General features: G+C 32.4%; 1 protein-coding gene across 1 annotated transcript; it reads left to right on the plus strand.

The window, feature by feature from the left end:
* The first annotated feature begins 28598 nt into the window (after positions 1-28598).
* Positions 28599-48853, plus strand: LOC127733688 (uncharacterized). The gene is made up of 4 exons (XM_052243000.1): positions 28599-28771; positions 33211-33312; positions 37231-37419; positions 48666-48853. Exons 1-4 carry the CDS (start codon positions 28687-28689, stop codon positions 48851-48853), a joined length of 564 nt encoding a protein of 187 aa, XP_052098960.1. The 5' UTR covers positions 28599-28686.
* The last annotated feature ends 23236 nt before the right edge of the window (positions 48854-72089 follow it).

Raw genomic sequence — 72089 nt, forward strand, 5'->3', positions numbered from 1 at the left:
GACACGCTCCTCAACAAGTATACAGCGATTAATGATCATATCTGTCGGGTTTTAAAAATGATACAGGACATTTGTATGATTTTTTTTATATGATGAGAGTTTTCATACAACTTTTGAATAATATTTAACAGCATGTCTACCTAGATTTATATTGACAAACGGTACTAACTGTGAGCCATGTACTGAAAACTGGCGTGGAAACGATTGCCTTTGTGTTTATAAATGTAATACTCGTCAAAGGTAATATGTTTCATCATGGTTTCAAATTATTATTACAACATAATTTTAAAAGATTTTGTTCTCAACCAACCCTCATTGTCAATTTGTATATGCAAGTCCAAATATGACGCAGATTTAACTATATCTGTTGTATCCTTTATTTTAACTTCGACGGGATAGATGTGTTCAACATTGTCACAACATTTTGAATGATTTAGTGAGAGAGCATCATTTTTAAAGCAGAATGCGAAGTTAATGACAATGCTAGCTAGCTTCTTTTCATTCAATCTTAACAATTCCTGTATGAAGACTTCCTCGTATAAATAAAGGAACAAGAAGAGGAGCACAGTTGTTTCCCAAGGGGATGCCGATTGTTTGTTGAAAAACACGTCCCTCCTCCGATCGTAACAAATATATTGTCAATCAGAAAATCAAGCATCTTGTTTCAGAATTTACTATTTGAATCAGTGTGTTTTTTTACAACTTACGATTTATCCGTACCTAAAACAAGATATTTATATCTATGCTTGCCATCGTTTTTTATGAAACGAAGCCGGATTAATTCTTTCAATTTCTCCAATGAGTCGGTAAAACCACTATTAACTGCATATGTCTAAAATACTATGTTTGGAAGAAAATTTAGATAAAAACACCACTTTTATTTGAAATTAAGCGTTAAATAAGTTAAACAAAATACGATTTTAAAATATTTACATTTTTAGGGGATTATAACGAAAATAGATTCAGCCTTTATTCCATTATAAGACGTGAAATAAAAAATGTCCGAGACAATTTTGTAGCTTGTATCCTGTGCACATTTACAGTTACCGATTGTTTTCTGTTATTGTACATTCCAAGAATGCGTCAAGGTTTTCTATAATTAAAATTTAGTTTTTAGTTAACAACTAATTCGTCCAAAATGTATATTTTTACTTGTTTAGATGTGATAATGTTCTTGGATGTGTTAATACACGGATGTATTCAAGAGCGACAACTACACAATCAACGATTCCGAACACAAATAAGTTAATATATAGAATAGTAAAAAAATAGTATGCAAGCCAATTTATCTCTTAAATACTTATCTTAAAAAAGACATTTAAAAACAAAAGGTCCTTTCCACTTCTAGAATACAAAGTTGTGCTGTGCATATAGAAAGCCTTCTGTTGTGATTGAAATGGTGTTTTTCTTTCATTGTGATATCCCCCATAATGCTTTAAAAAATCAGAGAATTATTTAATAAAGAGTAAAAAAGTATATATCTGTGAAACAGTTATAATGAATAGGAAAACTAACAAACGTTAATACACTTTCAAACTGTCAATCAGAGAATCAATGTTTACTCTAAAAATGTAATATGTAAATATGTATCAACACTTGAAATACATCGTTGTTAGATAATTTGGCCAAATATAGAGATTTTTAATGAGTATTGCCGTTTTGTTATCAAATTTGTAGAGACTTCATTTTTTCATATTTCAAGTCTTTACATTCAATATTTTTTGAAATTTTTAATTAAATTGTTGTTCGTTTCGTCCACGAGGGTATCACCAGACAAGTAGTCAGCACTGTTGTATTGATATGAAATATCATAGACATGTTCGTTTTCTTTTAACTTACCGTTGATGTATAATGTTGAATTATACGAAACGTTAAGGTTTTTTATCCCGAAACATAGATTGCTTTAGCCGTATCATGAAATTTTTTTTCTGTATTTTCGGTTTTTAATGCTCTTCAATTAGAAAGTATTACTTTTTTATCAAAAAGATGCAGTTTAATACAAGGGTAAAAAGTTGTCTTGTTAACATCAATTTCGGCATAAAACATTCTAAACCTATTTTATACCTTTATGTACGAAATTGAAGGCCATCGTTTATTATTTATTTTGGATTTACAAAAAGGCAAGATTATAAACATTTATCGCAAAAATAGACGAGCTTTTATAACCACAAAGGTTAAAAATCTACTGTAAATTCAGAAATTATTGCGTGCATTTATTATTGCGATTTTGTCATTTTAGAATAAAATGCGATTTTAATTTTTGCGATATTGAGAAAAGTCCTGTTTAATTCATATAATAATTTCAAAATGCGAGTTTAAACTATTGCGATTATAACCCTGTCGCATTTTTCGCAAAAATAAAAACATCGCAATAATTTCTGACGTATTTCCTGTTGCCTCATTTGCATTAGCTATATATATTATTCATCTGAATGGGGTTAATATCAAAATTTTCTACCATCCCTAACTCTTCGGTTTCATCAATATACCGTTATCTGATGTGACTGGTGTTTAAATGGGTAAAAAGTTCTTATAATGAAAGCTATAGCTCATATATTTTTTTTTCATACGTCAATTGGTATAGGGGTGAATTCACAGTAAAAAATCTAACATTGACCTCAATGCTAACCTTTTTCTTGACTTAAATTCATACTTATTTTATCTTTAGAAATCAGAAGTTTGCATATATCATTCATAAAAGTACAAATATAGCCCCATCTTTTGCAACTATGAAACATAGGGTCTTGCGGCATTTTTTGGCCATTCACATGTCTTGTTTACAAATACTGTATCTTCGTACTAAATTCCTACACAGACCCCGTAACTTTTCCACTATGTAGTTAAAAAAGATTAAGTGCATTCAACATTGATGTTTTTAAACCTAGTTTTAATCCATCTATCAAAAAATATTTATTACACACATTATCTACCCATCTGTGGAACTCAGGACTGCTGTGTTATACAGAAAATTCTCCTCCAAAAGGGCGATTTTAAATGACGTATATTCATTTACTGAATTTACCCCTGTCATATTGTCATTATATGTAAAATGTGTCAATGTTGCCATATTTACGTGTACGGCACCATAATTACTTTACAAGAGATATTTCTGCACCAATAGAAATAATGAAAACTGGACGTTTCATTTATTCATGAAATAAACAAACTTCCGAAAAGATGAATGAATGTTTACTGTATTTGCCAATAATAGCCCCAAATAAAAGGGTTTTCATTTTACCTCATTCTTTACACGTGAATGGTCAGAGAAAACATAAGATCCCATATTGTTGGAAAAATAAAACAATTTAGTTTCAGAGAGTATTGAGTAAGGTCTATTTATTAGATACTGTGCTTTGAAATGGTGACTTTTGTCTTTTTAAAATTTATGTTTATGCGTAGTATCGATCTAATGAGTTAAGCCATTTTCAAAGGATTTCTACAGTATTATTCATCTTTAGTATTGTATCACCACTGACCCAGGTAAAGTGAAGCTTGCTAAATCGGAAATATAACATCAGGATTCCAGGTTAACATTTTGTCAACCTCGGCCTATTATAGCTTACTACGGTATGGGTTCTGTTCATTGTGGAAACTCCCATAGTAACCTGTAATTACGCATATCTGTTCCATTTGGTCTAAATGATATTCATACCATATCTCCTATTATCATATGGCATTAATTTCTTTATTTCATAAAAGTTACAGGCGCTACTGTAACCTCAAAATATGTTTTTAGACGAAAACAGTGTTAGTGTTTACGTCCAGTGGCAAATATACATAACATACCATGTCGAATTTGTGTTCATTACATATAAATTAAGTCTACTTTGTACACGTCCGACATGATATAAAATTTAAAAAAATATAACTAGTTTTATGATTTTCACACATGCGGAAAAAACCCATCTATAAATGCAAATAGTTCCTCCTAATAACCAAACATATATTAAATCATGAGTTCAGGAGTTTTTGATTGGAACTTAGTCGTATACTTTCTGGTCATTGCCTGTGGTGTGATACTGGTCATAGGTCTTTTAGTTTGCATGAACAGATGGAAAAGGGGTGAAACCAGACAAGTTCAAACTATAAACGAAGATAATAACTCAAAACAAAGAAATATACCAGTCACATCAGATAACGGTATATTGATGAAACCGAAGAGTTAGGGATGGTAGAAAATTTTGATATTAACCCCATTCAGATGAATAATATATATAGCTAATGCAAATGAGGCAACAGGAAATTCTGACGACACTGGTTACCTCGGTCCTTTGAATTTAGAAGATGAAAACAGTACCACTGAAGACAACAATTACCTCTATCCTTTGTATTCGGAAGATAGTAACAGTACCAATGACGCCCCTAGATTTGCTGTCCATGGATGTTTTCGTTCCATTCATTCATCCGTTCAAAACATTTAATTATGTATTCGAAAGTGATGATGACAAACATGACAGTAAAGGGTATGAGAAATACATAATATGACGCATGAGCCATGCGGAGATACGGACGATTTACCTAAATCCATTGAACAAGAAAATGTGGGGAATGAAAATATATATCCTTATCAACCTCTGCAAACAAATTGGAAACAAGCATCGCATACATATTCGAAAACTTTAACTCTTCATTCCTGGACTGTGAAATCAACATCTTCGTCGGATAAGAAGAAAGAAAACAATGACCAAGGAAATAGTATAAATGGGAATATGCAGAACTCTTATGCAGATGAACGTCTGCATGACAACCAGGACAATATCCCTCATACGTATCTGCAACTCTTATCAGTGGAAGAAACGTCTACAAATAAAGAAGAAAACAATCTGTAAAGAGAAACTCAAAACAAGGTGCCAGATATAAACAGAAATAGGATGCAGACATGACCAGAGTCCATGCTTTTTGTAATATTTTTTTGCAGCATTTAGCTAAAGTCGTAATAAATAGCAAAAGAGAAATAACTAATGATTTGGAATGGAAAGAAACATTAACATTGAGTCAACAACAAATTACGTAGTTGTTGTAAAAGCAGAAAAAGCACAATTTACAATTCATTTGAATAATATGTCACATTTACTGTGTCAATATTTTGCATTTAAAGTATTTTTACTTTCCTGTTTCGGTTAAATACCTGCATATGATTTTAACGTCAGAATTACTAGCCGTTGCACATCGACGTTTGTTTTTATTCAAAATTTCAGCTGACTTTTTTTCCCAGACGATAAATCCAGAAAAGCGCTTCTAAATTAGAAAATTTTATTTTCTATTCGTATGTAAAGATAATTAATCACCCAGTTCATTTCTAAGATTCTAGTTTAAAGCAAACTATACTTTTTGGAATTTTGGGTCCTCAATGCTCTTCAACTTTGTACTTGTTTGGCTTTATACCTATTTTAACCTGAGCGTCACTGATGAGTCTTATGTAGACGAAACGCGCGTCTGGCGTATTTAATTATAATCCTGGTACCTTTGATAACTATTTTATTTGTTTTACAGTTTGATTTAGAAATAATACCGACATAGCTAGATAATAAAATTAATTATCTAATTACTAACACAATTCTGTATTAATATTCTTGTAATTGTTATAAAATACATCAAATGACATAGTTACAAACCTGATCTTGAACAGTATCAAATTTTTTTTAGAAATTTACCTGTGACGTCACTTTTGTGGCGTTGACCCAGTCGTGTGAAAGACAGTCCTGGTTCTGTTGTGCTGTTTTGTGTGCTGTCCTATGTTGTTTTACGTGTTCGTTTTTATTCTGTGGTTAGCATGTCGAAATGTACTATTGTATTGTTTATTTGTGTATTTCTTTGTCCTGAATGTTCTTGCATTTATTTGTACTGTATTCCTGTCATGTAATGGTGTCATTTTAGTGTTATATTTAACATTGACATAAAAGTGCGAGGTTTGGCTAGCCAGAAAACACGGTTCAACCCACCATTTTTTCTTAAAATGTCCTGTACCAAGTCAGGAAAATGGCAGCTGTTATCTTATAGTTCGTTTCTGTGTGTGTTGCATTGTCGTTTGTTTTTGTTCACTTCAGTGTTTCTGTTGTTTCGTTGTTTTCCTCTTATAGTTGATGTGTTTCCCTCGGTTTTAGTTTGTAACCCGGATTTGTTTTTGTCTCAATCGATTTATGACTTTCGAACAGCGGTATACTGAAGATAGCAAGAGAAATCAAAATCAATCAGACTTCAGTTAGATTATACTATTTTGAAGCTTTTGATGAGTACATTTGATTTTTATCACAAAGAATAGAAATTTTTCAATGAGACCAATACTGTGTTGAGAAAAGTGCTCTGTCATCATAATAAGTCAAATTGATGGGTACTGATATACAACTTTATTCTGGGATTTCAATATTAACTATATTGTATTAAATGCACTAAACTAAAGTTCTTTTGTATTTGTTTTCACCTTTCGCAATGTTTCATTCAATTGGAAACACAAAAATTCAAGTCGCGACAAATATTTTTAACTGACATATATGCCTTTTTTGCTGTATAACTCCCTAAATGTATAACTTGGGTATTTCTCAAGACATAATCTATCAAAATCGGAAATTGTCTGGTTAAGTTTGTACTGCTTATGGAGTAGGGCAATATTTGGTCATACTAGAAGCATTTTCAGTGTTAAAATTGTCCATCTAAGAAAAAAGAGGCCCACTTGAGGCCTAAATTTAGATAGAATGTATACTCTCCTGTGTAAAGAATTGTTCACATTCTTGGCAATTCATGCAGCAAACATTTCAAAAGTGCTTCATTTTGTAGTTTCTATCTTTTATTATATCAAGCATATATAATTTTTCATTTTCTTCTGTTTGAAAGGACTTTTGTTGGAAATGAATACTCCCAAGGGACATAATTCATCCTATTCATAGATTAATACAGGTAACAAAGGCAACTTTACAGCTGAGTTTTTTGCATATTTAATGTTTTAAGTGTCTAATATCTTTGTTTTTATCATCTCAAGACAGATTAAGGGATTTTATAACAATCTCTGAAATTTTGAACCACAATATGGCATATACTAAAGCATGGAATGGAGATTTGTATGAAAAATTTTGAATTTGTGCTTATGTAAATTATAGATAAAAATGAATACAAATTGAATGGAACTGTCATTTTTATCTGTTTAAATGGAACTGTTTGTTATTCTTTTAAATAAAATGAGATATGATTGGATACAGGTTGTTTATTAAGCATTATCTGAAAGAAGTACAGAAAGAGGTAAACCAGCATGTAGGGGTGGAGACATAAAATGATCCATGTTTCTATAAGTAATAGGGGCATACAAGTTTTTATTATAGCCAAGGTTTTCAAAATATCCCAGTATTGCATTAATGGTGTTATAAGAATTCTTTATATCTTTATGTCACAGTGTAGGGAAAACGGTACTATTACATTTTCCCAGCATTAGGTTGGCCTTTTGTGTACCCAAGGCAGGTGAAGGAAGTCAACTTAGGAGCGCTGTGATTGGATGTAAGGGTACAATATATTTTTTTATTTATCTACAAATAACTGCAGTGTGTATATTTACAATATAAATTTTGAAACCCATTGAAATATTTTCTAGAGAATTATTCGAAAAGACTTCCAAAATTTCATAAATTTGGTGTAAAATGACGGTGGGCATGGATAACATAAACAAGCTCCGTTGGAAGTTGGTCATGATACTATTTGGCTTCAATTTTTAAAACAGAATAATAAAGTACTAACACCACACATAACTGTTTTATCCAGGTTTTTATTATAAAAAGTGGTAAATTTAGAAAATGTTAGTATTGTCGCCTATGACAGAATAAATAGTATCGTTTTCCCTATACTACTGTTGCCCTTATTTATACGCTTGTTTACTGTTAATATTTTTGTAATGGGTTTTCGTCGTTATGACAGGCAGTTTTGAAATTTGTTTCCTTTAATGTCTTAGTTTATTAACATTCATTTAGACTTGTTTTTCTCATATTAACGTTTTACATTTTCAAGCTGACGATTAAGTTGAATATTCATTTTCATTTTTAATATTTGACATCTGTACATTTGTAATTTAGAAATTTGTTGTTTCTTTTTCTGTTTTTTTTACTTTACTTTTTAGATCATTTTAATTTTTGTGTTTTCAAATTCATCTCGAATAGATTTAAATTGTGTTTACATTAAGATGCTTTATCATTCTTTTATATTTGTATTTTGATTCAAGTTTTTTTTTTAGTCAATTTCTTGATATTCACTCTTGTATGTTTTTTTTAATTTAATCTTTGATTTAAGATTTCAAAGAGAAGTGAAAGATACTAAAGGGACACTTAAACTCGAAAACAAACTGACAACGTCATGGCAAAAAAAAAACGAAAAAGAACAAAAGGACAAACAACAGTATACAAAACACAACATAGAAAACTAAAAATCTGAGCAGCACAAACCCCAACAAAATAGGTGCTCTGGAAGGAAAATAAGATCCTGATCACATATGGCACCTGTCATCCTGCTCAAACCTAGTGATACGTCTCATTCAGTAGGTCACATTCGTGGAAAAGAGGACGCAACTGTATTTACGACAGTTGGAGAATATCCGTTGCGATCTGGGAAACAGATATTAGATAACTATCAACCTTCTCATGATGCTTCCGTAAAATTTTCGAAGGGATACTTTTAACTTCACCACTTGGAACTCTTGGTTTAATAGCTTCTTTGTAAGTACCCTCTATCAAGGAAACCACGATAGGAAATGCAAGCTCCGTAATATCAACTGTGAGATACTCCATATGCAGAAGCTGCGTGGATGTTGCAGAATGAAAAGTTCACAATTGGGAATCTAAAGTAATATCCTTTGTCGTAATGTTTTGTTCTCAACCGACCCTTATTGTCAATCTCTAGATGTAATTCAAGATATGAGGCGGACCTAACTGTATCTGTTGCATCCTCAATTTCAAGTTCGATGGGATGGATGCATTTAACATACTAGTATTCTTTGAGTTATTTAACGATAGGACATCATCTATATAGTGGAAAGTGCAGTTAAAGGATAATGTAGGGTTTTAACTATCAACTTAGTATGTTGCTATTGTTATCTCTGTAAATAATTAGTTATTTAGATATACACTATGAATTGATAAGTTATAACAAAAATAAAAAATGTCTTTTTAATATTACTTTCATAAAACAAGCAAAAAAGCCCCTTTCTCGTCACTGCTCGATATTAAATTTTCAAAATATCCTGTACATACAATTTCTCCAAACCTCATTTTGGAATTTTTTTTTCAATTAAAAGTTATTTTGTTAATCTGCCTGTTTTATTAGTTACTTACACATTTAAACCCTTATTTCGATAGACCAGGGACCTAAATGGTCTAGATTAGTCACTTACCTGTCATCGTTTGAAACCAGAGCTTGCAATGCGTGTACGACTCCGATCTGATTTGAAAAATAAATGAGATGAACTAGAGATACAGCCAGAAAATCTCCACAATGATACCCTCGTGACTTGCAAAGTCTATGATTTGCGAAGAGAAGCCTCAAAAATCATTCAGATTGAATCAGAAGATATGAAATAGATGGTGCAAAAGTACATAATGTAAATAAGATTCTGTTGGAGCAGTTGTGGATAAAATTAATCGGAACAGGAGGACGAACAAACGGACAGACAGACGGACTCATATTTAACTTTATATCACCCAATTGAGAAAACGGAGGGTATAATAGTGTCGTCCGATTAGGGTTGCAGTTAACAAACTATATTTGACCACTCGATATAAAACCTTCATTTAAACGAAATTAGTAAAGGATATTTCATGAAATAAAAAACTTGTTTGTATTTATATTATGAATTTAAATTCTCTTGACATGTTTTAATTAAGAATAAGGACAACTAACAAATACGTCAAAGACCTCTTATCTGGTAGTTCATAATATGCAGGAGTTTATAACATGAAAATCAAATGCCAAATTCGACGAAAATACTTAAAACTGTACTGACTTCTTAAAAAATTACAAAGTTTTTTTATTGGCAATTCAAGCAGTCTGCTGCTGGGCATATTATAAAAAAGTAAATATACCATATCAGTTCCTTAGAAAAACAGATAAACATTGGAATGAAAATAGAATTCACTTCAAATGGAAATAAACACATCAGAGATACCAGGATTGAAATTGTGTACGCCAGACGATGATGTTAACTTCAAATGGATAATGATAAACATCGATAAGAGATCGAGATATAAAAATCACAGCCAGTAAACGGTTTTCAATCTTCCAGTCTATGGAGAGGGTTGAAATCTTAAAATCCTACCCGAAAGTGTTTCCGATACCAAGGTTTGCATTATATTTTTCTCTTCTCTTCAATGGTTAAACGGACCAACAAAACGCTATACACTTGCTGGTAATAGGACCTCCAAGTTCTCTTATTAACTTTTTTTGATGAGACAAATATCTCTATCACTAACAACCGTAAATAAGTTAACGAAAAAAGGATGAGAACTGGTGCTTTGGCAATGTGATCATTTCTTGCTTTGTTTATTTGAAATATCAGGCAATTACAAAGACGTACCAAACGGTTATGGTATGGAAATATCAAAACATTCGTTTCAAATAAATAACAATATACTGAGTGATCAAAATAGGGAGTTCACTGACATACAACATTATGGCTGAAATAAAACGATAAAAAGACACACAAAAACCAGTCCACGAAAAACAACACAGAAAACTAATTTGAGCAGCAAAAAAATACACCAAAAAAACAGTAGATGCAATTAAGTGTTCGGTAATTTAACATGCAAAATAATTGGTTGATATGGAAACATCAAAACATTAGACATTATGCTTGATCAATGCGACGCAAATATTCTGTGACGGTGATCCAAGTCATAGTACTGGCTGTAAAATTTTGAGGTCGTGAAGTCAACTTAATAATGAAAAACCTTGTTTTATTTTTTGTGAGCTGCAATCGTTCAATCATAATTGAAATATCGTATCAACCGACACTACTTTCAATTTCGATATTTTAACCAAAAGTATAGGTAGAAACAGGTGTATCAGTTGTATGTTTAATTCGAAATCCGATGGGAAACATGCGAATAGCCTGATCACCAATCTCTGCATTGGCAAGGGAGATGGACAAACTAGTATTCTGAATAAGGGATCATAAATGGTAGAGGGCGATTTACGGATAAATCGCTATAGTACTAACAGACACTGAACAACATGGCGGGGGATAAAATTCTTTCAAGTATTTTCTTTTCAGGGTTTATTGTTAAACATTCTAATCATTCCCATGGGAAACGGTTAGAAGTGCACTTGCATGAGTTATAACATATAACTATTAAACATTTAGTGAAATGTTGCCCTGAGGAACATTGTAATATTCTTTTTTAAGAACACAAAAAAATAAGTTACCATTTAATAAAATAGAAAATCGATAACCTATCAAATTCCAAGCTTTTAATAACCGCTACTGTTTGACCAATTATAAGCTTATTAGATTCGCTTTAAAAAAAGCTATCAATTGTCCTATTGAAGCATTTTAGAAAAGCTACTAATTTTCTAATTGGAGGCTCTTTGCAAAAGCTATTACTTGTCTAATCAATAAACATTTATGGTCTTTGGTAATTTGTTTGGTATCTGGTCTCAACGGTTGACTAGGGGTATATATCTATTGTCATCCTGGACTTATCCCGCAATTTCTGGCAGTAAACCTTTTCTATGTAGAAAAAAGTGGTCCATTAAAGAACCCTAACAACAACTCGCGGAAGGATATGTTGCAAGCAAAATGTCTTCCCTATCTAAGTATAAGACATAAGATATAAAGCTTTACTTAAAGATCGTACACAAGATAAATTGCAAAGTTTTACATAAGCGCTGGAGAAGTTTAAAATCCGTCAAAACATAATCGCATCAGTTAATGTTACTGGTATGTTCCTGCTTTCTACGGAGCGTTCCATAAAGATTTATGAAATAGATTAGATTTAACATTAGTATTTATGTTCCGGACCATATGAGTATTTGAAGTATTTGCGGATATACTCGTATGGTCCGGGTAACATAAACGATGGACGCTGAACAGTTCTTACTCTGTATTGCCTAAGGTATTGAAGCAGTCATAAATTAGGAGTTTCTAAAATCGAAATTTTGACTTATTGATTTATATGGTATTCATTGTTACATGATGAATGCAAAGAAAGATTTTTTTGTATGGTCCGGCTCGTTAATAATCTAGTGGGTATATAATTATAAAGTCCGACCATACGCCTGTGGTCATGACCATACGCGTATGGTCCAAATACTTATATTGTTCGGAACATATACATTGATATTTACAAGGTTCATAACTATATTTAAGAGGAAGGAAATCTTTACTTACTGAGAGTAGCACCATCACCCAGTAAAGTCATTAACACTGTATACTGTCTTTGGAAAAACTTTTCACATATTTTCAGTTTAAAATTGTAATTGCAGTTATTGCTTTATAATGTCTCATTTTATAGTCCACATATTATTCATGTGCGATTAATTTGGTACGTTTTGCATGAAGGTTGTACCATAACGTTATTTTAATTGTTTCCTTGAGCTTATAATTTGATTAATTCAGTTTGAGTAGCTAAAATCAATTGAAACAGTTATCCTTGTTTTTTTTCAATTTTATCAAATGTACCAGGAAGTGTGTTTTAAGATATTACAACGGATAGATGTCTATCTCGCGCTGTACTGAGAACAAGACACTGTAATAAGAAATGATTGGTATTCTCGCTGTTTATTCCACATCGCAAACATATAGCATCTTCTTGACCTCTTGTAAGTTTTGCTCTATCTGATTGTAAGGGATATGCTCTTGTAACTAGCCTGGTTTTGATTTCCGCCTTTTTCCTTTCAATCGTTATACTCGGTATTAATTGCCAAATGTGGAGAAGTAGAGGTTTTATGTCCACGTAAAGCATTGTGGATTTAGTTTCCTTCTCTGTTATCCACTTTGTTTCCCAAATTGTAATTTGGCGGTGACATGCAAAATTGCCTTTCTTTATGACTTTGATTCAAATTGTGGTATGATCTTGTACAATGAAAATTTTCAGTACAAGACGATCAATAACTACCTGAATCAGCTCTACCTCAGAATGATTTTGCTGTGCGGTTTGGCAGTAGTTGTATTTGACGGCAGACATGTAGTTGTAGTCGTTCTAGTTTTTGGATGTCGGTTGCTGTAATATTCAATATCTCTATATTAGCAATGACTGAACTTTATACTTTTGGCTGGTAAGCAATGCTATGCAATGACTGAACTTTATTCTTTTTGCTGGTAAGCAATGCTATGTCATCTATACAGGTTGGTGCCACAACATTATGTTTTGATCCAAGGCCTCTTGAATGTTATTTTATATCTTTTGTAAACATGGTAAAGTATACTTAATAGTTTCGCACCATGCTTTCTCCTTGTCCATGAATAAACTGATCTGACAATGTATTATATCATTTTACTTTTATTGTTACGTTTTTTGTACATGTTCTCAATGAAAGCCAGTTGTTTCCATGTATTCAATCATATAACAATTTGTCGAAGAGTGTATGTGGTTTAATTTGTCGAATGCTTTATGTGCATTTAATTTCAAAAGTACTAGCTGTGTAAGTATTTCCTTGTAGAAATCAGCGCTTTTTGTCACAGTAAAGGCTGTATTCAAAGAAATTGTTTTCCTGTAAAACCCTGTTGACGTTTACCTTGACGTGGCAGTAATTTGGGTTCTATTGTGTGCCCTGCTTGGGTATATTCTCTACTAAGGCGGACAGGGAGTTTGTTACAGTTATGCTTTTGTCGTTTTTAGGGTACTACTTATCTTTTCCATTTTTAAAAAAAGATGCAAGTACGCCTTCTTTCACTATCGAAGGTACATTTTTCCCGAAAAAAACGATCCTTATAATGATAACAATATATTATGATAGTTCTGATTGCACGTTTTAAAAAGTTTAAATGATATTCCATCAGTTCCTGGGCACTTTCCGGATTTCAGTTTTTGTAAGGTCACTTTAATTTCCTCTGTTGTTGTCTGCTTTATTTTCTAGTTTCTATTAATTTCTAATTGTTCGGTTATCTCATTTGTATTGTGGCAGGGATTAGACTCTCAGTATTTCAGTTACATTCATTGCCACTTATAGGAATAGTTAATTTTCAGGTTCTGTCTCCTCTTTATAATTGAAGATCATAATGTATGTGGTTGTTTTCCTGAAATATCTTTGGTTTTGTACAAGCTATCCAAATAGCTTATTGGCGTTCTGTGAACGGGTGTACATATACCTTCTATCACCATCGGAGGTACATCCTTCTTTGTAAAAACGATGTTTATGATGTCCATAATTTGCTCTATGAATGGGTTTTCCTAGATTCACTTGCCCTTCTTTATACACTTCTCTGTTACTATTTCTTTCTCTTATTTTCTCTGTTACTATTTCTTTCCCTTATTTTCTCTGTTTAATTTCCATGAATAAAGAACTTGTTTTAAATATTTTAAATCCCGATTAATTTCATCGTTCCAAATTTCCCTTCCGTCAATTTTTGTTGTTATCTGTTTTCTATATTTTGGTATGGAGTCAATCACTGCCTGGTGCAAACGCTTATTTAAATTTCTATTTCTTCATGAAACTGGTGATTTATGATCGTTTATGTCAATTTCAGCCCAGATGTTTTACAATGAAAGCTTGGTCGCTTATTTTAACACATCTTTTCCAATTTGACCTTTGACCATTTTCACAGTTTTTCTCATAGTTCTCATAACTTCTGTTTTCATTACCGCATATAAAAGTGTATACATTGTTTATAGATTGCATAGGCTGCTGGGCTAAAGGTTATGACAAGTGTGCATTTGTTTTTACTGTATTTCTACATTGCACTCTCTGAAATGAGTTGACTCTGATTTCTTGACTTAAAGTTTCTTCCATTAAATCTATAGTTCATGCTCACTTCGGACTTACTTGGTTTGTACATATTCCTTGGAGTAACCATCAAAGATGGTTTAGATAGAGCCATCCAGAGGTCTCCATATTGGAATAGTGTTGAAATATTAAGGTTACTGAAACAGACTTTGTTTTAAAATGTTCTTGAATAAAATTCACATGTACAAATGTATGGTCAAATGAGTATATATATATATATATATATATATAAGCTAGGATTTGTAAAAGTGTGTATAAATATTACATGGAATGACTATCTACATATGCGCAGAAAGGGGACGACTATCTGAATTTTGGGTTGGATGATTTTAAAAATGAACATTCTGGCCTGAAAAGAGATGAAAATAAATAATAAAATAATTTTGCACAAGACAGAATGAAAATGAATATTCTGCAACACAAAATGTAGGAAAACATTGTGAACAAAAGTGAAAATAAATAATGCATGCATAGCAACAGATGAAAACGAATGTTCAATCCGCCAAAACAATTCCTGTCCCAACTCTTTAGAATATTAAACGGTCATCCCCTTAAAGCAATCGACTGCAAAAGAAGAAAATGGAGGTTCCGTGTGCTTTTGTTTTGCTAAAAGCAGAAAACATACCTTTTTATGCTATAATAGATAGAATTCTTAATTTTTTGCACAAAATATCTTCGCTGTGTATTGTTTATGAAACATCTTCGTGTACATTTTCCCACCGTATACTACTATCAATTGTCGCAAATCTGTAACATTGTTTGGATATTTTTTTGTGACAGAAAAGTAAGCAGTTATTTCTTTAACTCGAGCTTTACGTCCCACGGTATATTATTCGTGTTTCCATAAACAGAATATCTGTTTTAATTTACGACTGCTTAACAATTCATACAACTGCTTTGATGATGTCAGTGTGGCAGTCTGTGCTTTCCATGAAATTCAGAACCAAATAATCATCAACGTTGCAAAACAACGCGTTAAACTTGGATAAGCTATAATTTGCCCGTGCCCTAATTTATTGCATAGCTTTTAGAAATCATGTCCGAACACATAATAATGTGCTTAATTTGACAGCCTAAAAGGACGATTCATTGGGTCTTATACCTTTTTATCTATTTTTTTATACAATTAATATTACCAATTAAAACTTGTAATTAAGAGAACACCCGTATTTTGTTGGTGATCGCTCTTTGATAGCTCTTTGATCATGTTAAATGATTGATGATTCTTTGAATTTTTCACAATTTTTCCAGACTCTGTTGTATTTAATGAGAGCAAACATGTATAGACACGTGCCTTTTTTCTAATACCATGCTTTGAGCGTACCTACCTGAATGAAGTATCTTTATGAAAATGTTTCAGACGCACAAAATCTTTTTTCAAAGTGTTATTTATGATTGCTAATAGTGGGTAGATACTGTCATACAGTTTACGCGTATTAAGGACTAGAACAAAATCAAAATTCTTCCAAATTAAAGCTATGCATAGTTTTTCAGATCCATAAAAACTAATTTTAGTTAACTATAAAATAATAAAAAACACAAAAAGAAATGTACAAAATTGCTTATAATAGTCGTCAACAACAATGTTTAGTGGTGAACAAGTTTTTGAATGACGGATGCATAACTTATTAGGTATAATTTAAAATTTTGTAATAATCAAATTCCGGTATCAGTCTGTTTCAACAAATCTATTGAAACAAATACAGGTTAAAGTTACTGTAGTCTTTTTACTTTATCATGATTCATAGATTTATCATTAAACCCTACATATAGGTCACAAGGAAATATTTTGAAAGAAACGAGACTTTTTATAATTATTATAGTTATCATAACTTTCCCTGTCGGTTTTTCTCAATTCTTGACAGGATGATGTGCTTAATGGTAGTAACAATATATAATGTATTTCAGATAACATCAAATTTTGGTTCACATTTAGAGAATGTGTACCCTGAGATTTTGCCATTTAAAGATGAGTATGTTTTTTATTTCTTTTTAATTCTATGATTCGACTTTACTTTCAAACTGTGAATTTTGAAACAATTTCCATTTAGTCGATGTCATCGCTGGTTAATTGAAAGGGTAATGCCGCAGGCGCTTTTTGTTTTGTTTTTTTGCCTGTAACACAAAAAAACATTTGCGCTCAAAATCTATGGACATTTGCGCTTTAAACTTTGATACACTAATACGAAATTGACGGGACATTTGCGGTTTTTATCTATAAAATATTGAAAACAACACATTTAATAATTTCATGTTTACCTGTAAACGGAATTATTATTTTTACATGTACGACATCTTTAGAGTGTTTGTGGTATGGTTCAGAATTTTATTGATGGAATATTCAAATGTTGCAATAAACTGTACAAACAGATTTATATGTTTAATAGAACTAAAAATGGAAACTGTACTCCTTTTGTGTTCATGTTGACTTTGAAGAAAGTCATGGATGCAAAACAGTGAAACTTGTCTAAATCAAACCTCTTCGGGACTTAAGATTTTGTTCGGTTTTGGCAGATGTTCGGTTTAATCAGGTTCATAACACATAACATTTGATATGAATGCACTTATAACATGTTTTGTTTAACCATGTTTTCGCTTTATGCAAGATTCAGTTTAGACAGGTTTCACTGTAGACATTTATATCCAACTGCCATTTCAAAGCGTTTTCGTTTTCATTTTAAACAAGCATGTCGGCAAAAGATTCAATCATTAGTTCACAGGCATTTGTCTCCTTGAACAGCAATCCATGGAATACATCAGCATTAGATATATCAAATGTCATGAGGGTAAAGCGTAAATGTGCTGTAGAAAAAGATGCAAATGGTTTTTTTTTAAATGCGCTAATGTCCATTTAAATAAGCGCAAATGTCCTATTAGAAAGTGCAAACGTCCCTTGCCGGAACGGAAAACTGAATGAGGTAGATAACTAACCTTGCAGTTACATAAAGTGCTCCTGTATTTGACAAACACAAAGTTGTCATTTTGATATCGGCACTTAAAAAATCAGCTCACTAAAAGAAATTATGTCTGAGTGTATGCTTCCTATGCACAAATGTTCATTTAGACTATTTACCGGAAATGTTCAATTAGACTATTTACCAGATTTGTAATAACATAAGCAACACGACGGGTGCCACATGTGGAGCAGAATCTGCTTACCCTTCCGGAACACCTGGGATCACCCCCAGTTTTTGCTGGGGTTCGTGTTGCTTAGTCTTTAGTTTTCTATGTTGTGTCTTGTGTGCTATTATTTGTCTGTTTGTTTTTTTATTTTTTAGCCATGGCGTTGTCAGTTTATTTTCTATGTATGAGTTTGACTGTCCCTCTGGTATCTTTCGCCCCTCTTTTACATATAAAAAGAAATGCGGTATAATTGCCAATGAGACAATTATCCACCAAAGACCGAATGACCTGGATGTAAACAACTAGAAGTCGTCACCATACTTTATAGCTGATTTTGCCCAAACGATTTATTAAGCTTCAACATATGACACTTTTTTTTCGAGAAAAAGCAAATTTTAAATAAACATATTGTGCTGTAAATTAACTTCGATACTTCAGAATTTTATTTTTCATACACTTTTTTCATTGTTACTACATTGACAATTTGATTTATTTACCTTTTTATCTCGGTCCTAGTGGAAACATTTCGAATGTGGCGTTGACGGAAGAGTGCTGCAACGAAAACAACAGCTTATCCAAGCGTAAGTGTACACGTTTCTACACAATCAATTTCACTAAGACAGCGAAAGTTATAATATCTAGGATGAATTCCATAATGGGTGAGATTTTTCCAAATTATTCTTATATTTTTTCTAAGATATGGAATGTAAAACAAGTAAAATTATCACGTGAACAGTTATTTGCATTTTCGGAATAGAATGAATTTTATTTATCACAAAAATATGGAATCAGGGTTTACGTTAGCAAAACGAACTTCATTTCATTAAATTTCATTAAATTTAAATTCAAATTACATTGTGGCAAACATTCCACCCTTGTTTTGATTTCTTTTGATGGTTATTTCGTATTTAAACATGCTATATTTTACCCAGCACTTGCAAATTTAAGCTGATGTTTGGTCTACAGAGGTTTATGCTTATATGACGTTTTTATGTATATACAAACTCTGCTTGATCAACTATTTCATTATATTTACTACTAATGCCACAAATCCTTTCATTGCGTAAAACCTCTTACAGGTAGAGTATACATCCCCGATTTCACTTTTTTTGTGGGAAGAAAAAACAATTTTGAGTTTGACTGATTGCAAGTAAGCATTTTCTTTCATTTCAAAATAAAAATATAAAATATCGTTTATAATTCTTTGAATTGAAAAATAAGACATTTCAAATCTCTGATGAAATTAGTTTGCAGTGTTGAAGATGAACTGATTTAAAAGTTCAACTGTATTCAACTTGCACACAGTCTAAGTTTAAACCTTAAGGATTTATAAATACAATTAACCTTAGAAGGAAGACAGTTAAATTAAGTGCAGTTCTACGTTTAAAATGGAACTACATTGTAGTTCTTTACAAATGACCTCAGCGCTACGGCACTTTTTTTTTTTATTATTTTTTTAACTTATAGTTAACTCTTCTTTCTGTGGATTTGGGACCAGACTCAAGCTCGCAGCCACTCTTAGAAGCCAATCAAGTATCCAGTCACTTTTATGTCCAGCAGCAAATTTTTATGATATGTTTTAAAACTAATAAGCTGTATAAGGTAGCAATATACAGTTAAGAAAAAAAAATTTAACCTCATAATTTTATCAAATAGTCCGTTTCTATGTATGTAGGTGTTTGTTTTTGTTGCAGTTCAGTGTTTCTGTTGTTCCGTTGTTTTCCTCTCATAGTTGATGTATTTCCCTCGGTTTTAGTTTGTAACCCGGATTTGTTTTTCGCTTAATGGATTCATGACTATTGAACAGCGGTACACTACTGTTAAAATTGAGAATGGAAATGGGGAACATGTCAAAGAGCAGATAACAGCCGAAGGCTACCAATGAATCTTCAACGCAGCAAGAAAATCCCGCACCCGGAGGTGGTCCTCAGTTGGCCCCTAAATAAAATTGTGTACTGGTTCAGTGAAAATGGACGTCACACTAAACTCCAAAACATATAAAGAAACTAAAATTAAAAAAACATACAAGACTAACAAAGGCCAGAGGCTCCTGACTTGGGACAGGCGCAAAAATGCGGCGGGGTTAAACATATTTTGTGAAATCTCAACCCTCCCCCTATACCTCTAGCCAATATAGAATAAAGAAACACATAGCAATACGCATAGTAAAACTCGGTTTAAAAGAAGTCCGAGTCCGATGTCAGAATAGGTAACAAAAGAAACTAAGCAAGATGACAATGATACATAAATTAACAAAGGACTACTAGCAGTTACTGACATGCCAGCTCCAGACCTCAATTAAACTGATTGAAAGATTATGTCTTCATCATATGAAAATCAGGTACCATCCCTCTAGTTAGGGGTTTAGTATCATACCATCATAAAATATATGAGAAGAACATAACCCGTATCCTGCCAACAACTGGTTTTAGAATAAGTGTGTTTATTTCCGTTGCAAAGACCATATGAGTGAATCAATATTAATACCAAAATATGCAATCCTTAATGACCTGACAACAGTATATCCCTTCCGAATAAGTCTGTTTAAAGGTCTGGTTAAAATTTGAGGTGAATGTCGACATGTTTGTGCTTTGTAAAGAATATTACCATAAAATATTGAATGTGAAATACCTGAACGTATAAGATGTCTGCATGTTGATTTATATTTACGAATGATGTCCTTGTACCGATGATAAAATTTAGTAAATGTTTTGACTAGTTTGTGATATCGAAAACCCTAGTGTAATAATTTTTTCAGTAATACAGAGATTTCTTTCGTTGAAATCAAAAACGTTGTTACAAACACGAGCGAATCGAACAAGTTGAGATATATAAACACCATAAGATAGTGACAAGGGAACGTCACCATCTAAAAATGAATAATTAACAATAGGAAATGAAAAATCATCTCTTTTATCATAAATTTTGGTATTAAGCTTCCCGTTAAAAATACAGATATCAAGATCCAGGAAAGGGCAGTGTTCATTGTTAGTATTTGCTTTATTTAAAGTCAGTTAGGCAGGATAAATCTCTTAAGTGTACATACTGGAGTCGTCATTATTGAGAGCCCATATATCATCTAAATATCTAAAAGTGTTATTAAATTTTTGAATCAGACGTTGCCTTTATTTATCATCCCCTTTTCCTTGCTTTCTTAAAATTAAGCTTACTGTTTTTTTCATATATGTGCATATTTTTATAATCAGTATCTTCCATAGATTTGATATCCAGGAGTTAAAATGGTAAAATATAATTTCTTTTTCGTGTATCTATGGCAACAATCTGCATTTACTTTCAATAGAATATTGCAAAAAAGGGGGATAAAGATGTCACATATTTGACCAAAATTTGGCCAAAATTAAAATTTCAATCCCTTGACACCTTTTCTGAAACTGCTTAAATATATATATCAAGTAATTAAATAAAAATCAGATGTCTTTCGTCTCATTGTTTTGTAAAATTGCGTCAAAAAGTTCGAGTGAAAAAATAGTGTTTGTAAACATTACAATAATTTCTGGACGTATGGCCGTTCTGGCTATGACAATACGGACAGTCAATCAGAAAATAGCCAATTAAACATGTAAACAATAATGTTTATGTTCTTATTAACCCACTTTGAAGGCTAAATTAGTCATCAGCTGTCTAAAAATTAATTTTATTGCACAATAACTTTCATATTTGAAAATCAACAGGGACCAAAATGCGAAACCACACTCCTAACTGTGTATTGCTACCTAAGACGCAAAGATTTTAAAAATCTCAAAATCTTAGCTTACTATAATAGCACCTCCTTTGACAGCGGAATTCGACATTTTCATGTCTTATTATGATTCTCATGAAATGACAATTTGTTTTATTAACCAATAATGCTAGCAGACACTGTTTTCAGAGGCCTCTGTTTATTTAATTAAAAGAAGACTTTAAAATCGGTTTTTCCTCTCTTTTTCTCGTTTTTATATTCCTTAAAGGGGCATTAGCTGTCAAATTCATGTTCACCGATTTGACTCAAATTCTCATATTTGATTTATAACATACTAAAACGTATATCCAAATTACAATAAGTCTGAAATAAACAATTAACAATGCACGGAAACGATAATATATACCAGCATTTCGTGTGTATTTTAGTCTAGACGCCATCTAATTTAAGATTAGGAAGTAGGAGGTACAGAAACAATGGAAGAATAGAAAATAAGATTATCTTAGTACAACTACCATTATCAATATTTGATTAAATGATTAAATTTAATTTTGTTATACATTATATATGTTACAGGCATTTCTTTAATTTAGACATTTTGTAAAATCCATGAAAGATTTAGGCAATTTATATATATTGACTAATTTTTTAAGGCATTTTACATAATGCCTAGAAAAATTGAAAGCCATTTTACAAAATGCCTGAATTCTTTTATAGAATTAAATGTACACACAAACTGAGCCATTGATAGTATTGAACAACACATATTTTTGTCTATGATAATAACCGAAATTTAAACGCTTGCATTTAAATAGATTTAATTATTAAAAATAAATCCAACTGAATTCATTAAAATTCCCACAAATACTGAACTCGACAATTATTTGTTATTACATGAAATATTTGGATGGAAGGTTGTATATTTGTCCTGATATTTATTCAAATATATTGTTTGGCATTGAACCTGGTCTTAGCACTGCAACCCAGACCATGAATTTTTCAGCTCTGCCAACATTTAAACGTTTGAAAAACATGGAGTTTCGCAAACAGCACACATATCAATTTCTTTTCATATGTTTTCAAAAGATTCGAAGTATTATTAGTGTGATTAGATCGACTTACATCTTTTGTGTTATTAGAGAGTCACCAGACTGAATCAGATTCATCGCAAAGTCGGTGATGCATGTATAGCAGGAGACGCTAAGCCTTTGGACGCACCTTGATTTGTTTCTTTCTGATTCATTGTTTTGTCTAGCATCAGTACACTACTGTCCTCTTAATCTGTCAGATTATAAACACCTAAGAATGTCATTGAGACAGTGACGATGAAGATACTCATATCTTTTCTTTACAACCAAACACGACCTTGCATACGGTGAAACCATTGTTTAAGTGGAGAATTCGTTTCGCTGTAACATCTGTCCCTATCTAACATACTTTATTTTCAAGCGACAGTCAAAATTCATGTCCTTTATCCGATCAATCTATTGCAGAACTTACCTATATGATTTATTATCAATTTATTTCCGTCCTAAATTAGCATAATATATTTTCCACTGGACGCAAACAAACAACAATCAGTCAATCAAACAACATCCTTCTATTTCCCTGCTTCATATTTCACACTTTTGTTTTGAATCTAGATTTTCTGAAAAGATATTTGTGCATTTTGTGTAATTTTAAAAATAATTTGTTCTTCTGTCACCATGACAAGAAAGTCATAAAATTACTTTCTGAAATACATAGTAAATGAATTACAAACTTATGACATACATAAATTTTTCCCAGTTGGTATTTGAGAAATAACTTAAATTTACTGTACCATTAGGTATTGTTTGCTTTTGGTCATATCTCAATGAAACATCGACAAATTACCTGAAACTGAACAGGCTCCTGAATTGGGACAGCAACATAAAAAATGTTGCGGGGTTAAACATGTTTTTGAAAGCTCAACCCTCCCCATACCTGGGACAGTGGTATAACAGCACAACATAAGAAGTCAATCATCCAACTCAGCAATGCACAAATTAATTTCAAAGTTAAATGTTATCTTTTATAAAATTGTATTTTTTTTTATCTATTCTTAGTATTCATGAGGCCAATAAGCATTATCAATATCTATTTTTAGTAATGCCCATGCATAAGCAAAGCATGTTTTATAATACAAACACGCGGCATAAATTGACAAATCACAGTTTTTGAATAATATCATATTATTATATTATTATAAAATAAATTAACTATTAATGTAATATTCAAAAAATTGAAACAAAACTAACCAATTAAAGCATCATGGTCATTCACATAGTTGTGTGAAAAGACATTGTATTGGTAACTTTAAAAACAATACAGGATTAAAAAGATGACAACAATGTGTTACCATAGTGTTGTGATAAAAATATCAGATGCCCAAGATAACGGATTCAATAAGTAAGTTATTTTTAGAGTTCTTCATTTTAACAGGACCAGATCAAGTCCAATATACAAGCTTAAAAGTTAGTGTGTGACATTACTATTCTATACTTCAGCTTGTACAGCAGGTTATTATGGAAAGACCTGCAAACACCAGTGCTTGCCTGGCTACTACGGTGAAGAGTGCACATTTAAATGCAATTGTTCTATGTTCCAAGATTGCCATCATGTATTAGGGTGTGTTTGTAAAACAAGCTATACAGGAAGCAGCTGTCATGAAGGTAGTATTTCACTATTGTAATAGTGTTTGTTCTTATCAATTTATAAAAACAGGGGATGTTGTAACTGTGTGTTAAATCAATTCCATTAATTTGTCTTCATACTTTGTGTCATCGTATTCACGATCAATTTACATTTTCCGGGTTTAAATCTGGACATTACTGTACAGCATTTTATTGTGACTGTAGCCTCATATCTATCTTTTGTAAAATCGACCTCACCACTCACATCATTTGACAAAGGACTGTTGAAGGATTCATTCTTGATCACAATTTTTGCTAACCACAGCATAAATGACATTTGAAATATCATAGTTGATGCCTTCAAACTGCCTGTGATATATTGAACTATTTATCAGGTTTTAGATGATATTCAACTACTTTTATATTGGGAGTATTTATTGCTACATTCCGGACAACGCCGTTTTGGAGTATCAATTGATATATTCTGGACAACGACGTTGCTCCATACCAATGATTAAATAACATTAATAATTATTTCACACATTGTAAAATTGTATTGTATTTTGTATTTTCAGTTATTTTCCACTTTTGGATTGGTGATAGAATAAAAGTCCCGTTTGTGTTTTCTTTACATTTACCTTAAAACTGGGCTAAACTTTCTGGTCGAGACAACACAAACAGAAAACCTGCTATTTATTTTTTACACCAAAAGATACTTTATGCTGTCTACTTAAAGCGATGTTTGAGACGGTTGTTTTTCTTTTTGATACTTAGTTAGTTTTTTAATCCGGCAAATTAAGTCTTGTCTTTTGTCAGTTCATTAATCATGCATAGTGACGAAGGTCAAATCTCTAAAGTGTCACCATGTCTATTAATTAACCTATGAATTACTCTGGTGTTAAGTTTTGATGAAAGGCAAATACAACAGTGGAATCGCTTTATGTCACTTAATGAATCATATTTGGTGATGAATATACACTCTACAATTAACTCATCTTAATTTTTAGTTTCAGATCATTGTTATGAAATTAATTCACTTTGAGTTTCATTAATAATAATATAAAAAAAAATTGAAAACCATACGGACCAGGTGAATTGCTGTGAATATACGACGGCCTCAAATAATAATTTAAACAGTAAACATGAAATTGTCATTAAGAAAATTTGCGTTCTGTCATCCAGCATCAACCACTAATAAATCTTTGATGGAAATCAAATGAAACATAGGACTGAATTGGTTTCTTAAACGTAGTTGATCCTCGATCATCCCATTAAACTTGTCGAAAGCTCTTTTTTAAATTATTTTTTTACTTAAACAAACTAAAGAGTGAAAAGCGAATTAAACAGTCTTTGGCAGAAGTTTATGTTCTTCTTTTTATGAAAGGAAATTCGATTACTTGAGACGATAGGCCTTGAAAACTTATTCATGTTTGTCATGTTCTTGAAAACGAAGAAGATATCCTGTTAGATTGTAATATATATACACATATGCATATAAAATAATAAGATGTATTTGATATGTTGAACGGGAAAGTTTGATTTATGTCTCTTTCCAAGCAGCAAACAATTATTAAATTAAATTTGAAACTAATCGTCCCTTTTTGAAGCAGTCATGAGAACTGAGGCCGGAAGCAGCTTAATTTTTCATGTTTTCTGTACAAACTGTAGGATGAGATATGTTTTTGATTCTTAACTCTTATCTGCATCAGATTTCACCTCGATATATGCAAGCCTGATGATCCTAGTTTGTCTAACGAAGTACTGTGTTTTTTTTAATCGCATTGCAAATATTTTTTTCATATTCACATACTAAGTATTGTGTTAAAATTACATTGTTAGACAATCTCTCCATATATATTTTGTCACAATCATTTAATTTGTTTATTTGACTTTAAAGATTATTATCACTATTATCGTGAACGTGTTTCCTTTTTAAAAAAAAATCCTTGTGAAATACTACAATTGTTTATTCTCAATTTAAAAATAGTACATCAATCTTTCATAAATGCACTGATCATTATGTTGTAGTATAATACTGATTGTCATTATAACTAAATCATTCGTTCATGAGAATAAATTCATTCATGAATTCTCACAAGTGAAATCATACTTCCTTGTTATATTCTCCTGGTTAATAAAAATTATATGATTTTATTTGTAACCCTTTTGCAAAAATGTCATTTTTTAAAAATGAAATGTAGATACTGCATTCGTCGATATATGAATGAGTTAATGCATGTATTTCTAGTTAACTTGCATGATATTGTATTCATATAAGTCTATATTTCTTTTATGGTTCTCCTTTGTAATGTGTAATGTATAAAAAAATAAATAAATTAATTGATTCCCTCTGTATACTCATCTCAGACTTTTGAGAAAAAAAGGAAATTGTGCATCTTAAATACAAGCTTAATGACATAAGTTTCTTTAATATACATATATAATACCTATATATGTACATGTATTTCTGTAATATATATTTCTGGTAAAAATATTTATATGTATATTTTTTTTTTAAATTATGATTCAAACAAAATATTCGCAATTCAATGAATACTTTTATTTAAAGGCTTTTATGTTTAGAACTCTCAGCTTCATTATTATCAACTTATTTCAAAGACCACTCACAATATATTAAAACAAAGATAAAAAATAGGTGGAAGTACAGTTATTAGATATTTACTTATTTCAGTTGAGGAGCCTCCTCTGATCACAAGTCTTTTCGAAGAATCCTACTACATGAAAGAAGAAGATGATACATCAAAAACCTTTCAATGTAGTTCATCTGGTAACCCCGCCCCAACGTAAGTTTGTCTTTTCGTTTCGTAAATTAAATTTCAGTTGGCCTACAGTCACAAAGGAGTTGGAAATCAGAAAGTATGATAATGTTATAGATTAGGGTATATAATATGTAATGTACAAAACTACACAAGAAGACATAGTTATTATCCAATAAAGGAATTCCAATTGTCTCTACTTGACTGTTCAACATTGAAGAGAAAGAAAACTCATTGAAATAGTGTTTTATCTAGATTGTTGTTCATGATGGTATATAATTTTCCACCACGAAAACGCTTCCACAAAAATGTTACTTTGGGTAAAAATTGTTTATAAAAAAATTGAAAGAAACTTCGTTTGTGAAGCAGGAAAAAATATTGTCCTTCCGTCTGTTTTATTTTTTTTATGATGTTTTTTAACCCTTTGAATCTTCTTTTTTATGTATAATTTGTTTAGGCTTACTGTTTTGATATATATTCAGATTTCATTCTCACCTGGTCTTGCAGAACATGTACTTTTTTTTACTATGTCCCAACTGTGATATTTAGGTAGCAATACACACTTCGGAGTTTGGTTTTGCATTTTGGCCCCGATGAATTTTTCAAATATGAAGGTTATTGTGCAATAAAATTGATTTGTAGATAGCGGAAGTATAATAGAGCCTTCAAAGTGGGTGTATACGAACAAGATTGTTTTTTGCATGTTAGGCCATTTTATGTTTGACAGTCCGTATTTTCACATCCGTACCGCCCAGAAATTATTGTAGTGTTTTCCAAAAATTTTTTTTACGCTCAAACTTTCAAATTCAATTTGATGGAAAAATTAGGTGAAGTGCATATGATTTTTATTTGATCTCTTAATAGATAAATGTCAATGGTTTCACCAAAGGTATCGCTCAATTGGATTAGTATTGCTACTTTGAACCAAATTATGGGACTTTTCATCCCCTTATTTGCAATATTTTGTATCAAATAAATGCAGAATATTGCCATGGTTACAGCATGAAGAGATCATATTTCACCATTTTTACTATTTGAAATCAAATCTATCAAAGATGCTGTTTCCATACATATGCACATACATGACACAAACAGTAAGCCTTATTTGTTAGAAAGCAAGGGAAAGAGGGTGATTACAATTTATGAGTGTCAATTTTAAGTGTTTTCATAACTGTGCTACCTCATAGCTAGAAATAGGAGCCTCATTGGAATGATTGGGGCATTATGGAACATTTTCTTGAAATCTAGAAATTATAATTGTTTGTCGTGTCGTTTTAGTCGTCCGTCACAGTGAAAGCTTGTAATGCACCTCTCGTCTTTTAAGTATGAGTAAAGCCGTGTAGAATAAGGGAAACTGTAGAAATACAGAACAATATGGGATGTCTATACTCGATAAAACAATGCATGCAAACATTATATATATTACAGATTTCAATGGAAACATGACGGTAAAGTACTCCATGATAGCCTACAGATTTCATCGAATCGAAACATAGGACAACTGACAATAACCAAACCCTTAATGCATGACTTCGGTACATATCAGTGTTTTGCCACAAACAAATATGGAACAGCAGTCTCTGCAGCATTTAAGATAGAAAGAGCATGTATGTTATTTTATATGTAAAAAACATGAAAAACTGAAATAGTCTTTTTGTGACTTTTAGGATTTAAATCGTTGTGGTAAAAATCTTTAATCTGAGTAAGAAATTATTTTGAATAATCGGTTTTTCAAATATTACATATTTACTACATGCCTATCGCAGTTAAATCAACAATTTTAACACCTTTTGCTGACGATTGAGATTTAATGGGTGTGTACTGAATAATATGCAAATAAACTATTTAGAAGTGCCAGAGCGTAAAAAGTCTACTTATAGTTTTTATTATAATATTTTTTCTATTTCTTTAAATTTAAATTTAGAACTTTGGTGGATAGTTGTCTCATTGGCAATCATACCACATCTCCTTATTTTTATATTGAATGCAGGGTTTGTTGCACGTCTTACGGTCAGAAATCACCTTTAAATTGTAGCCAACAAAAGACACAAATCAATAATCAAATTTAACACAATTTATTATACACAAGTTTACAAGAAATATTATACAAACTGAAATATCAACTTAACTGTTAAACTTTATGTCCGATCCTTTTGTCTTTTCTTTATCCTGAATTGTTCTCTTCATTGTTGCGGGAATCCAAACAGAATATTACGTCTAATAAGTCACAATCTAGTATGATGTAGTTAACGTAAATAAAAGTGTCAATCCAACAACTGCAAAGAACTTCTGAAAATACAAGAATGTAAATGTCTAATCCGAAAGTCTAACTTTAGTGTCTGTATATATATAGTTGTCACGGAAATCTCTAGAACACTGTAGAAGGGATACTCCTAGAAAACTTTAGAACAGAAACTTCGAGAATACGATTGAAGTTTTAATTACACATCGTAGATAATGATCATTCCAGAATTATTATGTAAGTCAAATAGAAAGTTCTAATCATTCCATCAGTATCTATGATTGGTCCAGTGATTTTTAAACTGCACAGTTATTTTGTAAACAACTATAAGTATTATGTAAACATACTATACATTTAATAAAGCCACACAAAACAAATTAGTCCAAGATAAATGCATATAATAATAACAATATCATAACACATCCCCCCTTAAAAAAATGAGTGTAAGAAGAGCTTTTTATGAACAATTTATATATATATATAAATACATAGTATGTATACAGTGTTTTAATAAGATCTACATAAAGCATCTGCTATTACATTATCTTTACTTTTAAAATGTTTTACAATAACATCATATTCCTGTAACGATAAACTCCACCTAGCCAACCTCTGGTTCTTGTTTCTCATTTTATGTATGTAGGTGAGAGGATTATGATCAGTATGAACAAGAATAGGATGTATAGTGGGATTTAAATAAACATCAAAAACTTGAAGTGCAGACAACAGTGCAAAACATTCCTTTTCAATAGTTGAATATTTTTCTGATGTTTATCTAATTTCTTAGAAAATATGATATAGGTTTCTCAACATTATCATCTGTCTCTTGATATAAAACGACTCCAACTCCTACATTACTTGCATCAATGGCAAGTTTGAATTGTTTTTTAAAGTCTGGAGGAATCAGAACTGGACTGTTAATTAAAAGTGACTTGTTATTTTCAAAAGCGTTTTGACAATTATCACTCCACATAAATTTAGAACCTTTCCGTAAAAGATGAGTCAATGGTTGAACAACAGTAGCAAAATTTGAACTGTTTCCTGTAAAATCCAATCATACCTAAATATCTCATAAGTTGTTTTTTATTTGTAGGAGAAGGAAATTTGGTAATTGCATCCACTTTAGCCATTAAAGGTTTCACTTGACTTTGGCCAACTGTATGCCCTAAATAATCAACAGTAGCCTGGCAAAATTCACTTTTACCAAGATTAACATTCAACGTTGATTGTGACAATCTATCAAAAGTATCATATAAATGTGTTAAATGCTCTTCCCAGCTATCACTACATACAATAAGATCATCAATATAAGCATAACAACAGTCTAAATCTTTTATAACATTATTGATCATTCAAATTTGATTGTGACAATCTATCAAAAGTATCATATAAATGTGTTAAATGCTCTTCCCAGCTATCACTACAAACAATAAGATCATCAGTATAAGCATAACAACAGTCTAAATCTTTTATAGCATTATTGATCATTCTTTAAAATAGCTGGAGCACTATTCATACCAAACGGCATGACAGTAGAGTGAAATAAGCCGTTTGGTGTGACAAAAGCTGATATTTCACGAGCTATCTGTGTCAATGGTACTTGCCAGTAACCTTTCAATAAACCAAATTTGCTCACAAATTTTGCTTGTCCAATGTTATCAATGCAGTCGTCTATCCTTGGAATCGGATAGGAATCAGATTTTGAAACAGAATTAATTTTTCTGAAACGAAAGGTTTTATCTGGTTTGGGCACAAGGAGACAAGGAGAGCTCCAATCACTGTTACTCGGCTCAATAATATCATTGTCAATAGATATAAGAAGAGTGCCAATGAGACAACTCTCCATCCAAGTCAAAATTTATAAAAGTAAACCATTATACCAAGCATATATCTAATTTCTTGTCTCATAAAATCAAGTTTTAGTGGATTGAGCCGGTAAGAATGTTGCTTAATTGGAGAAGCATCGCCTACATCAACATCAGTGGGTTTTTTTGGCACATCTGGAAAAGATTTTTAAAAGAAAATACCATAGTTTTTAATTTTTCTCTACTATCAAAAGTCAGATGTGCAAGTTTTGAGTCTAAATTTGACAAAATGTCTGAATTTTTCAATCTTACTGTTTGTTCCATAGTCTTTGAATCAAAAGCTGGTTCAATTATATCTGGTTTGTCATGATCGTTCTCGAATTCAACCATGGCCAAAGTTGCAACTGGTTTACTCTCACCTTCATTAGTACGCTAAAAATATGGTTTTAACATATTAATGAGACACACTCTATTTTGTTTACGCCGACCTGGAGTTTTTACAATATAATTCAAATCATTGGTTTTACTCTCTACTTTATAAGTACCACAATATTTAGCCTGTAAAGGATATCAAGGGACTGGCAAAAATACAATTACCTTATCACCAGGCTAAAACAAATCTGTCCCTGGCATCTTTATCATACCATATTTTCATCTTATTCTGATCAAGTTTTAAATTGTTCTGATCAATTTGACAAGCAGTATACATTTTTTCTTTAAATCTAGATACATAGTCTAGAAGATTCAAGTCAGTCTGTTCAGTAAGCCATTTTTCCTTAACCAATTTCAAAGGTCCCCTTACAGTATGACCAAACACCAACTCAAAGGGACTAAAACCAAAGGATTATTGAACAGCCTCTCGGACCGCAAAAAGTAGAAAGTGAACACCATCATCCCAGTCCCTGTCAAATTGAAGATAAAAAGTTCTAATCATGTTTTTATATGTTTGGTGAAAACGTTATAAGGCACCTTGAGATTCTGGATGATAAGCACTTGACCTATACTGAGCAATCCCTAACTGGTAAACGACCTGCTGAAATAAACCTGACATGAAATTTGAACCCTGGACGGACTGTATAGATTTAGGAACTCCTACTAACGTGAAAAATTTGATAAGAACTTTGACAATAGTTGGTGTCTTGATATTCCTTAACGGAATAGCCTCAAGAAAGCGAGTAGATGTACACATGATCGTCTTGGTCTAGGGGTAAAGGTCCAACGCAGTCAATTAGTACTCGACTGAAAGGTTCTCCGAAGTCTGGAATTGGCAGAAGAGGTGCTGGTGGTATTTTCTGGATAGGCTTTCCACCAACCTGGCGTATATGGCATGATTTGCAATATTTTGCGACATTATTTCTAAGTCTGGGCCAGTAGAAATGTTGTAAGATCTTTAGGCAAGTCTTCCTTATACCTAAATGTCCTGCCAAAGGAGTGTCATGGGCAAGACCAATAATTTCTTGCCTATAGACCTTAGGCACCACCACTTGGTATACCACTCTCCATTCCTCCTCTGGGATAGCATCAGGTGGCCTCCATTTCCTCATTAAAATACCGTCTTGATGGCAGTAAAATTCGCCCACTTTGCCTGCTTCCTCCTGTGTTTGAGCCCTCTTGTGGAGCTGAAGAACCTCAGGGTCTTTATTTTGCTCTTCCGCAAACTTTCTTTTGTCTAATGAATGGCTGTTCACGTCTGGCAATGGCATAATTACATGTTTGTTAGTACTAGGTGGTTTTATTATGGCCTTTTTTGAGCTACCGAGACTTTCAATGTCGGCAAAGAAAGTGTCAGAAAGGTCCATATAATCATACTTGTCCTCTTGCAAATACACATTTTGTTGTTTTCTTGCCATCGTCCTAGTAACAACAGAAGCTGGATACAGTTCAGCATCATTTTCCTGTGATTTAACATCCACAACCGGTTAACTGGTAGAAATTGGTTCAGCAACCACTTTGTTCCTAGCTAGATCATTTCCTAGCAATAATGAAACACCATCAACAGGGAGATTAGGAGTAACACCCACAACAACTGGTCTAGTAATTAAATCTGAATTCAGACAAATACGATGGAGAGGAACATCTATACAACCTAACTCCACACCTTGTAACAAAACGGAGGCACCAACAGAAGTCTCCTCGGACAAAGGCAACACACCTTCTAACAATAAAGTCTGAGAAGCTCCAGTGTCCCGTAAAATCTTAATAGGCGGAAAAGTAGTATTATCAACAATAGAAACAAACCCATCAGACATAAAGGGTTTATAATCTTCCATGTAATTACAAACACTGGACTTAAAAGCCTGACTCGCAGGACATTCCAACTTATTGGTTACAAGGGGTGTCGTACAAGCACTGGACTTGGGTTTATTATCTCTTTCATTCTTCTTCTGGAGTCTAAAACAATCAGCCATCAGGTGACCATTTTTATTTACAATATGCACAAGTTAGTGACTTCTTCTCAAAAGTATCAAATTTTGGACTAGACATATTATAACTAGACTGACTATTATTCTGTGCAACAAGCTTACCATCAGTACGCTCAGTACTTTGATTTTTGTAATTTCCGCTCGAAGTATTAAAATTTTGTCTATATGTTTCTGGCACAAGCCCATAAGCTTTTAAAACTAAATTTCAGCGGCCTTGCCCTAAAAAAACACTTTGCAGCATCGTAGTCCAATAAGGCTTTAGCCATTTCAAATTATGGGCAATTTTCTCAAACTGTGGAAAATATTTATCGACTGTTTTTTCACAAATTTGGGAACCAAACGTATATTTTTTGCTGCAACAAAATGTTCTGATTTTGTCTAGACTTTAGTGTTGCTTTCTTCTGCGACCATTTCAATTTTCATTTTCTCCATCTCTAACATTTGCCTCGTTTCAAGTTCTGCCTGTATTTATTTAAATTCAACTTCTTTTTCTTTTTTCTCCATCTCTAACCTTTCTTCTTTTTCTTTTTTCTCCATCTCTAACCTTTCTTCTTTTTCTTTTCTCTCCATCTCTAACCTTTCTTCTTTTTCCAATTGTTTTAATTCAACTTCTTTTTCAAACTGTTTTAATTTTTAATTCATGTTCTAATTCAAGCTGTTTTAATTTGATAGCATCAACATTTTCGACCTTAAGTTCAAGAGCCTCTTCACCTAAAATTTCTGTGTCAACTAATTCGTCTATTACCAAATTCTTTATAATTTGTTTTCTAATAGATACTCTAAAGTCTAATTTCAGATGTTTAGCAAGCAACGCTAATTCCTTTTTCTTTAATTCTTCCGACCCCTCCAGGTCTGGAGTTTTCAAAAATTTACCGGATTCTAATGCCATTTTGTAGAATTTTGTTGGCAAATTCTAATAAAAATACTGAAAAAAAATTAATAAGATATTAACGTTATCCCAGACGAGCCCCCAATTTCTGTTATGGTCAGAAATCACCTTTAAATTGTAGCCAACAAAAGACACAAATCAATAATCAAATTTAACAAGATTTATTCTACACAAGTTAACAAGAAATATTATACAAATTGAAATGTCAACTTAACTGTTAAAATATATGTCCGACCCTTTTGTCTTTTCTTTATCCGGATTTGTTCTCTTCACTGTTGCGAGAATCCAAAGAGAATATTACGTCCAATAAGTCACAATCTAGTATGATGTACTTAACGTAAATAAGAGTGTCAATCCAACAACTGCAAAGAACTTCTGAGAATACAAGAATGTTAATGTCTAATCCGAAAGTCTAACTTTAGTGTCTGTATATATATAGTTGTCACGGAAATCTCTAGAACACTGTAGAAGGGATACTCCTAGAAAACTTTAGAACGGAAACTTCGAGAATACGATTGAAGTTTAAATTACACATCGTAGATTATGATCATTTCAGAATTATTATGTAAGTCAAATAGAAAGAAAGTTCTAATCATCCCATCAGTATCTATGATTGTTCCAGTGATTTTTAAACTGCACAGTTATTTTGTAAAGAACTATATGTATTATGTAAACATATTATTCATGTTATAAGGCCACACAAAACAAATTAGTCCAAGATAAATAAATATAATTATTACAATAACATAACACTCGTGATGTGTGGATGCAGTAGAATGTGTCCCCGTGCTTGTAGTGTATGCCCTTATATTTTACAGTTATGTTTTTTTTTTTTTTTGCTTGTGAGAGAGCTGTCTACTGATAGTTTTTTATTATAACATTTTTTCTATTTCTTTATATCTAAATTTAGAACTTTGGTGGACATACTACATCTCTTTATTTTTATAAAACATTTTATTTAAAGACATATGTTCTCACGTTTACATAAACTACAAACTGCTAATTTATTAGCCTGTACACGCTTTGTTAATATTGAACATGGTTTCATTTTATGTGGAAAACTGTTCCTTAAGTTGATTATTTATATTTTACATGTGTAGGCATCTGGGCTATCTTAAGTTTAGATAACAATAACAGTCTAAACCACATTGACACTGGTTTCCTTTTTTCTATATTCATATGTGTCATAATTCTTGACTATTTTGTTTTGGTCCCTATTGGGTATTCAAGTATTTATACATCTTTGACTTTAAGTGTTTAGGTTTGAGCTTCAAGAAAACATAATTGTATGTTTTGTAAAATTTCGACACCCTAAAAATATGAAAGGAGACATGGATGGTTTAATGCTCTTCGAACTTTATTTACCCTTTTTAAACTGTTTTGATTCGAGCTTAACTGATGAGTCTTTTGCAGACAAAACGCGCGTCTAGCCATGGAATTAAAAATTTAAAGCCTGGTATCTATGATGAGTTTATTTTATCTATGATTGAATGACTGTTGGTTGTTTAATGTCCAGTGTAAATTATTTCATGTATATTCAGGACGAGAAACCGTTAAAATTATTGAATTATTAGGTTTGTTCCCAAAGACAGGCAAAATTAGGAATGAGAACTCAAACTGAAAATGAAGGCATTTTTTTGGAAAGGGGCAGACATTTACACTGTCAGCATGCCACCTACCAATTCCGAAAAGAGTTGTTGCAAGTTCACTTACAGAAAGCGAGCCACACGCCGTATACTACTAGAAATCGGATTCTAACCTTTTTAATCCGACCAGACGAATTTTTACATCCAACACTGCTAAACATGCGTCCCTATTTAGCAAGGGATTTACGGCCGGAAAGGAAAAAGTCAAGGACACGAGACAGTTTGAAACTTATTACCTGAAGGCACGAGTTTTCCAAGGGAATCTGGTTAACAGCTAATTAATATGGAAATAACTCTTCAGTGTTAAGTATTTACTTATGCCCAAGATGAATATCCCTTTAGATATTGCTATAATATAAAAACGCCCGACGGGAGTCTCTTTGTATGTAAGGTCTGTATATTATGATGCCTGAGAGGAGTCAATCTCTTTTTTACATAATGTCTATCTGTGATGATGTCCAATGACATATCTCTTTGCTAATGGGAATCTCTCGAAACAAAACGATTGTATTTACTGTTACCAAAGGAAATGCCCATTTCTTTAATACCTGGATAATACAATAATGCGCGAGGGAAATCCCTTTATATCAAATTCATTTATATTATGAAGAAGCCTTAGATAAATCAATCTACTTATACAACAAAGGTTATCATTAATAATGATGCTCATAGGGAATCTCTCTTTGCCATTAAGAATCTCATTAAACAAAACGATTGTATTTACAGATGACCAAGGGGAATTTCATTTGTACAATGATGCCTGAGGGGAATCACTTCTGGGAATGAGTCAGCACATCAATGTAAAATGGCATTAGGTAAAGAGATACTCCCAAGACAAGGTGGCCAAATTCCTGTAACCCAGTCAACCATGTTCTATCAAAGATTAAAACTCGCGGATTCCTCGACTAATTAGGCTACAATTTTAAAAAATCAATGTGGCCTGCAATTATATTTCATGTTATGCTCATCAATTTCTAATTACAAAACTTAACCACAGGAAAAACCTTGTTTTCGCTTTCGTTGATTGTCCTCAATAACCATTTTGTACCTGTTTGTTTTAGTAATTTCAAGTTTTAGCGACACAGTTGAAATGACATTAACAAGTGCTTACCAGTTTAGGAGTGTGTCTATACCATGTAGGGGTAAACCAAAGTGTAAACCTAAAAACGAGTGTAGGGTTGAATGGAAGTTAGGGGATGGAACCAGTAATACTATTTATGAAACTAAACGAATAGCTATTGATAAAGATGGTAAGTTTTTTTTAGCCATCAGGCCATAAAATTAAATTTTATTTTGTTCTACTACCTTTTAGAATCACATTCATTTGTTTATTTATTCATGATAGTATAAAACCTTTATTTTAATGACTTTTGACACATACTACATGTAGTATATATAAAAATAAGAAGATGTGGTATGATTGCCAATGAGACAACTCTCCACAAGAAACCAAATGACACAGAAATTAACTCACCGTACGGCCTTCAACAATGAGTAAAACCAATACCGCATAGTCAGCTATAAAAGGCACCGAAATGACAAATGTAAAACAATTCAAACGAGAAAACTAACGGCCTTATTTATGTACAAAATAATGAACGAAAAACAAATATGATATACAGCAACAAACGACAACCACTGAATCACAGGCTCTTGACTCGGGATAGGCACATTCAGAATGTAGTTCTTTATTTTTCTTTCTATCAAATGAAAGTAATTTAGCAAAGTGGTTTAGCATCTTATTTTGTTCTATTGAAATAAAGAAAGTTTACTGTGAAGTAAAAAGAAAATGAATCAGAGGCAACAGTGGTTAACCGATGTTTAAATCTCATAAATTCATTGAAAAGATTAAAATTAATGTTAAAAACAAAAACTGAAGAAATCGCATGAACTCCACAAGGAGCGCGACCGTATGCATCGACAGGATGATCACTTTCTATCATGCATGCATCACCCGCCATGCAAATCTACACTCAGTCAAAATGTCGATATCGGTAAAAGAACACAATTGGTAAATTTACTATTCATTATCTATTGTGGTATAAAAAGATCTTACACCGAGAAAAACATGTCCGGTGATCAGTTAGGAAACTGATATATCGTATCAGAGTAACCAATAAATGATGTTGACCAGAGCGAGTATAACACTAGAAACATGAAAAACCGAGAATGTAAAACATAGACGAGACAGTAAATACATATAGACAGTGAAATGACACAGAAAACATATTAAATTAAGTAACGGTTTGAGCAACAAAAAAAAACAAGGAAGAATGAGTCTCCGTGCTTGTGATGTATGCCCTAATTTTACAGTTATGGATTTTTGGCTTGTGAGAAATCTGTCTACCTTTAGTTTTGAACTCTGTAGAATGGTTGTCTCAGAGGTAATCATACCACATATTCTTATCTTATTTTGATTGAAAGGTTTTTCGCTCGTGCTGTGTAGATACAGTAGAATGTGTCTCTGTGCTTGCGGTGTATTCCCTAATTTTACAGTTATGGGTTTTTGGCTTGTGAGAGATCTGTCTGTAACCATACCAAATCTTCTTATCTTATATTGATTGAAAGGTTTGTTGCTTTTGCTGTGTAGATGCAGTAGAATAAGTCTCTGTGCTTGCGATGTATGCCCTTATAATTTACAGTTATCGTAATATTTTGCTTGTGACAGATCTGTGTACCGTTAGTTTTGACCTCTGGTGGATAGTTGTGTCATTGCCGATCATACCGCATTTAAATAATGATTGAAGGGTTTGTTGCTTGTGCTGTGTCGATGCAGTACAATGTGTCTTTGTGCTTGTGGTGTATGCCCTTATATTCTACAGTACTTGGGTTTTTTTTCCTTGTGAGAGATTACCATTAGTTTTGACCTCTGGTAGATAGTTCTTTCATTTAACAATCATACCACATCTCCTTTTTTTAATCTCACCTGGCCCAAAGCCCAAATGATCTTTCCTCATCACATATAAAAGAACATATGTGTACAAAGCAACGCTACAGAGAACATCTGACAGGAGAGAAATGTTTAGAATGCTGAGATCTACCTTCTACAATCAGGACTGTCAGACGAATTCTTATAGGAGTTATTGCCCTTAAATAGCTAATTTTACCATCTAATGCAATTGAACCTTCTATCTTAAAAATTATACTTGAGAGAAAATTTAAAAAAAATGATCAACAAGACAAGATCTACAAATACTTCTATATTGTTTAAATTGTTGGTTGACTCTTTGTAGGAGTAAATGCCCTTAAATGACAATTTATCCAATTTTATGTGGGTTTTTTTCTAATATGCTGAAAATATCATAGATAGAAGGAAACTTTAAGTAGCAAAAATGATCAGCAAGACGAGATCTACAAATAAATCAGCATGGCCCACTTCGTCAGTCAATTTGATATGAGTTATTTCCCTTAAATGGTGATTTTCTTTTACCACGTGTTTGCCTATTATCTTGAAACTATAATAGATAGATAGAAACATTAAAAAGCAAATATGATCAACAGGAAAGATCTACAAATAGATCAACATGACTGAAATTGACAGTTAACTCTTTATAGTTATTGCCCTTTAATTATGATTAAAGTCGACAGTCGCAGGATGCGAGACAGAAGGATAACAATCCGGCGGCGGCAAAACGTAAACTATCTGTATAAAGCTTTATATTTAAGAAAGTCGATGACCTGGATGCTTCATACCTTGTATGCCAATACCTTTTGCTACGAAAATTTTGTCTGTCATAGATATAAGAAGATGTGGTATGAGTGCCAATGAGACAACTCTCCATCCAAGTCAAAATTTATAAAAGTAAACCATTATAAGTCACAGTACGGTCTTCAACACAGAGCCTTGGCTCACACTGAACAGTAAGCTATAAAGGGCCCCAACAAATTACTAGTGTAAAACCATTCAAACGGGAATTCTTATCTATTACCCTTGAAATAATTTGTATGTTTCAGTGACAGCTTGAAAAATATATGGGTTTTTTTTGGTGAAAATTTTAATACACTTTTTATTAGTAAAACGATAACTATATTTTGTATATGTTTACCTTGCATTGTCTACTTGTCTATCAGACAGGGCTAACCTGACCTCGACCTCATTTCATGATTACGATCAGTGATCAAGTTTAATTTTCGTGGTAAAGTACGTTTGTCAGATTCCTTAAATTCAGAAATTATTGCGTGCATTTATTATTGCTATTTTGAAGAATAAGAATGGATAAAAATTATTACGATTCAGGATATCACAATGCGAGTTCATATTTTTGCGATCCTTGCCCAGTCGTATTTTTCGCATGTATAAATGCATCGCAATATTTCTGAATTTACAGTTCTATAAGCAATAGGGCCACTATATTTGTTGTATAAAGTTAAATCACAAAAATACTGAACTCCGAAAAAAATTAAAAACGGAAAGTCCCTAATCAAATGGCAAAATCAAAAGCACAAACACATCAAACGAATGGACAACAACTGTCATATTGTATGGAATTATTGCAAGATGTACATGTCTGCATGGTAGGTTTCATATGACATTGACCTCATTTTCATGGTTCATTGGTCAATGTTAAAGTCATATGATATTTTACATTTGAAAACAGTTGAATTTGTTTCATATACTTGAATGGCTCAGTTTTAATATACAGCACGCGTACTTGGACTTTTTTTTAAAATAAAATCCTTTATCTTATCAAAATCTTTAGATGATCCCGTACTCTTATTCGCCGATAGCTTTCATTTCCGTGTATGCAGTGACATTAACCAAAAGACTTTTTGCTAGAACTGCGACAACCGCACAGCGCAAGTGCGAGGGAATACTGTAATAAAACAAAAGGTAAACAAACGTCGAAGTTAGATAGTGTTAATTGATTTCGAACGTAAAAAATTGTATTCACCAAATCAATTAATAACTGTTATGACAAAGTTATATCGATAAATATTAACCCAAGAAAAATATACAAAATAGTTAAACATCTTTCTATAGCATGTCTATCATCTCACTTATTTTCACGCTCCATGATTCTATGTTGATTGTTTGCTATGGTATCGTTCGGTAAGCCTCGGAAATAAAACACGAAAGTAAATAAGGAGGAAAAGTTTTCAATGAATGGAATTTTTCTTGTCGATATTTGTTATGGATTCGTAATAAATCAATCGTGCACTAAAGACTAAGTCTAGTATATATACATGGATTGGTTCATTAATGTCCAGAACATATAATTTCAAAAAACTTGTTTCATATGACTTTTCATGGGTTTGTCAGTTTATCAGATACTATAAGCAATAGGTCAACTATTTTTGGTTTATGTAACGATAGTTAGGTGTACATGTCTATCCGGAAGAGTTGATATGACCTTGATCTCATTTTAATGTTTCAGGGGTCAATGTTAAGACTTTGTGGTTTGATCTCTTTCTAGTGTACTATTAGCGATAGGACCACTATATTTGGTGTATAGAATGATTGTAAAGTGGACTTGTGATTGTGATACTTGTAGTAAAACCCTCATATAACAGACTTTCAATCATAAGTAAAACAGAAGAGACATTTCAGCGTGTGCACGCTTGTTACCAAAAAGTGGTCATTGTTGAAGATGCAAATGAGCGACACAGGCTCTAAAGAGCATATAGGTATTTTTTTTTTTTTATTATTAAATTGATAAATCAACCTGAATAGACTGAAACTGTAAGACTGCTGTTATAATTGTCTTGTAAGTTATTCATATAATTGGTTAATACGAGAGGGTAACATAAAAAATGTTATAAGGTGAGTCATTTGTTTTAGTGGAATGTTACCCTCATGTTAACTTATTAATATAAAAATTAGCATGTTAACATAAAGTATTAAAATAAGACCAGTCTTCTGTTTGTCAAACCTCCTTTGTCCATGGGTAAGTGTTTATTAAACTTTGAATTGATTTCATATATTGAAAGTAATTATTCACATCTTTGCCCGATGGTCCATGGATAGTTATAGTTGCGTCATGGCATTCGTACTAGGCGTCTTATTTTTATTTGAAAGTGTAGTGAGACGAAACTTGAACAAAACTTAAAGCTGAAAATTTTTAATTTCAATGTTGTATGCTGAATAGGTACTCTACATTTTTTGTACGTTCGCCTTAATGATGAGTCTTCAGCAGCTGTGCCTTATTCATGTGGTATAAAAAATGAGCTGATGAGAGCATTTTACAAAGGCGGCAATGACATTTTGACAGTCCGTAGAGGTAATTTATTAAAACAAGATATACTTTTAGTTAAATATGTTCACAGGCATTGAATTTACAATGGTGGCAATGACGTCATGCGATAAACAAACAAAAACCAAATTTTCAAACTCGATAAGTGCAGATGACTTTCTTATTTACTTTACCAAAACTATCAAATAACGATTTGAAACCCGTTGCAAATTTGAAGAGGACCTGCTATATTCCGCTTTTCCTCCCTGAAGAATCAAATATGACACCTTAACGATCCCGAATATATGAAACGTTTTGCTGAAATCGTCTTAATTAAAAAACAAATACTAGTAAGTCCTCTTTTTCAATCAAAATCTTTAATCCGACACTGAATTCAATTCGCACTTCTCTCTTGCTTTTAACTGTTGCCAAAATGAAAATATCACTTCAAAATTTGGGAAAGGCAGACCGGGGACGGACGTCCGAGTCCTACAAAGAGAGAAATTTTCAGGACGCGAAACATCATTCGCTGTGAAAGGAATGTCAAGGCCGGCAGTCCGCGGCGTTGATGCGTCCGTAGCACTTTTCTTGATTTACCTTTATTTAGAACCCTCAAACCAAACAATTGGAGAGAAGAATCTATAAAAACGATAAGTACCCAAATATGTGATGATCAATATGACCGAAAGGGGCCTAAAATAATAGCCAAATTCATCTAAGGTCAACTTTGCCTAATGGAGATGGATACTAGTTTTTTTGTATGATTTTTAAGTTAATAAACGGATAGTTTAAGAACAGTAAGCTATAAATGGCGTAAGTATCGAAGCCCTGACTATAGATGATGATACCGACTCTCAACAGTTTCGTACTAAAGACTAGTCAGGACGGGAGTATTCGCCCAGATGTTTTTATGCAATTTCTATATTTGTATTGTAACAGGAAGGAACTAACTTTGGGAATGTTAAAATATCTTTAAAACGGTTCCGACCCCTATTCATAAACCATATAATTTATTGTCTGTTATTTCAATCAAGATTGCGTCCCGGGCTCCATCCCAATCCCTGTCATTTGATCATGTTTAAATATCTTATAAATGGCTGAGTTCACTACTTATAAACTATGTATTTTCTTGTTTGACACATCGAGATGAAATACATGATATTTAGGGTAACTTCCCAGTAGTATATATTAATGGGGCAATACAATACCCCGTTACAATCATTTCTTGTTTTTGTTGTTTTTCTTGACTTTTAATGTTTGTTATGGTGTTTTGTAACGTTAATAACACAAAAAGTCATGTTTAATCCTCTTAGTTGCATATCCCACAAATGGTCTAGACTATGGAATATATAACCATTCTATTGTTTTCCATCGTCTTACACCCAACGAGATTCTCTTGTTGACGCCATAGATCGCATTCTCTCTCATTGGCTTTTAAATATTAACCAACCAAGCATAAAACAGATGTTTTTCTGTGCCGTTTTTATTAAACTCATTCACTAATCTGTGAGAACGGGTTTTTATACTCACCTTTTAAATACTGAGTTGATACGTAAGCGCTTAATTATTTTTCTAAATTTTATTTCAGTTACCAACCCTACTCAAGTTACACCACTGCTACTTTTCTCACAGAATGTTCAGGGTTTACTTGGGGGAGATGCTGAACTACAGTGCATTTTTTCCGGATAGTAAGTTTTATTAAGATACGAAGATGTGGTATGATTTTCAATGAGCCAACTTCCCTCAAGAGACAAAAGGACGTGGATGTAAGTAAGTACGGTAAACTATAAAAAGCTCTGACATTATAATGCCAAACGTTAAAAAATAAATGATGATATGCAATCAAAATATAACAAACAGCGAACTACAAAAAACACTCAAAAGAAGGTTTCTGAATTGGGACAGGCACATTCAAAGTGTGGCGGTTTGAAAATATTTGCAAGCCCTCAAATCTCTCCTAACATAAACGGTGTTGTAACAGCACACCATAAGAACAAACTGTAAAGATCAGTTGTAAAAGGAATTATCAGATCAAAAAGAAACAAAACAAATAACTAAAATAGGAAGGATACTAAGTATCAATTAAAGAATACTCGTAGTTCAAAGCTAATAACAAGTAGTAGATAAATTATGTTTTCCAATATCTTAATTACTTCTTATCCAGTCCAATTAAAAGCATTCAATGTATGGATAAATTAACAAAATAACGAACTCCAAGGGAAATTCAATAATACCTGAAAAAATCAAACACCTAAATATATCAGCCCTAGACACGAATGGAAAACAACTGTCATATTCCTGACTTGGTACAAGCATTTTCCGAAGAAAATGGTGGGCTACAGGCGTCATAAACATTTATTAATAACGGACTTTTGACGAGGTCAATATGTTATATATGGACCTGTTCAGATTATATTGACCAAGGACGAAGGCTGACTGGTCTATATATAACGTGTTGACTGAGTGAAAATCCTTAATTTATATATTACGTATGTAAATAGAGTAAGTTTGAAAATTGTATTGACTCAATGTTATTATGTTTGGAAATGATATTGACTCAAGTTACTATGTTTGGAAATGATATAGACTCGATGTTACTATTTTAATAGTAATGTCGAGTCAATATGTCAAAATAGTGAAAATTACAAAATATATATTGGGCAACACGTGATCCAATAAACCAATGAGAAACAAGAAAAATGTAACCATATGTAATATTGTAATGTATAATAAATACAAAGACTCAGAATCATATTTTCAGCTGTTTTAGTCATCATTGCGTTTTTTCTATGTCTATTTACTGAGTGAAAAACATAAAATAGTATCAGAAACAACATCAACGGTAAAAATAGAAATAATAATCATAAAACAACTATCAACTATAGGCTTTAAGAGCCTGTGTCGGTCGCCTGGATCTATATGCATCTTCACCAATAGCTTCCATCTAATATTAAAGACTAAAATATAACATATGACTCAACTTTTTTTACTGTTATCTTATATTGCTGATCAATTTTTCTGTTTTCAGTTTCTCTCTATCTACTATAGTGTTTGACAAAAATGCAAAAAAAGATAAAAAAATCAAGAAGTGTGCTTACAATTTCGGCTTTGTTGAAAAATTTGTAGATCTTGTCTTGCTGGTCACTTTTGTGGTTTACAGTTTCTCTTTATCTTCTATAATGTTTTGCCCAACACACCAAAAGGGTGAAAAACGTCAATTAAGAACAATATCTCCTATAAGGAGTCCACTGATATTTCCGCAATGTCACTCTTAGTAGATCGTGTCTTGCAAATCATTTTGCTATGTACAGTTTTTTTTTCTTTATCTGTTATAGTATTTGTTAAAATCAATCAGTATTCAATGACAATAACTCAAAAAGAGTTGACAATTTTTGTATTTTTATATATTTGCAAATAATGTCTTTGTGATCATGTTTACTGGCTATATGTTTTCTTTATCTAGTATAGTTTTGGAAAAATATGCACTGATGGGTAAAAATCGTCAATAATGAACAATAACTCCTTTAAAGGGTCAACCAAAGGTTTTTACATCTTGAAATATTTGTAGGAACTGTCATGTTGGTTTTTATTGCTGTATAATAAGTAAAAATGCCCCAAAAATGCAACTTCGTAATGTAGGGGCAATAACTCCTATAAGAAGTCAGCAAACGATTTCGGTTATTTGACTTATTTGAAGAACTTGTCTTACTTATAATTTTTGCAATTTAAAGTTTCTCTCTTTTTATTATAGTTTTCAAGGTAACAGGCAAAAATAAGAAATGTAATATATAACAACAGTTTAATTCATTATATAAAACACTACTGACTTTGTCAAACCATTTATACAACTCAATTTAAAGACAAATATATTATTTTTACCAGTAAAATACGGTATACGGATATTTATTCCACTTTTTACAGTAGAGAAATTAAAACAATAAAAAAAGTAGACACTCTTAGTTTTATTGGCAAAAGTCCAATCAAATGGTATTTAAAAGGTTTAAAAAACTAACATTATGATTAAACAAGCATTCTGAGAGTATTGCATGGCAATACATAGTCCCCTACCGGTTAAAAATTCATTGCACTGGAACAAAATGCTAACTTGATCTATAACTTGTCTCGGTGTAAACTATAGAACAAATTTCAAGTCAATATCTTCAAGCATGACGCAAAAAAGTGTGGAAAATGATTATTTAAGTGAATTTTTTAAGTCCGAGGACCATAACTCTGCACAAAATCATCAGATCGGAACAAAACCCAAACTTGGTCTGTAACTTGTCATGATAAAACTTTATACCAATTATCAAATCAATATCTTCAAGCATGACGAAAAAAGTGAGCAAAACTGATATTTTGAGTGAACTTTGTAAGTCCAAGGACCATAACTCTGCACAAAATCATCATACCGGAACAAAATTCGAACTTGATCTGTAACTTGTCATGATAAAACAATACACCAAATATCAAATCAATATCTTTAAGCACGAAGAAATATGTGTGGAAAACTGATTTGCCGGACTGACGGATGGACAGAAAGACAGACGGACAGACAGACAGACAGACAGACAGACCGACGGACGGAGTGCAAACCTAAAGTCCCCTTCGACTTCGTCGGCAGAGGACTAATAATGATCCTTTTATATAGCTGTAAGATCAGAACTTGGTAGTTATCATATTGACCGCTTCATGAAAAGGCAAACTATTCATTGTCATTATTGGCTCTTAAAACAGGAAAATTGCTTTCTATTTACAAGAAACACTAAAACTTTACAAACTTCAAACATATATTCATCATCTTCCTACTTTTGACATGAAAAATGTCAGACTAAAAGAGAAGTTGATGACGAAAACATGTTTTTAATAACAAAAAAGAAAAATACTATATGGTATTCAAAAAAATCTGGAATGCTCATTTGAAAAATAGAGAAAAGATACCAAGGGAGCATTAAAAATCATAAGTCCAATGAAAAACGGGTATTGGCCATGGGGAAAAATATAAACAACGAAAGGACAAACAACAATAACAAAACATCACATGGATAAGTAAAGTAACATCTCTTTTGTTTTATTAAAATATGTAGATATTGATAATATGTCAAATCACAAGAGAATAGTACACTCTAAAAAGGTTTCTATGTTTCTGCCATAAACATCCAATTTTATGTGAACTATAGTATTTACCTTACTGTCATTAAGAATTCTTTTATACTGAGATATTGATCAAATTTTTCAGGAGTACTCATTTCTATTCTTTTTTATTTGCCTCAACAATTTTTTGTTGCTCTCTTGATTTTGAATTACAGTTGAGTTTTCCATAGTTTGCCTTTTTCAATTATTCTGATCTATTTTTCAATGTTAGGTTGCTATTTACAAATTTCCACCATTTTAAGTATGATACAGTTATTTATTAAACTGTTTATTTCATGGTAGTCCCCTTCCAGATATTGTATGGTATTTGTCAGGTTTCAATCAACCAATTCAACCAAGTGACAGATATCAATTCACTGATCCTAGTGTCAGGAGAAACCTGAGAATAAAAAAATTAAATATAACCGATGAAGGAACTTATATTTGCCAAGGCGTCAACGTACTTGGTACTGCTCAAGCTCGTATTTATGTCAATGTAACATGTAAGTATCAATAGGGATCTAAATTATTTCATGTTATAGATAGAATATAACTAGGAGCTAATGAAAGAAATAAGTTAAAGAAAGAAGAAATGCATAAGAAAACCATTTACCAAATAATAAAGATAAATCGACAAAGAACATTCTGGTACACAGAAAAATAAATGTTGAGCAACGCGAAAAGAAATTTAAAAAATCTGATTAAACTCTACATGAAACTCTGATTTGTATCAATAGTTAGATTTCGGAAGGTATCGTTCCTGTCTCAATCCATTCATGTGTCATAGTTGATCAAAATGCACTATTGAATGAAATAATCCTTATAAAAAGAAGATGTGGTATGAGTGCCAATGAGACAACTCTCCATCTAGGTCACAATGTATAAAAAGTTAACAATTTCAGGTCAAAGTACTTAATATATTTTGTAAGTCCGAAGCGCTTTTGTTGATTACCTCTACCAGGAACGGTCAAAGCCGAGATGTGAGAATCGTGGATGACAATTACTTAAATACGTCAGAAATATATTACCAAAAGGGACCAATCATTAATTACTACATAATGAACCAAAGGCTAGTCTCAGGCAAAATCGACTGTGAAAATGTTAAATGAAAGAATGAAAACAGAATTATGTGTACACAAATTATAAATTCGACTTTGTATAATTCACTTTATTAAAATTACTTTTATATTAATTAGCTAAACCGATTTTTCAAGAAGATGAAACACTAAAATCCCAAGTTATCTCGGATGGTCAAAATGCTGTGTTTAAGTGCAAAATGGAATCTCTTCCTTTTGAAAACCCACCTTCAGTGCCTATTTGGAGACGAAATGGAAAAGAATTGTATCATGGGCAATGTGAGTTTTCTTACCTTTTCTCCATATGACAAGCAATTTATGGATATAAAACGATAAAGAAGGAACAATGCAACTAATGTATATATAATAGATCCAATTCATTACACGGTCCACTAAAAAACATTATAAAGTCAATAGCACTTAAATTTCGTGCGTCCGAAGGCATTTCTGTACTCTATTTGATATAGTTTCGACAAAAATTGGTTCAAATCAGCATTCAAGAAATCAATTTACGATTTTTATTTTTATAAATTTCCTGTTACAAAACTTTGAATATTTCGAAAAACTCAGGATTTTCTTATCCAAGGAATAGATTACCTTAGTTGTATTTGGCACAACTTTTTGGAATTTTGGGTCCTCAATGCTCTTCAATTGTACTTTTTTGGCTTTATAACTATTTTGATCTGAGCGTCACTGATGAGTCTTATGTAGACGAAACGCGCGTCTGGCGTATTAAATTATAATCCTGGTACCTTTGATAACTATTTGGCCATGTTGTCTTATTTGTGGATCTTCTTGTGCAGAAATGTTTGCTATTTACATTTGCTCTCTATCTCGTATAGTTTCTGCAATTTTGTCCTATCACTCATCTTACATTTACAAATTTGATAATACTATACTACGTGATTTCAAGCTATCCCTTTATTTGAGCACAGATATTTTTACAAGAGACCCCCAGGAGCCCAACAAATGAAAAATGCAACATGAGTGTTAAAGCGAAACTATGAGTACCACAATCTGTCTTGTTGATCATTTTGCTTATAGAAAGAAGATGTGGTATGAGTGCCAATGAGACAACTCTCCATCCAAGTCACAGTGTGTAAAAAGTTAACAAATATAGGTCAAAGTACGGCCTTCAACACGGAGCCTTGGCTCACACCGAACTGCAAGCTATAAAGGGCCCCAAAATTACTAGTGTAAAACAATTTAAAACAGGAAAACCAACGGTCAAATCTATATAAAAACGTGAAACACTTAAGAACCACATTAACAAATGACAACCACTGAACAACAGGCTCCTGACTTAGGACAGGTGCATAAAAATGCAGCGGGTTGAAACGTTTTAACAGGGGCCAACCTTCACCCTAACCTGAAATAGTAGTGTAACATTACAACATAAAAAGACACACTATAAAATATCAATTGACATGACTAAACTCAATCAAAGAGACATATAAACAAAAACAAGCAAACATACACTGAATGAATAAATTTGACTTATGACACAATATAAATACAATACTAATAAAAAAGGGGGATGTAAAACAATGTCAAAAAGACAACTATAACCTGGGACAAAATGGCGTTAAATAAAATAACGTACACAGGTAAATTTAAATATAATAATTTTGTTGTTGGGAGTACGGAGATATTTTTTTACAAAATAAATAAATTTGTTGTTCATAGTACGAGATATCCATGACCGTTTTAAGTTTATTTTTGAGATTAAAAGTAAAAATGGTATTTATAAGTTAACTGTTTACATAACTTTAAATTGTCCGAAATAAGAAGGATTTTCGACTCCAGGAATAGATTACCTTAGTTGTATTTGGCAAAATCTTTTGGAATTTGGGGTCCCAAATGCTCTACAAATTTGCACTTTATTTGTCTTTTCAACTTCTTTAATTCAAGCGTCACTGATGAGTCTTGTGAAGACGAAACACGCGTCTGGCGTACAAATTTATAAACCTGGTATCCTTGATGAAATTAATATATATTGAATTCTTGGTGAAGTTTCTTTAAAAAAATGGTAAAGGTCGTCGTTGAAGGGCAAAAACCTTATTAGGTGTCTGTTGACTATTTGTGTCACGTTCGTGTTGCTCAGTCTTTGGTTTTCTATGTTGTATTTTGTGTACTGTTGTTTGACTGTTAATCTTTTTCTTTTTTAGCCATGACGTTGTCAGTTTATTTTCGACTTATGAGTTTGAATGTCCCTTTGGTATCCTTTGCCTCTCCTTGACTGATTTGTAGATGTCATTTTGCTGATTTTTACTGTAAATAGGTTCTTTCTACCTGCAATGAATTCGGCAACAAATGGGTAGAAGTCATCCATCAAGGACAATAACACCTGTAAGGAATCAATTTTATATTTCGATCGTGTTTAACTTTTTTGTAGATCTTTGTTCTGAATATTTTTGCTATATATAGTTTCTCTCCGTCGTTTAGTGTCTGCAAATAATTGACCATTTCCGTAATTTGAATTAATTGTACATTTTATTGTACTGAACATTTTTGCTGTAAATAGTTTCTCTCTATCAATCATAGTCTCTGCAAAAATGTAAAAAATATAAAAAAAAAACTGTTTCAATGGCAATATTTCCTATTATAAGAGGTTGCTCGACATTACCGGTCATTTTGCACTTATTTGACGATCTTATTGTGTTGAACAATATTTCTATTATATTTCTCTCTATTGTTTTGGTGCAAAAACGCAAATAAAGATAGAAATCGTCTTTCAATTTGAAGGACTCATATAAGGGGTCAATTTAAGATTTCGGCCATAATTATGATCTATCTGAAGATCTTATTGTGTTGTGTACAGTTTCTCTAAGCTAGTATATAAAAACTCGTTGAATATACCAGATTTATAATTTGGTACGCCAGACACGCGTTTCGTCCACATAAGACATCAGTAGCGCTCAATTCAAAACATTACGAAAACAAAATCAAACACAAAGCTGAAGAGCATTAATAACCGAAAGTTGTGCCAAATACGGCTAAGGCAAACCTTGTGTTAGAACTAATTTTCTTCAAAAAAATCGAAAAAAAAGAGTAAAAATCGTCTTTAAAAAAATTGAAAACAACACGTTTAATAATTTCATGCGTCCGAAGCGCTTTTTAAAGTGTAATAAATCATAATAGGGGTTGATTGAAAATGTTGGTCATGTTGCACTTCTGTTGATCTAATTGTGCTGCACACTTTTTTTATTACAATTTTCTCCATCTCCTACAGTTTCTAAAAGAAAAACAATTATAAAAGATAAAAATCGTCTCTCAAGGACAAAAACTCATATGCGGGACCAATTGACGATTTCAGCCATATGACCAATGTGTTGAACATATTAGTTGTTTTCAATTTCTCTATTTAACATAGTTTCAATCATGAGTAAAAATAGTCTTTCTAGGGCAAACACTCATATGTGGGTTGGATTGACAATTCCGGCCATTTTCTAACAGATTTGTAGATCTTATTTTGCTGAACATTTATTTTTGTTTACAGATTCTCCCTATCATAGTTTCTGCAAAAACGCAAAAAAAAAAATAAGTAAAAATTGAGTTTTAAGGGCAATAACAACTATATGGGGTCAATTGACAATTTCGACCATCTTCACGTATTGAACTGTGTTATGGACTTTTCGATGACAATATCCCAAAAGTAGATCGTCCATTTTTCTGAAAATTTCCGAACAGATAAAACTTGGTATGTCATTATTTCAACCCCATATCTGTTTTGCTATAACTGTTTTAGTTTTTGAGATAAATGCCAAACATGCAGTTTATCCAATTCGTGCTATTTTTAACAACAGCAGCCACGTTGTTGATTGATGAAATTCCAGAATACATTTTAAAACTAGATTCACTAAGGACCATACAGATAAGATTGGTATCATTTCGCCTAATTGTTTCAGAGGAGATTTATTTTTACTAAAGTTAACGTCGACGGACTGGCCGTGATGGTAAAAGCTGATATGGCCTTAAGGCCAGGTGAGCTAAACTCAGGCAAGATCCTTTTTAATGGTGACACATTTAATAAAAGATGAAGCAGAGATGTTATGGTATCATTTCATTTAATTACTGATACAACTGAAAAATATTAAATCACTTTTGAAAAATCTCTTTGATCTTATGCGATTAATTTGTTCTTAAATTTCCTATTTATTCCATTGCTATTTTAATAGGTATCTCCCTTTTGTTATACATTCTATGTACTTCATATCTCTCATTACAAGACAGATATCAGAAACAATGCTAGGTGTTTATATTTGAACCTGAAGCTAAAGGATATGCGACTTTCTTACAAATCTTCTCGAGAAGCCCTGTAATTTCAGTGACCGTTAATACAAGCAGAAAAGCCTTTTTTATACAGAATAGTGTTTCTTCTTTATTTATATCTACAGTAGCCTTATCAAGAAACACAGGTAGAGTATTTGATTCAGTGTGTCTTTACTGTTAGAGTAAAGGGTTGTGCAGCCATATTGTTTCAAAAAATTGATCTCAAAGATACACTTTGAATAATTGTTCACTAACAGACCTTTGAAATTGTAAGGATAAAAACCCGATTCGCCCCGTCCGAGGTGAAGAAATGTTCACAGTAAAAATGTCATACGTCTAGTACAGTTTAGATAAACATACGCGGTTTCATTGCAACGAACAAGCCATGCTGTTATATAACGTGAATTACACACTAAACTGACATTGTCTTCGGATTTGCATGCTGGTATAACAATATATTGATTATTGAGGCTATGATACAGGTATATGAAGCAACATGTTTTCTTTGAGGGAATATAAAGGCACCATATTAAGTCTTTTATTATATTTTGCATTAACGATTTCTTAGCTTTGACCATTTAGAAAAAAATGGATATACATGTAACGATTCCCTATTGTCCAGGATATTTTTGAGCTGAATTCATTGATATAAGCCAAATGTCTTGTCAGTCGTTTTTCTTTAAACATTTTAAAAGGAAGCAAAGTTTAATGCAGATGTTTTTCTCCATATTGATGCTGTAAAGTATCAGCTGCAAGTTACATGATGCAGCGTTTTGTCTAGTTTTAAAAATTATTTCGAGCAGCTGATATTTTCAATATTGATATGATAATCATTATGAAACTATGTACTTGTAGATGAAAGCAATCTTTCAAACAAATATCAGCTCAGTGCAGATAAAGAAATCCTTACCATTAAGAGTGTAAAGTATCCAGAAGACTCAAGTAGTATAAGTTGTGAAACAGGAAACGTAATACATGACATAAATGGCGAAGACAGTTATGTTAGAAGTTATGCCTACGCTTTCCTAAGGGTAATGGGTAAGTCAAATCATCGACAGTTTCCACAAACGATGTTAGAAAGAAGCAAATAATGTGTGGAGCTACTTTATATATTGCAAACAATTGTGTATTTTTGATGGTCTTTAACTCAAGTGTCAACATTTAAATTTTTGAAACCCAGCTATCTTTTGCATACTAAAGTCGAATAATGTTTGCCAAGGTTTGTTATAATCATGTTAACACTTCTATCCGCATTCACTACGGTGTTTTATGCAACATGTCAATAAAATCGCATTTATAATCCATTAAAAGTATCTCTCAATTGCATCCTTTCATGTTTTCCTTATCGAAATTTTCCATGATGGAATTAACCATGGTTTTGACCGGAAGAGTTTCATTGGAACTTCACTTGAACTTATTAATATTTGTTTTGAAACCTTTTTTTCTTTCTTCATTAAATAAAAAAAAGATATGCTGTTGCAGTTTTTCGTCGTGCTCCTGCTCAAGTATACATCGATTCGTACTCATATTTGTCGGGTTTCAAAATGATACAGAACATTTTTAGAGTTTTCATACAATTTTTGAATAATATTTTACAGCATGTCTACCTGGTTTTATATTGACAAACGGTACTAACTGTGAGCCATGTACTGAAAACTGGTATGGGAACGATTGCCTTTGTGTTTGTAAATGTAATACTCATCAAAGGTAATATTGGTAATCATGGTTTAAAAATATTATCGCAGCATAATTTTTAAAGACATTAAAAGACTGAAATACAATAAAAGTACACACAAAAGTTTATATGAATATTTTGTTTAGGTAGATACGGGAGTCTAAATTAATTTTTGATTAAAAATATCTGCATTTTTTAAAATTTTAAAAATCGCAAATTACGAATACATACAGGAAGGTGATCTATACTGACCCCTATGATATTCTAGTTGAAAAAAGCATAATATTAACAACATTTTGGCAAAGAAGAAGAAAACAGTCTACCTCAGAAAAATATGGGGAGGTTAGTGTTTTCTACGTGTTCCAAAACGGGCAGTGCATTGTTATACTAAGATGGCACTCTTATGGGCACTTATGGTGTATATCGACATATTTAGAGCACCCTTAGCATAGAGGGCTACACTGTTTGTATGTAAATATAAAATATCATATTAAAGGAGTGACAGACAGGAAGCATTTTCAAAAGAGAGGCGGAACTTACCAAAGAAATAGTCAAACTCATAAGTCGAATTTAGATAAAAAAAACACCACTTTTATTTTAAATTAGCGTTTCAGCTTAAATGAAAATAATTTACGGTACGTTTGTCAAATAGAGAAGAAAAAAAGCTACAAAAGAGTGTATCAGATTATGTAAAATTCAGATTAAACAAAAAATGAATTTAGAATATTTACATTTTGTAGGTGGTTATAACGAATATAGAGTCAGCCTTTATTCCATTATAAGACGTGATAAAAAAAAATTGTCCGAGACAGTTTTGTATCTTGTGCTTACTTATAGTTACCGATCGTTTTCTGTTATTTTACATTCCAAGATTACGGAAGACACCCGATCTACCTTAAGGGAATCTGTTGTGCAACGGAATTGTTTTCTTCACAGTCTATTATGCGTTTAGTTTTTTGGTTAAAATCCTGTGCTAATTACAGTACCAATTGTTTTCTGTTATTTTAAATTCCAAGATTGCGGAAGACACCCGATCTACATTAAGGGAATCTGTGATGTAATGGAATTGTTGTCTTCACAGTCTAGCATGCGTTTAGTTTTGGGTAAAAACATTTTGAAAGTTATTTGTTGAAACCAAAAGTCTAATAGACTGACACGAAACAATGGTATGTGATATAACGTCAATGTTTTCTTCTCAATCTAAAATTACTTTTTAGTTTTTGGTTAACAAATTATTCGTCCAAAATGTATATTTCCTTGTTTAGATGTGATAATGTTCTTGGATGTGTTAATACACAGATGTATTCAAGGGCGACAACTACACTGTCATATTCAAATGCGACAAATACACAATCAACAATTCCGAATACGAGTAAGTTAAAGTAAAGAATAGTAAATAAATAGAATGCATGCCAATTTCTCTCTTAAATACTTATCTTTAAAAAGGCGGTTAAAAACAAATGGTCCTTTCCACTTCTAGAATACAAAGTTGTGCTATGCAAATAGAAAGACTTCTGTTCGAAATTGTGTTTTTTTTTCTTTGTAATATCGCCCATTATGCTTTAAAAAATCATAGAATTCTCACATAAAGAGTAAAAAATTGCACTGCTTTAAAGTAACATTCTGTGCAACAGTAGATAATTCTATGTGTATTTGGGTAAATTCAGTACAATATATACCATTGACTTGAATGCAAACCTATTTCTTAAATTAAATTTATACCTGTTTTACCTTTCTAAATCAGAAGCTTGCATATATCATTCATCAAGGTACAGATATAGCCCCTTCCTTTGTAACTATAAAAACATAGGGTCATGCGGTATTTTTGGTCCATTCACATGGCCTTGTAGTTCCTACACTGACCCCATTACTTTTCAACCCTGTAGTAAAAAAAAATATTTTTTTTTAACCCTAGTCTTTGATCCATCTATCAAAAAATGTTTATTACAAACATTATCTACCAATCAGTGCAGCACAGGACTTCAGTGTTATACAGAAAGCTCCCAAATGGGAGGTCCTTTATGAAGTATATTTATTTACTGAATTTACCCATATAAGAGATCTTTTTTCCACTTTTCCTTCTTCGTTTTTTGTAGTGATCATGTAATTCAATCAATTTTCAAGTTCCAGTTTCAATATACAAGGTTCACAAATGCTGAATTTGTAAAGACAGAGGATAGTCCATCCATACCGCGGCCAATGTGTATTTGGTATATAAAGTTGTACATTGACTGTTTTTAAAATAATGGTGTAAAATAATATGCTTAATAAATATGAATTGTTTTCTTTGTTTGCTTTGACCAATATTGCAAGTACATCTTAGAACTAAAGTCTTGGTGTTTTTTTAGTTAAATATTGCCTTATATGGATGTTTGTGGTTATATATCCTGAAAATACCCCAAAATGCCCCTTGAAAGAGGCTTTTAAAACAGTTCCATACAAATATGTTTCATTTTACTAAATCTATGTTCGAAAACTGTCAATGACAATCTTACACTCTGCAGAAATTCCTGTTCAATTAACATCAGGATGATTTCTCTGTCCAAACTGGTCAGCCAGAACTGAAATAGAAAAATGTGCCGAAAAATAAGACTGGGTATGACCAAACTTTGCATTTGAAAGATTAAATCAACAGTTTAGAATATTTAAAAGCAAACACTTTCATTTAACATAGCAATCCAAGTACAAACATTCCAACAACAGTTTCATAGATGAAGAGTATATAATCCTGAAAAGTTCTACAGAATGTTTTTAATCAAAGAAACGCAATGAATTATGTAAAAAAAAAGAGCATATATTCATACGGTCAAATTATTCGAGTATTATTAACAACATTATCTGCAACTTAAAATGGGGAACACTGATGAAAAAATACACTGTGTCAAAGGGAGGTAATTCTGATTATTAGAAGAAAAATGTGCAAATTTGATGTAAAATGGGGAGAATATTTATAACTCTAAAGAGTAATTTCTACTGTTTCTTTCAATCTGGACACAAAACTGGTTTTTCGCAAAGACCCCACGCTTCCTTCAACAGTATACTCAGTGCATCCTTACCAGCCGCAGTTAAACATAGAATTTTACCAGAAATACAATATAAGTTGTTTCCAAAAAGCTTCCATTGCATTCATATTTACAGTAAATGAGCTTTGGGTTTATTGTGTGGCCATGGAAAAGTACAGTGACAGAGTGCATATTTCTCTATAGGGGTAAATTAAGTACAAAATCTACCATTGACTTCAATGCACACCTATTTTTGGAATTAAATGTATACCTGTTTTACCTTTAGAAATCAGAAGCTTTTATATATCAGTCATCAGATATAAACCCATTTTTTGCAACTATAAAAACATAGGGTCATACGGCATTTTTGGGCCATTCACATGGCCTTGTTTACAAACACTGTAGATTCGCAATAAGTTCCTACACTTACCCCGTTACTTTTCAACCCTGTGGAAAAAAAACAGTGCATTCAACATTCATTTTTATCCCGAGTTTTAATCCATCTACTTATCAAAAAATGTGTATTACAAACATTATCTACCCATCAATGGAGATCAGGACTTCGGTGTTATCCAGAAAGCTCTCCCCTAAATGGGCGCTCCTCAATGACGTATATTTATTCACTGAATTTACCCCTGTCATATTGTCATTGTATGTAAAATATGTCAATGTTGCCATATTTACGTGTACGGTACCACAAATACTTCACAACCGATATTTCTGCAATAATAGAAATAATGAAAACTTGACGTTTCATTTATCTATGAAATAAACAAAATTCCGAAATGATGAATGAATGTTTACTTTATTTGCCATTTATGGCCCCAAATAAAAGGCTTTTATTTTACCTCATTCTTAGACACGTTTGCTTAGAGAAAAAGTAATATCCCATTTTGTTGGAAAAATAAAACAATTCAGTTTCAGAGAGTATTGAGATATGGTCTATTTATTAGATACTGTGCTTTGAACTAGTTTTCAGTGTCTTTTGTCTTCTTAAAATTTATTTTTGTGCATAGTATCGATCTAATGAGTCAAGCCATTTTCAAAGGATTTTATCAGTATTGTTCATCTGTTGTATTGTATCACAACTGTCCCAGGTAAAGTGAAGTTTGCGAAATCGAAAATATTACATCAGGATTCCAGGTTAACATTTTGTCAACCTCGGGTCTATTATAGCTTAATACGGTATGGGTTCTGTTCATTGTTAAAAATCCCATAGTAACTTGTAGTTACTCATATCTTTTCCATTTGGTCATTTTGTCACCTCAAAAAGGTGTTTTCAGATGAAAACAGTGTTAGTGTTTACGTCCAGTGTCAAATATATCATACATACTAGGTAGAAATTGTGTTAATTAGATATAAATTTTAAGTCTACTTTGTACAAGTCCGACATGCTATTAAATTAAAAACATTATAATTATTTTTATGATTTTCACACATGCCAAAAAAACATTTATAAATGCAAATAGTTTGAAATGAGGAAATCCAGTAAAAAAGACTTATCAAGATTTAAGTGTTACCCCCCTCCACCCCAACATCCCCCCCCCCCCCCCCCCCTCCAAAATAAAAGAAAATAAAAATACAAAAAAAAAAGACTTAAAACATTAAAAAACAAAACAAAACAAAAAGACGAAACAAAACAAAACAGACAATTTAATTCTTGATTTCTCTCCTGATCACCAAATATATATTGAATCATGATTTCAGGAGTTTTTGATTGGAACTTAGTCGTATACTGTTTGTGCATTGGTTGCGGTGTGTTTCTGGTGCTAGGTCTTTTGGTTTGCAAGAACAAATGGAGAAAGTGTGATACTAGACAAGTTCAAACTATAAACGAAGATAATAACTTAAGCCAAAGACATATACGAGTCACTTCAGATAACAGTATATATGACGAAATCGAAGAGTTGGGGATGGTAGAAAATTTTGCTATAAACCCCATTCAGATAAAGAATATAGCTAATGCAAATGAGGCAATAGGAAATTCTGACGACACTAGTTACCTCTGTCCTTTGAATTTAGAAGATGAAAACAGTGCCACTGAAGACAATAATTACCTCTGTCCTTTGTATTCAGAAGAAAGTAACAGTACCACTGACGCCCCTATATTTTCTGTCCATGCAAGTTGTCGTTCCAGTCATACATCCGATCAAAGCAATTATGTATTCGAAAGAGATGATGACACAAATGACAGTGAAGGGTATGAGAAAATACATAATATGACGCATGAGCCACGCGGAGATACGCACGATTCACCTGAATCCATTGAACAAGACAACGTGGGGAATGAATATTTAAACCAATATCAAACTCTGCAAGAAAATTGGAAACAAGCATCGCATACATATGCGAAAACAACATTTTCGTCGGATAAGAAGGATGAAGATAATAACCAAGTAAATGGTATAAACGGGAACATGCAGTACTCTCATGCAGATGAACGTCTACATGACAACCAGGACAACATCCCTCATACTTATCTGCAACTCTTATAAGTGGAAGAAACTTCTACAAATAAAGAAGAAAACAATCTGCAAAAAGAACATCCAAATAAGATGCCAGAAAAAAAAACAGAAATAGGATACAGACATGACTGGAGGCCATGCTTTTCATAATCTTTTTTTGCAGCATTTAGCTAAAGTCGTAATAAATAGCGAAAGAGAAATAACTAATGATTTAGAGGGGAAATTAACATCACCATTGAGTCAACACTAGCTTACATATTTGTTGTACAAAGCAGAAAGAGCACAATTTGAAATTCATTAGAAAAATGTGTCACATTTTCTGTGTCAATTTGTTGCATCTAAAAACTTTTTACGTTCCTTTACCGGTTCAATTCCTGCATGTAATTTTAACGTCAAAATTTCTCGCCGTTGCACATCGGCGTTTGTTTTTATTCGTCCAGAAAATTGCAGCTGATATATTTATTTTCCCAGACGATAAATCTAGAAAAGCGCGTCTAAAGCATTAAATTAGAAAATGTAATTTTCATTTTCCATTTCTGATACACTTGTTTACTGTTGATATTTTTGTTATGGGTTTTCGTCGTTATGACAGCTGTTTTGGGTATTTATTTCCTTTAATGACACCCTTTGTTTCTCACATTTATCTAGATTTGTTTTTCTCATATTAACGATTTACATTTTTAAGTTGACGATTTAGTTGAATATTCATTTCCGTTTTTGATACTTGACATTTGTACATTTGTAAATTAAACATTTGTTGTTTCTTTGTGTGTATTTCGATATTACTTTAAAATTTTTTTTTTAGATTATTGTACCGAATTGATTGTTAACTACACAATATGATTTTCATAATTTATTTTACTTTCAAATCATTTTAATTTTTGTGTTTTCAAATTCACCTCGCATATAATAAAATTATGTTTACATTAAGATGCCTTATCTATCTCTCTTTTATATTTGTAATTTTGACTCAAGTTTTGTTTTTGACAATTTCTTGATATTCACTCCTGTATGCTTTATTCATTCTTTAATCTTTCTTTACATTCCAGCTTAACAGTTTCATAGTAAACTGTAAGCTTTTCCAAAGTCTACATATCTGTTATTCATCAAAGTGTCCACCACTGATCTTAACCTTTTAAACTGTTTATCTAAGATGTTATTACTTGAAAAAGTGTTTTGTCGAAGATTTGAAAGAGAAGCAAAAGGTACTAAAGGAAATTAAAACTCATAAAGTCGAAAACAAACTGACAACGCCATGGCAAAAAAACGACCACGGCTACAGGACAAACAACAGTATACAAAACACAACATAGAAAAGTAAAGACTGAGCAGCACGAACCCCACCAAAACAGGTGCTCCGGAAGGGTAATCAGATCCTGCTCTATATATGGCACCTGTCACGCTGCTCATGTTAGTACAAAGCCGGTGATAAGTCTAATTCGGTAGGTCACATTCGTGGAAAATAGGACGTGATTGTGGAAACGACAATTGGAACATATCCGTTGTCATCTGTGAAACAGATATTCAATAACTGTTAACCATCTCGTGATTCGTCCGTAAAATTTTCGAAGTGATACCTCAACTTCACCACTTCAAACTCTTGGTTTAATAGCTTCTTTGTAAACAGCAACCCTCTATCAAGTAAATTACGATAGGAAATGTAAGCTCCGGAATATCAACGGTGAGATACTCCATATTCAGGCGCTGCTGGGATATTGCTACATAGAAATGAAAAGATCACAATTGGGAAGCTGATATCATATTTTTGTCGTAAGTTTTGTTCTCAACCGACCCTCATTGTCAATCTTTAGATGTTAGTCAAGATATGATGTAGACTTAACTGTATCTGTTGTATCCTTAATTTCAAGTTCGATTGGATGGATGCGTTCAAAATGTTACTAGTCACCAAACTTTGAATTATTTAGCGAGAGGACATCATCTATGTAGCGGAAAGTGCAGTTAGAGGATAATGTAGGGTTTTAAACAATCAGTAGTATCTTGCTATTGTTGTAATTAATTAGTTGTTTTGATATACAATATGAATTGATTAGTAATAAAAAAAAACATAGATTGCAGATAAGTTTTCGTTTTGTTTCTCATAAATAAAAAACAAACACTAGTACCCACTCTTTCTCGTCAGTGTTCGATATGAAATTTTCATAATATCCTGTATATACAATTTCTCTCTAAACCTCATTTTGAGAATTTTTTTGGATCAAAAGTTATTTTGTAAATACGCCCGTTTTATTAGTTACTTACACATTTCAACCCTTATTTCAATGGATTAGTGAACTATGTGGTCTATAGTGCTCACTAACATGTCACCGTTTGAACCCCGAACTTGCAAGGCGTGTACGACTCCGATCTGAATTGAAAGGCTTGCCAGTTTTCCTGCTGGATTTCTCTCGTGGTATCCAGTAATTTAATAGTGGCACTATTACATAGTCAAGAGTCTTCAAAGTTGCTTTAAATACCAACAGTCAATCAACAGTCCGTTGATAAGGTCTCTTTGTAATAACTTCAGATTCACTATTGTGTTGTCGGTCATTTTCACTAAGAGTATAATTACACGCAAGTCTTTCTAAGAGGTTCATTTGAAAAATAATTAAAATGAACTAGAGATACAGCCAGCAAATCTCCACAATGATACCCTCGTCCCATGCAAAGCCCATGATTTGCTAAGGGAAGCCCCAAAAATCATTCAGATGAATTAATGAAATAGAAGGTGCAAAAGTACTTCGTGTAAGTAAGATTCTGTGAAAAATTTTACAGTATTCTGTCCAGTAGTTTTGGAGCAGTTGTGGATAAAAAAGTGGGACAGGAGGACGAACGAACGGACAGACAGACGGACTCCAGTATAACTTTATACCGCCCAATTGAGAAAACAAAAGGTATAACAATGTCGTCCGATCTGAGTTGCAGTTAACAAACTATGTTAGACCACTCGATATAAACCTTTCTTGAAAATTAATTAGTTAAGGAAATTTCATGAAAAAATAAAGACAACCATTAAGTTAATTTTCTATCATTTGGTCTCCTGTGTAGAATTGACTCCTTGGCAATCATACCACATCTTCTTATTTTTATATTTACTGCAGGGTTTGTTACTCGTGCTGTGTGGATGCAGTAGAATGTGTCCCCGTGCCTGTAGTGTACTGTAAATTCAGAAATTATTGCGTGCATTTATTATTGCGATTTTGTCATTTTAGACATAAATGCGATTTTAATTTTTACGATTTTGAGAAAAATCCTGTTTAGTTCATATAAAATATTTCAAAATGAGAGTTTAAATTATTGCGTTTACAACTCTGTCGCATTTGTCGCAATAATAAAAACCTCGCAATAATTTCTGAATTTACAGTATGCCCTTATATTTTACAGTTATGGTTTTGTTGCTTGTGAGAGAGCTTTCTACATATTACATTAAGTTAATTTTTTATCATTTGGTCTGTTGTGGAGAGTTGTCTTATTGGCAATCATACCACATCTTCTTATTTTTATATTTACCGCAGGGTTTGTTACTCGTGCTGTGTGGATGCAGTAAAATGTGTCCCCGTGCCTGTAATGTATGCCTTTATATTTTACAGTTAGGGTGTTTTTTGCATGTGAGAGAGCTGTCTACATATTCCATTAAATTAATTTTCTATCATTTGGTCTCTTGTGGAGAGTTGTCTCATTGGCAATCACACCACATCGTCTTATTTTTATAAAGATTGTATTTTATATTATAAATTTAATTTTTCTTGGTATGTTTTAACTAAGAATAAGGACAATTGGCAAACATGTCAAATACCTTTAATCTGGTAATTAATAATGTGCAGGAGTTAATCACAGAAAAGTCAAATGCCCATTCGACGAAAATACTTGTTACTGTACTGACTTGCTAAAAAATTACAAAGTTATTTTATTGGCAATTCAAGCATTCTGTACATTTAATTTACCTCTGAGCTAGTTTCATCCTAAAAAAATCTATTCTACTGCTGGGCATATTATAAAGAGTAAGTGTATCATATCAAACTCTTAGAAAACAGAATGAAAATAGAATGAACTTTAAATGGAAATAATCTTATCATATATACCAGGATTAAAATTTTGTATGCCAGACGACGGTGCTGATTTCAAATGAATAATGATATTAACACCCATATGAGAGCTAGATCTAAAAATCTCAGTAGGTCAAAGGTATTAAAATTCCCAGTCTATGGAGAGGGTTGAAATCTTGAAATCTTACCCGAAAGTGTTTCAGATACCAATGTTTGCACTATATTTTTCTCTTGCCTTCAATGGTTAAACGGACCGATAAAAACGCTATACACTTGCTGGTAACAGGACCTGCAAGTTCTCTAACGAACTAGTTTTGATGAGACACATATATCTATCACTAGCAACCATGAATAAGTTAACGAATAACGGGATGAGAACTGGTGCTTTGGCAATGTGATCATTTCTTGCTTTGTATATTTCAAATATCAGGCAATTACAAAGACACAACAAACGGTAATAGTAGAGAAATATCAAAACATTCGTAAAAATTAATAACAAGCTACTGAGTGATCAAAATAGAAAGTTAGCTGACATACAACATTATAGCTAAAATAAAACGACAAAAAAAACACAAAAATCGGTCCACGAAAAACTACACAGAAAACTTATTAAAACATTGAGTAGCATAAAAAAGAGAGGCGAAAGATACCAAAGGGACATTCAAACTCATAAGTCGATAATAAACTGACAACGCCGTGGCAAAAAAAAAAGACAAAAAGACAAAACACAACATAGAAAACTAATGAATGAGCAACACGAAAAAAACGGGGGTGATCTCAGGTGCTCCGGAAGAGTAAGAAGATCCAGCTCCACATGTGGCACTCGTCGTGTTGATCATGTATGCATAACTCCGGTGATAATCAGTAGGTCACATTCGTGGAAAAGGAGAGCGGGGTTGTGGTAACGACAATTGGAACATATAATAAATAATACATAAAATAGCACCCCAAAAAACCCAGTAAGGTGAAATTAAGTGTTCGGTTACTAAACATGCAAGAGAAATGGTTGACATGGATACGGCTTAAATTTGGCATGTGCTTGGTAATTTTTAACGCAAATATTCCCTGACGGTACACCAAGTCATGGTAGTATCGTTGACACTTTTGAGGAAATGACGTCAACTTGGTTAAGTTTCCATGTAAGCTGCAATCTTTCAATATTGTTACATTTTATCGACACTGCTTACTTTATAATTCATTGTTTGATCAAGTGAGTAACATCAGGTCAGTTATTTTAATAGTACTTGTATTAACCCCATGCAAAACATATTCTATAATACACTTGATAAATAACACGTGACATTACTAATTACTATACAATATATAAAAAATAGTGTGTGCGGTGAGCCAAATGGGTCGGAAAATACCCCTTTTTCAAGAGTGAGAGATATACAAATAACGTGAATATACAGAATCCCGATACAATCCATCATTTGCTAAAATATTACATTATTCCATATAAAAAAGAATATGTGGTATGATTGCCAATGAGACAACTCTCCACAAGAGACCAAATGACACATGTTTTTTATCTTTTAAAAACATAACATTTTTCTGTAATTTCCATTTAGGTACGCCAAAAACTGGATTAAAAATAAATATTTCAAGAATTCAAATTTCTCTGATTGATCTGTGATGATTCAAAAATATTAACCGCTTCCGAATTTATTTTTTTTCTCCGCTCTAAATGCAATTCGTAAGAAAGGAATACTGAATAGATGATATATTAGCCTCTACAAACATACATTTAACATGTATGCCATCCTTATACATGATTATATTTAATTTCTCCGAAGTATAGATTTATGAAATTTCGTAACAATGTTCGTTACTGTAAAGCGATGGTGAGTAGTAAGTCGTCCCACCAAGAAAAAATCGGATAGGCCTAATATTTGTAATATTCAGTGATCTTGAACCCGGTATTTAGAATATATTTTTTTCTGTAGTTTCAGTAAGCATAATTTATTATGAATTTGAATTGGGGTTCCGTCTAGCTTCTTGCCAGTAAGTAACTATCCCATTTTTTCATAAATGTAAATATTGAGCAGAAATGAACCGAGACGATTTGAATCGCCACCATTTTTATTCGGATTTATCTTATCTACATATTTTGAATAAGCTGTTTATGCAATATCTATACACTCATGTGTAACTGTAAATATATCTTTTACATGTCATGATCTTTATTGATGTCACATATAAGATCAGTGGCTTACGAGGAAGTTTGCGTGACAAAATGATAGCAATATAGTATCTGTCAAGTATCTGGAGAACAAAGAGTAGTTTTCTTAGAAAATAATGAAACCATCCCCCTGGCGTTGTGGAAATAAAAAAATCCAATTTCAATTTCAGAAAATAACACCAAATATAAATACACAAAAGGTTACTGGTGTTTATGGTATACCGGCTTTGGACAAATTACAGGACAGTTGATGTCCTGCCTATTTTTATCAAAATTTTGTAAAAAAAGTTTGAGCTGCAACTTGCTAATTTTGCTTTGAAATCATTTTTTTTGTGCTTTCCGTCGTGTCCATGGATGTTAAATCATAGTACTAAGACTGCTTGAAGCTTAGTGTTGTGCTCTTGATAAAAACCTTTATATTGCTTTTGTTTTGACTTTTTGGCTTTTGACTGCCTACCACATGAAATTTTGCTTGACAAATTGTCGGCATATGGCGTTTCGGCTCATTCAGTTTCTTTTCAAAAATAATAATTATCAGAAAGTAAGCAACCGATTAAGTTAAATTATGTTCGTAATAGGGGGGCTGGCATCCAGAAGGGGGTATCCCAAGGATCTATCCTTATTCCTTTCCTTTTTAACATTTTTATAAAGGATATATTTTTATTAACCAAAAAGGGAACACTGTACAATTATGCAGATGATAATACCCTTTCATTATGTAGCCCTAATTATAATACTTTAATTTGAATATTGCAATCTGAGTCACTTAAACTAATAGATTGGTTCAAGATTAATAATATGCAAGCAAACCCTGATAGATTTCAAACTTTGGCTGTTGTTAAAAACACTTATAATAAGAATCTGTGTTGATATTACAGATAATATGTGTGACCTTTGGTCATTTATTTGGTACCCGGGTCAAAACGTTGACTACGGGTATAGAACTATTGTCATTCTGGACTAATCCCGAAATCTCTGTCAGTAACATCTTTTCTATAAATGTTGTCACTTAAAGGGGTATTAGCTGTCAAATTCATGTTAACCGATTTGACTAAAATTCTTATATTCGACCTATAACATACCAAAACGCATATCCAAATTATAAAAAGTCTAATATAAACAATTTACGATGCATAAACTCGATAGTATGCATCAGCATTTCGTGTGTATTTTAGTCTAGACGCCATCTAATTAACCATCGAGGTGACCTCCGAAGACTGCCATCGGTCATATAATCCGATATAAACATAAACATAGATATAAATAGATTGCGACCTCGTGCAATTGGATTATTCTAGGTCTGTTTGATTTCATATTATAGGTTAAAAAAAATTGTAATAATCGTTTTTATCTGTATAAGAATGAGTTTTTCTAGATCGAATCTGTCAACCAAATGGTTTACCCTTGTTTCATTTCCATTTAATAACTGAACGCGCCTAGTTCATGCGTAACCCATTAGGGATCAATTAAAGTTCACATAAATACGGATTCAATGAGGTCGAATTATTAACTTGCAAGTGAATAATTCATTAGCGATGTTTCTTTGCTTATTTTGACAAAACTGAACCAAACTGGCCGTTTAAAGCAAATCATTATTTCACTATTTCACTTTCATCAATGAGTAAACCAAAACAAATCATATTTTATTTTTTTTATATCTCGTAGCTTATGCCCCTTTAGTACAACAACTCTCTGAGGGGTATGTTGCTATGCAAAATGGCTACTCTATCTAATTATAAGACTTAAGATATAAAGCTTTACTTAAAGTCAGTATACAAGATAAATTGCAAACATAAGCTCTGGAGAGCTTTGATTAAAAACCGACAAAAAAAATGCATAAAGAAAGACAACAGTAGTATACCGCTGTTCAATAGTCATAAATCGATTTAACTGAAACAAATCCGGGTCACAAACCAAAACCGAGGGAAACACATCAACTATAAGAGGAAAACAACGGAACAACATAAATACTGAACTGCTACAAAAACTGCTGCATATCTGTTACTGTTGATGTGATTATTCCGTTGGTTGATAAAGTCTAACAATTGATTTCGTTAGTTTTTTATGGACTTCCCCTTTTTTTAATTTACCTTGGAGTTCTGTATTCCTGTTTTACTTTTTTACTTGTATGTTTCTCCTTTCTAAGGAGTGCGCCATAAGAATTTTTTAAATAAATTAGATAAATTAGATAAATTAGATAAAACATCAGTATATACATTTCTATTTACAAAGTACTTATCTATATGTAGGAGGAAGTAAATATTAACTTACAGTGAGTAGCACCATCACCCATAAAAGTCATTTACACTATACAATGTCTTTGGGAAATCTTTCAATACCTTCAATTTAAATTTTCATCGAAAATAAGTAGCATCTTTTTGACCTCTAACAATTTTTGCTCTATCTGATTATAAGGTATAGGCTTTTCTAACTAGCCTGGTTTGTTTTCCGCCTTTTCCCATTCAGTCGATGAAATCTATGTATTACTGGTATATTATTAAGTCGGGGATAATAAAATCACAAATTACTTAAAACCTTTCCATAGATACAATAGATTTAGTTTGCAAGTTTGGCTGCACCTGTAGAAACTTATTTCAAAAGGAATAGCACATCCTAATTATTCGAGTGATATGTTGTTTACCAAGCCCAGAAATTTAGATACGATCCGGGTAAACTTATCAATCATTCAGTCTAAGCAAAAAGTTGATGAACTAGGGTTACGTGAAAGAAAGTCTCGTCCTTTTTCTAAAAAAAAGTTCATCGGAAGATACCAAGACCAATTCCGTGTCAACTTCACAAATAATACATGATGGTCTTGTAGTATAGATTTTAGGTACTGACGTTAAAACTGAGAATGGAAACGGGGAATGCGTCAAAGAGACAACAACCCGACGAAAGAGCAGAAAACAGCCCAAGGCCACCAATGGGTCTTTATTTATCATCTTAATTACGTGTTATTGTGTTCTTTTTATTTGTCTTTGTATATTTGAAACCTTTACTGTTTAGCCCATTTTTGGTAATATACTTTTGGCGTGTCTCGGTATTTATACATCCCGCCATTGTGTTATTGCGCTATGGTCATTTTTGGTATTCTTGTCTTTTATTTTTGCTATGTGTTTTGTCTATAGAGTGTTTTTCTTTGTTGATTCTGGTAATTTGTTTTATAGTGATTAAGATTCTAACAAAATGTTGACTGCTGTACCCCAGTTTTTGACATTTTAACCTATTTTGTCTGTTTGCTTTGCTCACACATTGTTGTCGATATAATGGAAAACAAATGAGAGGTTTAGCTAGCTATAAAACCAGGTTTAATCCACCATTTTGTACATAAGGAAATGCCTGTACCAAGTCAGGAATATGACAGTTGTTTTCCATTCGTTTGATGTGTTTGGGCTTTTGATTTTGCCATTTGATAGGGGACTTTCCGTTTTGAATTTTCCTTGGAGTTCTGTATTTTTGCTATTTTATCTCTTAGATAAACTTATTCAAAAAGGTTACCAGTTCAACACTCTAATGAGATATTTGAATATTGTTTTTCTTGGTATAAATATTGATTTTGTTATCAGTAAATTAAAACAATACTAATATTATTGTTATACACACATGCACATTTGGCATTGTACAAGGTCTTGTTTTTCTCTGACTGTTTATGACGTCTTTACACTAAATCCATTTGAAGTTGGATGTTTATTGATTGGTATTTTGTTATTAGTTGTTATTGGCTTTGAACTAGCTGTCGGTTACTGTGAGTATTCTCAGGTCTGTACTTTGTGTTTTTAGGGATGTATAAGTACCCTGCCACGTCCGACCTGTGCAGCATGTAGTTCAGCTAAAGTCGTTGGTTCATGTCTATCATATTGGTTCTTCGTAAATTGCTTTGTTATAAATTAGGCCGTTAGTTTTCTCAATTGAATTTTTCATTATTCTTTATGTCCTTTTATTGCTGGCTATACGGTATGGGTTTTTTCTCATTGTTGAAGGTCGTACGGTTGTCTATAATTGCTTCACCCACTTCATTTGAACTTTGGTGGATAGTTGTCTCATTGATAAAGCATCCTGGATTTAGTTTCTTTCTCTGATATCCACTGTTTTCCCAAAACATGTTTATTGCCTGTCTTATGGTTCTTTTTCAGATTTCTTTCCATTGTTTTTTGTGAAGTAGTTCATATGCCTTTGGTAATTTTTATTTTGACAACATTGTTTTCAATCTGTTAGTAAAATAGTTTTCATTTGGTGGTGACATGCACAATTATCTCTATGATTTCCAATTAAATTGTGGTATGATATTGTATATTTCAACCATAAAATGGCAGTATAAGACGATCAACAACTACTGCATCGGTTCTTCCCCAAGCATAACGTATGTAGCAGCGTTTGGTGTGCGTTTAAAAATGAAGAAACTGGGGCAACTAGCTTTTCCTAAAATGAGTTCAACTGCAGTACAACAGACATTTTGGGAAAAATCATTTTATTATGTATGGCTAGAGAAGGTATTCTTCCTTTTTGCATGGTATTGCAGCATGTATGGTATAGGTACTCAGATCAATCAAAGCTAATTTCTCTTCTGATACACTGACAATAAAACGGTTCAATAACATCTTGCCCTTTGAATACTGACACTTGACTCTTTGAACCATAAGTGTACACAGCAAGTGCAAATGCAATAGCAAGCAGTTGAAACATCTCTGTGAAATGCTGCTACTAGTTGCTTATAACCTTCTACTTCTTGCAGCTGTTCTTGTTGTCGGAGTTCCTGATCTGGTCGTCTTCTTTTATTACAGTCCCTTTCTTTTAATGCATAATCTGGATCTGACTCCTACTTTTTTGATATTCTCTGTTCTTTAACGCAGAATCTGGATCTGATCTCTTATTTTTGTTATATTCTCTTTCTTTTAATGCATAATCTGGATCTGATCTCTTACTTTTGTTATAGTCTCTTTTTTCTAATGGATAATCTGGATCTGACCTCCTACCGTTTTTATATTCTCATTTCTTTAAGCATAATCTGGATCTGAACTATTTCTTTATATTCTACTTCCTTTGAGGGCATACGATACAGTTAATGGGGTGGTAATGAAGTAATGAAACGTTATTCGCGACGTCGAACGGTAATATGTCGGGAAAAGATGCTTTTTTCGAATAATTTTAATCATTAGCTTGAAAACGAGTACATGAACCCCTCTTTTTAAAATTTACATTTGGCTTGATAATGTATGACTTTTATTTGTATCTTCCTCTACGCTTAAGGGCATACGATACAGTTACAGGGGAGGTAATTCCGTTGCTAACATAAAACGTTATTTTCGTGACGTCAAGGTGCATTTTCGACTGCTTTTAACCATTATCTTGAAAACAAGTACATGGAACCCTCTTAATAAAAATGACATTTGGCTTGATTATGTATGAATATAAAAATAAGAAGATGTGGTATGATTGCCAATGAGACAAATGTCCACAAGAGACCAAAATATACAGAAATAAACAACTATAGGTCACCGTACGGCCTTCAACAATGAGTAAAACCCGTACCGCATAGTCAGCTATAAAAGGCCCCGAAATCACAAAAACAATTCAAACGAGAAAACTAACGGCCTGATTTATGTACAAAATAATGAACGAAAAACAAATATGATATACAGTCACAAAACGACAACCACTGAATTACAGCAACATACAGAACGACGTGGGGTTAAACTTGTTTGAAGGCGCCAACCCTCCGCCTAATCTTGGACAGTAGTGTAACAGTACAACATAAGAACAAACTATAAAAGTCAGTTGAAAAGGGATTAACTCATCAGATAGATACAAACTCAAAGCAGAAATGCATCTTACAAAAATACAGAGTTGACGTGGCAGAGTACTTATACATGCCCACAACAAAAAGACACTAAGAACAGATCTGAGA

This window comes from Mytilus californianus, unplaced genomic scaffold (genome assembly GCF_021869535.1).
Source record: "Mytilus californianus isolate M0D057914Y unplaced genomic scaffold, xbMytCali1.0.p SCAF_3, whole genome shotgun sequence".
Classification (NCBI taxonomy): Eukaryota; Metazoa; Mollusca; class Bivalvia; order Mytilida; family Mytilidae; genus Mytilus; species Mytilus californianus.

Excerpts from the sequence above, each read along its gene's own strand:
- LOC127733688 (XM_052243000.1), top strand. The coding sequence starts at position 28,687 with ATGCATGACTTCGGTACATATCAGTGTTTTGCCACAAACAAATATGGA. Across the intron at positions 33,313-37,230 it reads ACAACCTAACTCCACACCTT|TAATTTCAAGTTTTAGCGAC; the intron begins GTAACAAAACGG and ends TGTTTGTTTTAG. Across the intron at positions 37,420-48,665 it reads AATAGCTATTGATAAAGATG|CTAAACCGATTTTTCAAGAA; the intron begins GTAAGTTTTTTT and ends TATATTAATTAG.